Source organism: Panthera onca, chromosome D4 (genome assembly GCF_046562875.1).
Source record: "Panthera onca isolate mPanOnc1 chromosome D4, mPanOnc1 haplotype 2, whole genome shotgun sequence".
NCBI classification, from domain to species: Eukaryota; Metazoa; Chordata; class Mammalia; order Carnivora; family Felidae; genus Panthera; species Panthera onca.
In genome coordinates this window covers 49588552-49660640 of record NC_138351.1, presented here as the reverse complement: position 1 = coordinate 49660640, position 72089 = coordinate 49588552, and positions in this window count along the sequence as shown.

The window sequence follows — 72089 nt, the reverse complement described above, 5'->3', positions numbered from 1 at the left end:
CGTTATTTTTTAAAACTATGTTTCTTTGTAAATTCTGAAATAATGCAAGAAGCCAAATACTGCTTTTGTCAAAAAGTGATTAAAACAAAGTCTTCTTTCAGTATGAGTTAGATGACCATTCTACCTTGTCTCATTTTGCTTCTTACTTACATTACAAAGACAACTAAAGAAGAGTATCTCTTGATGTAAAAGCAGTTAAGGGTAATCTGCCTTCTTACTATTAAGCTTACTATTTTTTTTTTCCTGGCTCCAATCTTAGCCATTTGAGAGAAGTCACTAAATCATTCTAGCTCAGATACCTCCTGCAAAGTCTCTGCAGCAGGATAAAATAGAATAAGATGATTAATAGGTTGATATTGTTAGAAGGACCTTGAAAGCATCATTTGTGGATATCAGGTCTGCAGAAAATGGACATACAAATACATAATCAAATTACTATTTTGCTCTATTAAGTTTTTCTTTATAATGCCCAATAAGTAAATTTCTTCCTAAATTCCCACAATCAAACATAAGAGATACTATCTCTGAGTAAGACTAGATACTACTTTGTAACAGAAATAATGAATTAAATCTGTGTTGTAAGCTTAAATAAATCCATAGAGAACCTATGGTATTTGAGTCTATGAGATTGAAAGATGCATTAAAAACCAAAGAAAAGAAAAATAAATAAAAGTAAACCTGAGTTAATAGGCTTTATGTTGTTGTTGACAGTGTTACCTTTGCTATCTAATGGCAACAGCAAAGAAACCACTCAACTAGAAGCTTTTCTTAATGTTGCTTCTATCAGTCAGGATTCAACCAGAGAAGTAGAAAGCAAAACCAGGAGGATATATACACAATACAATACAATACAATACAATACAATATTGTGAAGCCTTTAGGGCAGGCAATGAGTAAGGGAAACTCACAAGCAAGGGAGAATCTCGAGATGATACTCATTGTGCACAGGAAGTATTCTCTTAACCTGGGGAAGGCCTAAACCCTCTTTTAAAGGCTTTCCAACTGATTAAATCAGACCCACCCAGGATAATCTCTTGTTTGATTAAAGTCAATTGATTGAAGACTTTAATCACATCTGCACAATCACTTCACAGCAGCAACTAAATTACCCTTTGATTGAATAAATACAAGAAGGTATGTGCAGCCAAAGAATGACTCCTTTCCTCTGTCTTCCAACTCATGTAAGAGAATATCCCTTGCAGCCCACACAGACTAAAAAGGGAAATCTGGGAAGTGTAGTACAAACTCGAAAATTTGACACAATAAAAGCCATCACAGTTCACCCCTTGCCAACTGATCACCCATATCACAGCTCTTAAAATCATAATTACTCTCGGGGCGCCTGGGTGGCGCAGTCGGTTAAGCGTCCGACTTCAGCCAGGTCACGATCTCGCGGTCCGTGAGTTCGAGCCCCGCGTCAGGCTCTGGGCTGATGGCTCGGAGCCTGGAGCCTGTTTCTGATTCTGTGTCTCCCTCTCTCTCTGCCCCTCCCCCGTTCATGCTCTGTCTCTCTCTGTCCCAAAAATAAAAATAAAAATAAAAAATGTTGGAAAAAAAAAAATCATAATTACTCTCTAAATAAGATAGTAACTTCTGCCTAATATGACACAAATAACCTGTGTTCTATCAAAAATAGGCTAACTATTCCCCAGAGAAGGATATGAAGTCTTTGGGTGATATTTACTCTTGCCTTTTGATTTCCTATGACTTAAATACTAAGATAAATGAGAAAAGGATAAAAGAGGGGAAAACACAGTATTTCATTAATATATATTCAAATATATTCATCTAAAAATAAGGAAGAAATACTTGTAACTATTACAGCCCCCTTTTCTGAAACTGGTCACATGTTGTATCTGGTATTTACAACTACTTTCTTCCACTCCATTCCATATTCTCTTTGCTTTAGCAACTACCTCAGCTGGTTGTGGTTCTTTGCCTAATGAGGTGACTTAAACATTCATGACTGAAGGGTCTGAGTCACTGTCATTGCTGAACATATACTACAGTTTTTAAAAACAAAAACAAGAAACCCATGAGTTTCATTGCCTGGGGAGTACCCTTCCATTGTGACCAGGCAGCTACTATATATCCAATAGTGACTAGGTGCATATTTCTTTGCTTTTACACAAGTAAGGGCTGAGACCATGTCTATATCATTATAGGATAACAAATACTTGAAATAATTGAGTTAATTCTGTTTCCTAATAAACAGTTTAATTTCTTATTATAGAGGATTTAAGAAATAGGACCAAGCATATAAATGACAAAGGAAGTCACCATTGATCCTACAATCCACCACGACAATCATACTAAATGGTGTAATATAGTTTAAGATCAGGATGTGTGATACATCTAGCTTAGTTCTTTCTCAAGATTGCTTGAGAATGAATATATATCATTCATACATATATACACACAGATATATATATGCATATATATCTTAAGACTTCAACAACAACCACAAAAAACTGTTGGAATTAATAAATGATTCAGTAAAGTTGCAGGATACAAAATCAAAATATAAAAATCGGCTGCATTTATACACACTAATAATGAGCTATCATAAACAGTCATTAACAACTGCATCAAAAATTAAAAAAAAAAATACCTAGGAAAAAATTTAATTGAGAAAGTGAAAGATCTTTATATTGAAAACTGTAAGACATTAATGAAAGAAATTGAAGAAGAAACAAACAAATGGAAAGATATTCCATACTCATGGATTAGAAGAATTAATATTAAAATGTCCATACTACCCAAAGCAATGTATAGGTTTCTTGAAATCCTGATCAAAATTCCAATGGCATATATCACAGAAGTTAAAAATAAAAATCCTAAAATGTGTATGAAACCACAAAAGACTCTGAATAGCCAAAGCAATCTGGAGAAAGAACCAAGCTGATGTGTCACATGTCCTGATTTCAAACTGTATTACAAAGCTATAGCAATCAGAACGGTATGGTATTGGCATACAAACAGACAAATAGATCAGTGGAATGGAATAGAGAGTACAGAAATAAGCCAATGCATATATGGTCAATAAATTATGACAAAGAAGTCAAGAATATCCAATAGAAGATGGGCAGTCTTTTCAATAAATGGTGAAGGGAAAACTGGATAGCCACATGCAAGAGAATGAACCTGGACCACTATATCACACTATACACAAAAATAAACTCAAAATAGATTAAAGATTTGAATGTAAGACTTGAAAACACAAAAGACCTAGAAGAAAGCATAGGGGCAAGCCCTTTGACATCAGTATTTGCAATGATTTTTTTGGATTTGACACCCAAATCAAAGGCAACAAAATCAAGAATAAACAAGTGCAACTACATCAAACTAAAAAGCTTCTGTACAATAAAGGAAACCAACAAAATTAAAATGCACTTTACCAAATGGGAGAAAATATTTTCAAATCATGTATTTGATAAAGGGTTAATATCTAATAAGGAACTCATATACGCCAATAGCAAAAAAAAAAACAAAAAAAAAAACCCTCAAATTCAATTAAAAAATGGTAAGAGACACTGAATAGACCATTTTTCCAAAAGAAAATACCAACAGGTACGTGAAAAGATGTGGAACATAACTAATCACCAGGGAAATGCAAATTAAAACTATGATGAGATATCACCACACACCTGTTAGAATGGTATCATCAAAAAGATAAGAGATCACAAGTGTTGGTGATACTGTGGAGCAAAGGGAACCCTTGTGCATTGTAGGTGGGAATGTAAATTGCGCAGCCACTATGGAAAATAATATGGAGTTTCTCAAAAAATTAAGACAATAGAACTACCATATGATTCAGCATTTCTACTTCTGCGTATACATCCAAAGGAAATGAAAACAGAATATCAAAGAGAAACCTACATTCCCATGTTCAGTGCAGCATTACTCATAGCAGCTGAGAAATGGAATAACCCATATGTCAGCCAGTGGAAAAATGGATAAAGAAAATGTGGTAAACATATACAATGGAATATAATTAAGCCACGACAAAAAGGAATTCCTGCCATTTGCAACAACATAGATAAACCTTGAGGGTATCATGCTAAGTAAAAGAAGCCAGAGAGTCAAATACTGTAGAGCTTTACTTACATATAGAATTTGAGAAAGGAAGGGAGGAAAAGAGAGGAAGGAAGGAAGGAAGGAAGGAAGGAAGGAAGGAAAGAAAGAAGAAAGAAAGGAAGAAAGGGAAAGTGGAAGGAAGGAAGGGAGGGTGGAGGGAAGGAAGGAAGGAAGTGAGGGTAGAGGGAAAGAATGAAGAAGGAAAGAATAGAAAGGAAAGAAGGAAAAACAAAGAAAGAAAAGTCAAAATCATAGAAGCAGAGAGTACAAATATGGCTGCTAGGGACTGGGGGAAAATAGGGAGAGATTGGTAAAAGGGTACAAACTTTCAGTTATAAGATGAACAAGGTCTCAGTATCTAATATAAAACACAGTAACTACAGATAACATTGTACTGTACAACTGAAATTTTCCGAGAGTAGTAAATGTTCTCACCAAAAATAAATAAAATATAAATACAATTTTGAAGTAGTGGATGTGTTAATTAACTAGACAGGGGGTATCCTTTCACAATGTATATCAAATTGCCATAAATGCACTTTAAATATCATAATTTTAGGGGCACCAGGGTGGCTCGGTCAGTTAAGCAACCGACTCCCTGTTTTGGCTCAGGTCATGATCTTATGGTTCATAGATTCAAGACCTGCATCGACCTCTGCACCAACAGCATGGAACCTGCTTGGGGTTCTCTCTCTCCCTCTTTCTCGCTCCTTCCTTGCTCAGGCTCACTCTCTCTCTCTCTCCCTCTCTCTCAAAATAAATATTTTAAAAATTGTTAAAAAATACCTTACAATTTTATGTCAGTTATATCTCAATAATGCTGAAATTAAAAATAAAATTCTATAATCCACTGATAAATACAGATTATATATTAACATTCAGTATGTTTCTTCCTAATTTTTGTGTGAACTCATATATATATATATATATATATATATATATATATACGTACATGTATATGTATATGTATGTATATTAGTTCTATAACTGAGCTCATATAACATGTATGTTTTACATACTAATTTTTAATAGAGTAAGCATTCATGGAGTCATGTAAAGTCAACATTTTACCCAAGTCATCTATAAAGTCCATGGGGCTAATGCTCATGCTAGAAAACAAGCAGGAAAAGCACAATCTTTATTTTTCTGAGGCTTTTGGCCTCAAAATCCTGTACGCTCAGTTGGACCATGTGGAGATTGTGCTTTGATAAGCTAATGTCTACCTTCAGACTAGAATAGTGGTTATGCAATATGAAATTTTAAAAACGTACAACAGCGAATACACACACACACACACACACACACACACACACACACACCACACACTCTTACACTGATTCATGAAAAATGTTAAACATTTAATAGAAATTCAGGATTTGGAAAGGATGAAACAATATTTATTTGTTTTATCCCTACAGTATTGTTTTTCAGATATTATTAATGATAATAGTAGTAATGTTAAATGATAATGAAATCTTTTTTTTTTTTTAATTTTTGTTTTTAGGGCTTTCTGCTACAGCCATCAATGGCTTAGTTAGGTTCTGAGTTTGGTTTATTTAAATACTTTGTTTTAATAGTTATCATAGGTAAAATAGATATTTTATGAAGAAAAGTGGATCCAGGTGGAAGAATTGGATCACTGGCTGCATTTCTAAATCAGGACACTCATTATTCAAACTCATTTGCCAATTATACAACTACTGAGGGAAAGTGTAAATTTCCATTTTTGAAAGAAAATAGTCTTGTTTTTAAAATTTTTTTTTAATGTTTATTTATTTTTGAGACAGAGAGAGACAGAGCATGAATGGGGGAGGGGCAGAGAGAGAGGGAGACACAGAATCGGAAGCAGGCTCCAGGCTCTGAGCCATCAGCCCAGAGCCTGACGCGGGGCTCGAACTCACGAACTGTGAGATCGTGACCTGAGCTGAAGTCCGACGCTCAACCGACTGAGCCACCCAGGCGCCCCAATAGTCTTGTTTTTAAACAAACCCAAAGGTGTCATGTTTTTACATATATGATAAATAGATTCATGTCTCACAAAAATTATTTATTTTAAATAATATTAAATATTTGAAAATTAGATATCCAATTTTCAAAGTACAGTTAAGAATATGTAAGACCAGTAAATGAATTTGGGCAAAAAAATCACATAATGGGCATATTTTGTAACACTAGTCTTTAAAATGATCTGTTCATAATATGATATTCTTTCAAAGAGCATTAAGTACTTGGTATTAAGACACTGTCCTTATCTTTAATGGGCCCATTAGTGTTTTGTTTTGTTTTTTAAACAATAACTTCTAGGTTGCTAGCATATTGCTGGCAGTGCTTTTAATCACAGAGAAAGGTAAGTAAATTTGGAATACTTTTTTTGTTAATGTTTATTTTTGAGAGAGACAGAGAGAGAGAGAGAGACAGACAGAGACAGAGACAGAGACAGGGGATGAGCAGGGCAGGGGCAGACAGACAGGGAGAGAGAATCCCAAGCAGGCTCTACGCTGTCAGTGCAGAGCCCCACGCAGGACGTGAACTCACAAACTGAGAGATCACGACTTGAGAGGAAACCTATAGAGTCCAACGCTTAACTGACTAAGCCACCCAGGCGCCCCTGTAATACTTACTTTTTGAAAAAGAAGAGTGTATATCTCATTCTTAAGTTCGGCAACTCTCTTAAGATCTTTACTGTGGGATAATCTTTAAACATTTATCTGTGTAGTATGATTTTTATGATCACATTGTATTTCACAATAAATTTAAAATTCAACTGCATTTAAAATACCTGGGTTTTTTTTTTTTAATTTTTTTTTTTCAACGTTTTTTTATTTATTTTTGGGACAGAGAGAGACAGAGCATGCACGGGGGAGGGGCAGAGAGAGAGGGAGACACAGAATCGGAAACAGGCTCCAGGCTCCGAGCCATCAGCCCAGAGCCTGACGCGGGGCTCGAACTCACGGACCGCGAGATCGTGACCTGGCTGAAGTCGGACGCTTAACCGACTGCGCCACCCAGGCGCCCCTAAAATACCTGGTTTTAATTTCCTGCTTAAACTTCTCTGGTACAAAAGTTTGCTTAGGGATGGGTAACAGTGGTAAATTCAACTAAAATGTTAATCTGTAACATATCACAGGTTCTGTTTATCCAGTAAAAACAGCTACTTCGCGGTTTTACCATAACTCATTGTTTTCATTAAATAAGTTATATCCTGGTGAACTAGTATTTTTCTTTGCACTGTCACAAAAAGTAGTTTATGTATGCTATAACTGGAAGAGAATAAAATCTAACATGATGCAAGGCATGTAGAAATTTCTTTAATCCATCTATATAACAAACCTCACCCTATATAATTTGTTCTAAGACTTGCTTTTTAAAAATCCTTAGCAATGATGCTCTGTATCTTCAAACACTATATGCTGATAAGAATGCAATTCCATTTGTTGCCATACTGTTTTCCATATATTATTTTAACCACTTTTACCATACCAGAATAAATATGAATTTCCTACATGGCAGGTGGCTTTTAGCCTTTTGCTTTCAAGAAACCACCAGAAAGGCTTTTACAAGCTTATCATTAGCTTTAGAGTCATTTATAAAGTACTGGATTAAGTTTCAGATGACTTAAAACATTAATGAAAAATTGAAGCAATCTCACTGAAAGACGTTTGACAAGTCAATCCAGTATAGTAAACACTATTTTACCATTTTGATATTCTTGGATTACTCCTTTTAAGTCTGATTAGGCATTGCTGCTAACTTAATTGTGAATAATGGGAGTTTTTGCTGGTATTGTTTACTAGGAGTAGAAGCTTCTCATATTCTTTGAAAACATTTTTTTCCATGACAGGATAATGATGTTTACTTTTACAAATATTACATTGTTTACTTTACCAACATAACATTTTAACATGTAAATATTTAATTAAAAATGGTAAACATGAAAATAAATACCTTCATATTTAAATCTTAGTACTAATACCTTACTATTTCTTTACAATGAAGATTTCTTTACAGTTAGGAGTAGTATTGAAAATTACATTGCAGAAAGTTGATTCCAATTTGTATCCCCCCAGTAGTGAATAAAATTAAATGTTATATCAAATGCTTTATAATAATATATACTTTCTAATTAAAAACATTTTTTTCTAATATTTGAAATAATATCTCGTGGTTAAATTCCCACTTCTTTGATTATTGGTGAGGTTGATTCTTTTGTGTGTGTGATTTTCTTCGCTTTGACTATTCTTTGCTTGTAATACTTATTTTTCATCTATTTGTGTGAAATTTTGTACAGTGGGGGCATTAAGTTCATGTCATATTTGCCACATAGAATTCTTCCCATTTGTCTTTTTTCCCCTGGTATTTACTGATTAATAGAAGTTTTTAATTTTTATGAATTCAAATCCAATGGTTTATTTTTTCCTTGTGATAAGACTCACTGGCTTTATTATAAAATTAAAATTACTCTTTTATAACAGTTGAAAAGTAAAAACAAAATAGAAAAAATAGAAATAAATGATTGAGAAACAACTACTACTAATAATGTGACTTGAACATATTTTCTAAATAATACTCATATATTTTATATAATAATGTATCTATAATTTTGTATCCTATTTTATTCACAAAATATCATCCCCATTTTCTATGTCTTTAAGGACTCTTCAAACTTCTTTGTTTCCATTGTGAGGAGACAGTATAATTTATAAAGCAAATCATTACAAACTTGTGAATTTAAATACCAACCTACATATGAAAAGCATTCTTAGATATATCTTTGTTACCTATCAGGTTATTAATGAAAACAGATATCCACAATTTAAATATTTTTATCTCAGTACAAAAAATTGTTTTTAATGCTGAAAAATGGAGAAATGGAATTTTCTCTACAGTAATCTTACTGCTTTTAAAAAACTACCAATATTCCTGAATTACGTCTTTCTAGATTCAGTTGGGTTTTGTTTTGTTTTAAATTATCCTTTTCAAATAGATCATGCCCTCCACCCACTTGATTTTGAATCCTTCAGGAACAAGAATTTCATCTCCTTCATCCATCTTTATATTCCCATAAGTATGGTATATGGAAGATAACCAGGAAAATTTAATTCAATTCAGTTCTAATTTTAACCTTGATATCATTGAGTTGCAAATTCGGTGACATGAATTATTTTCCACAGCTCTGCCTGATTGCCTCTTTATCTGTCATCTTGATAAATCATTAACTTTAAAACTTAAAGCAAGTAATCTGCTAAATATTACAACCATCTCTCTATCCACATACCTCACACCCCAACTCTGCATCTGGGATACTGATATTTTAAATAATTACTGTTCCAAACATTTTAAATTATTGCTTAAGATTGGGGTTGTCTGCAGTTGTTCAGAAATACCCTACAGTCTTTCTTGGAATTCCAAAACACTTGAGCTTATATAATATCTGGACTTAGATCCGTGCTTTCCAATATGGTAGCCACTAGACATATGAAGCTATTAATCTCTTAAAATGAAAAGTGGTCTTCAATGAAATTATACACATATTTTTAAACTGTTTTGAAATATAGCTACTAGAAAACTTAAAATTACATACACGGCTCCTATTATACTGCTGCTCAATAGTACTACTCTAGAGGAACAAATTTCTTTGATTACCACATGCTCCTTACTAACATATTCATGTTAGTTTTCAGACTGTTCAGCTTTGTCTAGAACAAATTAAATCATGAATACAGACACAGCCTAAATACGTATGCTATGAACGTTTCTTGCCAGCTTTTTGATTTTTCAATAAAGAAAAGCATGTTGGGAACACATGTGGGGGAAAAAAAGTGGATTTTAATTGGGCCAAGTTATTAATATATTAAGTCTCTTTGTCCATACACACAGCCAGAGCAGCGCACTGGAAATGAGGTGATGGGTCTTGGTATCTCAGCAGAGTCAGGGCAGGACCTATTAGAGAATGGGAAGAGGTCAGCTGCCGACTCCAGCAGCACGCATTTATTTCTTACAGCAGCACCAAAGTCCTGGTTAACAATTTTCCCACGAAGCGTCTGACAAACGGCACACACGGTTGTTTACATTTTTGTGATTTAATGTCTCACATTACACAGGTGCACATAATATGTGTTCATTTGATCACGGTAATTCCACTGCTACTAACATTAGTAAGTAACTCAATACCAGAAACAAGCTACTAGTAAATTTATTACTCTCCTCTCTGGCTAATGTACTTGCATGAAGGTGTAGTGATTGGTAGTTACAGTTCATATCGTATTTCAGCCTTGGGAGGAGAAATCGTAGTATAATGCTCCTTTAAAGGGTTTTACTCTTACTTATTTTTTATTCTGTTTTATTAATTTTCTTTAGTTTTTTCCCCCCCTCTACATCTTTCTCATTTTTTTTTAACACTAAGGGCAATCCTAAATAGCTACATTCAGTAGTTATGTATCTATTTTTTTTTTTCCATTTTAGAACATACTGCACACACATAATTTGTGTTTTAAAAATCATGGGCAATGATATCCTTCTATACGAATATCAAACATTCATGAATGAAAACAGATTGATAACACTGGATTTTGAAAGCGGCTGTAGTAAAAGCACATAAAAATATATCAAGTACCATATCCCCTGATTTCGTTTGCTTATATCTATATATTAATATATAAAAATACTACTGCCTTACTATGCACTGTGAAACTTAAAAAAAAAAAAGCATAAACAGTTGCTTCTAAGCTATATATCCATGGAATATCAGTTACCAAAGTACTGAAGTGAAATCATATATGGGAATCTTACCTATAGAGATCTAGCACCTCAGGAACAAGGTGGAATATTAAGAAAAAGGAAGGAAAAGAGGAAGGGAGGAAAGGAAGGAGGGAGGGAGGGAAGAAGGGAGGAAAGAAGGAAGGGAGAGAGGGAGGGAGAGAGGGAGGAAGGATAGAAGGAAAGGAAGGAGGAAGGAAGAAAAGAAGGAAGGAAGGGAGGAAGGAAGGGAGGGAAGGAAGGAAGAAAGTGAGGGAGGAAGGAAGGAAGTGAGGGAGGGAGGAAGGAAGAGAGGAAGGGAGGGAGGAAGGGAGGAAAGAAGGGAGGAAGGGAGGGAGGGAGGGAAGGAAGGGAGGGAGGGAGGAAGGAAGAGAGGAAGGGAGGAAGTAAGGGAGGGAGGAAGGGAGGAAGGGAAGGAAGGGAGGAAGGGGAGGAAGGGAAGGAAGGGAGGGAGGAAAGAAGAAAGTGAGGGAGGAAGGAAGGAAGTGAGGGAGGGAGGAAGGAAGTGAGGGAGGGAGGAAGGAAGAGAGGAAGGGAGGAAGTAAGGGAGGGAGGAAGGAAGGGAGGAAGGGAAGAAGGATCACCAAAATGTTGTGCCCACCATGTACATGTATCTGGATCAATGCTATCTATTTAACCCTCACAAAATCCCATTACTGTCATTTACATACAAGGAGAGTAAAGCTAATAGAGGGAAAGTAACTCCCTATTTCCAGGGTTAGCACTGTAAATGCTTGGCTACCAGGCATTCGAAGCCTGCTCCTTTGCATTCTGTTCCCAGGGTGACAGTTTGGAAAATGGCCCTGAAACAAACATGCATAGGCAGGGCAAATAGTTTGGAGAAGCAAGAAGACCCCAACTGAGCAAGTCGCACCACTCTAATTGATAAGAATCACTGCTGAGAACATGCGAAAAGCTAGAAAGTTCATTAATATTAATCACAGGTTGGGTGGTCTGCTAAGGACTTCCAAACATCATTTATTGAATCCTCACAAAAATCTTGTGACATTGATATTATTATCACCAATTTATGCATGAAACAGATGCTCCTAAAATTTGAATAGTTTGCTCAAAATGCAAACAAGCGGTAAATGTCACAGCCAAGAGTGTCTGTTTGACTTCAAAATTTGCTCTAAACCACTAGCTGTGTTGCTTCTGAATTAGCTGGTTGTTATCACAAGGAATGGCAACAACAAACCCAAAGAATTAAACACATATAAAGAATTGGCTGACTGCCTTAGTCTAAATGTTCAAAGAAAATACTTGGTCTATGAGGATGGGAACTATAAAAAATAATGTTTTACCTTCCAGAAGACAAACACTAAGGGATTGACGGCAACTATATTTTTAGAAAGTTTCAATCCTAAAGCAGTAGGAATGAAGAAAAAGAGGAAGGTGAGGCAGGAGGGAATAGCAAACAAACAAAGCAGGAAGGTATTCCTACCACACCAGCTGCCGTTTTACAATAAGCCATAAGAGACATAGCCAGAATAGCCATTTCTTGAGCAAGAAGAGTGAGAAAATGTATTTGTCTAGATCTCATCCGTTTTGCCCCTTCTCCCTGTCCCCAACTCCATTTTCAAAGTTTCCCTGCATTTTAGGGTTGCGTCATCCAGTGTAACATTTCACTGGCAGGACAAAAGTACCAGAGACTCTGGGTGTGTGATTGAACTCAGGACAGGAATGCAGTTGCCTGACTATGGCTGCCTTGAGACAAAGCATGTGCTCCAAGATTTGGGTACTAGTTAAGACTGAGAAAACCTGTGGCGTATATAAGAAATGGTCAGACACATGATGTGTCTAAGAAAAACAGAGAGGCGGACGGGGCAAGAAGGGAGACATTAAGAGGAAAGCATCAAGAGAACGAAAGCCACAAAAACAGGGCTAATATAATTCACAGTATGCCATTTGTAAATTAAAATTTATTTTGAAATAATTATAGATTCAAGTATAGCTGTAAGAAGTAGCATGGAGAGATCCCATTTATCTTTCACCCAGTTTCCGCCAATGGTAAAATCTTACGAAAACCATTGTGCATTATCACAGTGAGGATACCGACATGAATACAGTCAGGATACAAAATACTACTGTCCCTGCAAGGATCCTTCATGTTGCCCTTTTCTAGCCATACTCACTACTGACTTTCTTCATTGTCTCTTCATGCTGGGTTAACGAATCTGTTTTCCATTTTTATTATTTTGTCATTTCAAGAAGGTTATTAAAATTAAGTCATACTGGATGTAGCTTTTCAGCATTAGATTTTTCACTCACGATCACTTCCTCAAGAATCACCCACCTTGATGTCCACCTCAATGGTTTATTCCTTTTTATGGGTATAGATGTACCAGAGACTGATCATTCATCTGTAGAAGAACTTGTGGATTATTTCTAGTTTGGGGCTATTATGAATCAAGTGCTATAAACTTTGCCATACAGGTTTTTGTGTGAAAACAAGTTTTCACGTCCTTGGGCGAAATGCCCAAGAGTGCAAGTGCTCCTTTGCAGATAAGCTGCCTGTTTTTGTTTTTGTTTTTGTTTTTGTTTTTGTTTTTAATAAATTGCCAGGCTAACTTTCCAGGGTGGCTGCGTGATTTACATCCACACCAGCAACGTGTGAATGGTTCAGTTTCCCTCCATCCTTATCTGCTTGTTCTCTCACAAGTTTTAAATGTAGCCATTATGACAGATGTGTAGTGATGCCTCCTTTCCTTACGGCAATTTTTCCGTTTCCTTATGGCAAATGATGTGTAACTTCTTCCACATGTGCATTTGCTGTCCGTATACTTCAATGCAATGACTGTTCATGTCACAACAAACAACTCACGGTAGTAGTAGTAATTACTCGCACCATTGTATTCTCTGGTGAGGAGATCTAATGAGACCAACCATTGGTCTTATTATTTGTCTCAGACTCAGTAATATCCTTGTAGTTTGTAACCACTTTGATTCAGGTTACATTTTTGGGTTTTTTCCCGAGGTTTTTCCTTAGGATGTTCCATGTTTTCAGGATGAAGTCTATGAGAAGACTGAATCTGGGAAGGCCAAGGGGCAAAGGGAGAGCAGGTTCAGCAAGCTATTTATATGCTACAAGCTCCCACTTACAAGGGTGAAACCCTAAACCCTCTAAAACTAATTGGCATTTTACAGTTTAAGCATCTCTGTGGACAGAGAGGGCTGGCAGAAATGCTATTACACAACTGTTTGCTTTTGCTCTTGTATTGATTTCAGAAAGAGGCTTCTTTCTAGAGGTGAGTCTTCCTGAATAGATAATTACTGCAGAAGATGTGAAAGAAGAGGCTAGGCTTTAAGACATTTTATTAACATTATTGCTCTCCAAAATAAAATAAAACTGGTTAGAATAAGTTAGCAACCTGTGCTTATATGCTAGCAAATGGCAGAAGGGTCAAAATAAAATAACAGGTGGCTCTTAAGTAAATAGAAATGTGTTTCCTAGAGCAATTTCCAGGGCTGAGGGGCAAATGAGTTCAGCCATTCAAATAGTACCATTATACTTTAAAGAATAAGTGTCCTGTGGCTTACATTCTTCTTAAAAAAAAAAGAAAAGAAATACAATGTAAAAATAAAGATTTCTGTTAGATGTTGACTTTTATAAAGAATCTAAAACACAGTGCCTGATGAAACCAAACTTACAGTTTGCACACATCTGTTCCTTTTCAGATATCCCTATCTCACTTAATGACCCTGTCATAAAATCAATTTCTAAGCCAGAAACCTTAGATTAGATGTATCTCTTCATCATCCATCGATTCAGGTATTCACCAAGTCTGGTTGGTTTCTCTTTTAAACATCTCTTAAATCTACTGCTATCCTCTGTCTATAGAATGAACAGCTGCGATCAGACATTGAAAGCTTCTGACCTGGACTATTGCAGTAGCCTCTGCTGTAGAGTCAGATCATTGGCATATTATCCGGTTTCCTGTCTGTCTCAGCAACAAGAATCCTGAATTTTAGCATGAATTATGACTTCCCAGAATAATAACTGCATTTCTTAATCTCTTTTACAGCTAGATGTGGCCATCTTGAGGCTAAATTCTGACCAATAGGACATAAATAGAAATGGCATGAGCAAATTTCATGATATGTCCTTAAAGGAAGCAGGTTCACATGCTTTTCTCATTTTTTTTCTTTCTTTTTGCCAGATAGAATACATACATGATAGATGGAAATGAACAACCATTTTGGACTGTAACATAAATACCTGGTGTTGAGGATGATAAAACAACAGTAATAGAAAATGTCTAGATCCTTGTCAACTAGGGAACCATTTCGATAACCTTAGACAATGTTTAAACTTCCTTTTAAGTCACTGTTACATGAGATCTTCTTAATTTGTAGCGAAACCAAATCATGACAGTCAGAGCCTCTTAACTATTTCCTTTTCCTCACTTTTATTTATCTCCAAGAGAGTGAAATACTGCCATAAAACCATGCTTTCTGAAATATTAATGTTAACGTGTTATTCCTGTGTTTAAAATCTATCATATAGAGAAAAGTCCAAAATTATTACCAAAGAGAGCAAGGTCCATCATAATCTAGTCCCTACATAGCTTGCACCCACAGCATCACACTCACCAAATATCCTTAGCCACTCTGAACAACTTGCTTCCTAAACATACCACATTCTACCATCTATTCTTAGCTTTGTTGCAAAATCCTACTAAAGCCTAACTTAGGTACCCTCACTGTAGCTCAAAACCTCCTGCGGCTTCCCATTTCAAAGTCAAAGTCAAAGAACTTAGAAAGGACTTGGAGACTTTACTCCCTTTAGGGAGCCATTACTTTTTCTCTGGTTCTCTTGCTTACTCTCTCCAGATGCTCGCGGCCATGTTGCGGTCCTTGGGACACAAGATATAGTCCAGCTTCAAGGACTTTGCACTGCTAAGCTCTTCATCTAGAATGCTCTTAGATAGATTTCCTTTCAAAACGATTTGTCAGTGAGCTTTCCTTGATCACTCTATCTAAATTTACAATCTCCCTTCCCCACATGCATTCAAACACTCCTTATCTCATTTGGCTTTATTTTTTCTCTATAGCGCTCATTGTTGTCACATATCATATAATTTATTTCTTTTATTATCTGACTCTCTCAATCCTACTAAATATGAGACACCTATGAAATAAACTTTTTTTCCCTTTTGTTCAGTGCTGCTTCTCCAGAGCCGAGAACAGTGTCTGCCACATAGTAAATGCTCAATAAATATTTATGAATATTGACTAATATTTTCTAAATTATAGTGAAATATTGTTTGACCACCAAACTTATGACTCTATGAAGACTTCCATGACTACTTCCTAGCTCAACACAAAATCATAACCAGAGTGCTCCTGTAACTCATGGTGTATATATACACATTTTCCAGGAACAAGGGTACTTTTAAATAAAAATTAAACGTAAAAACAATTTAAATTAAATTTTATAAAGAGGTACTTGTTATTATATTTCACAGTAGAGCTCCACGAGAAATAATTTATCTTTCTGTTTGATAATCTCCTATTCAGACTCTTGAGTGTCAGGGAGGTCATGTTTGTGGGGTCATGTTTCCATATTCTCTGCTGTGATTGATTACTGAAGCCACTAAATGTGCATTTCATGTCTGACATTGGGCAAGCCACGGTGTGATTATGTAGTCTGGTTGTGTCTTTCATACTCTACCTGAACTGTGATAGGACAGTGTTTACTGTCTGAGCATGGTAAACATTTTCATTAACATTTATCCCATTGTTTTATTTGTCCCAATATTTTGTGTGATTATTTTATATATACTATATATGAGAACATATATGTATCTAACATATATACATAGGATACACATATGCTATAGTGACTATTTTATTTGAATATAATAATGTATATATGTGTTTGCTCCTTATAGTTATAAGCTCTGTGGGAACTGAAACTCTGTATTTTTTCCTAAAGTCTTCAATACATAGCAGAAAGCATGTGTATCAGTTAGGATCTTTTTGGCTGTAAATAACAGAAAACATAGATGCAAATTGGCTTAACCAATTGATGTCATCTGTGACCCAAGTTCTTTCCAGCTGTATACTTTGTTCACATTAGGAACAGCTTTATACTCAGGCTGACTCACCTGGTGTTGCAACACAGCTGCCAATAATATTCCGATTAATGTGATTCATTGTCCCTGTCCTTTAGGAAACAGAGAGAGAGCGATTCATCCACAGAGGGAGAAAACAACATTTAAAGGGAAAATAACACCCTCCTCTTCTAGCATGGAAAATAAATCCATTCTTTCATAAGCCTGTCCCTGGACTAAAAGGAATGTCATAATCCATTTGGTCAGCATAATCCATGGAGATGGAGATGAGATAAAATTTATGTTCTTAAAAGAAAGGAATGATGAAAGTTTGAACAAATAACATTAATTAAGCAATCAACAGTGCTTAGTAAGCATATGGGAATATTCATTTCCTTTTGTGGGATGAACACTCATTGGATACCGCTTGCTTTTAAAGAGGTGGCAATATTCAATTTAAGGGGTTTGCAGAAATTTATCAAACAAATAATATTGCTATTATGTAACAGCACCTTTCAAAATATCTAATTCCCTCATAAATGATACTTCTATGTATTATAATAGTCTTTTGAAACTCACAAAGGTTATTTTAAGATTATGCTACCTATTTCTGATTTTTGCTCAGAACCTGCTGCATCCTATTTCCAAATTAATGTTTAACCTATAACATTTATGTAACTTTGCCTTTCCCGTTAGGGAAACGTATATAATGCTATCTACTTGAAACTCCTGCCCTCCGCCAAAGGAGGAATGAATTTGCAACAGTACTCAGTTTCCAACGATTCCTCCCATTTAAGCCACCATAAAGCCCAATACTACTGTTGGTATCAGTACTTGTGGTACCGGTATTGGTAACATCAAGTCCTTGATCCTCTTACTAAGAATAGAATTTGTCCTTAGTACTGATCCAGCCTCTTGCCATGGCTAACTTGCTTGTTTCTGAACTATTCTTATACAAGTTCAAGCATATCCTATCCAATGGCTTCTACTCAGGACCTATAATACGTTACACATTCTTCTAGTCAACATGGTTACATGGCTGTTGCTATCTTACCTGTCCTGAACCCATATCTCAAGATAGTATCAGACTTCACTTAACCCCATGTCCTATGAAGTTCTTTAGAATCCCTTACCTCAATTCACCTAGAGAATCTATCTGGATATAGACGGTTATTTCTTGGAATTGAATCATGAAACAGTCAATCCATTGTTGTCAGGTTTGTACTGCCTACAAGGACACTAAGACACCATTTTTTTTATGCATTTAGAAATAACCTCTGAATTACCTACGAAAAAGGAACTACGTTTCTTTCACACTAACAGATATGTTCTACCTGAATAGTCAGTATTAACAAGCAAATCATGTCTATAATTTTAATATTGGAACACAGAATATTGCAGTGAAATAGGCATAGGATTTGAGACACAAAGGCCTAGGTTTGAATCCAGGTGATGACTCATAATAACTATGTGACCTTGTGAGTTATGTAACCTTAGGGAGTTCTCCTTTACTAATATTAAAAGAAGAATATAACTGTTGTATTGAATGACTGTGGGAAAGATTAGAAGTCTTTTAGAGGACATAGGATAGTGCCTTCACAGAGTAAGGGATCAAAAAATCACAAAACTATCACTAAAACAGTTATATGCAGATTGTACCAGGCTCCTCTTGGAGTTTACTCAAGGTAAGGCTATCAGAAGAGCTTCTTTAACAAAGCTTTAAATGTCTCTTACAGATGTAGTCCCATGATAAACCAGGTATTTTGACTCTAGGGATAAAATTATAACACAGATTAGTTTATTCTAAATGAAAATATGATTTTTACAATGGAAGCTCCTACCACAGTAGTAAGTTTTAACAAATAAACATTGCAAAAAATATAATACTTTCCTTAAGTTTTCAGAGTATAAGTCAGTGACAGAGCACAAAAACGAAGACATCTATTATATGTATAGAATATTAAGACTAAGAATAAACCAAAAACAAGACATAATTGTTCATGAAGACAGGGATCAATCCTCAAAAAGAGCTCAGTGTTTCAGCTTAAAGCTATGAATAAAATATCAAATCTCTTAAGACTAAGATTCAAAGCAACTCCATTTAGAAATAGTGATGCTAACAGTATTTGTGCATTGCTCTCCCTTTATACGTCGGAAACTGCACTGAGTCTTTGTGGTCTGTGAGAGCGATGAATCTATGAGATAGGTGCTCTACAGAGGAAGAAACTGAGACCTGAGACATCTAAATGACTTGTAGAGGTCTGACTAGTTGCTAACTTTTGGCTGGAGATCAGGAATAAATGATTACTCTGTTATTATACTCTACTGTCTCAAGTCAGAAAACCTCCCCGGGCAGTAAAAAGATGGATTAATATGTCTGGATAGGTTACCAAGCCAGGCTGAATTTCTCAATATTATTTCACATAAGTTGAACATAGTCTCTTTTTGTTTGAAATTCTTATGTGTTCTTCAGAGGTATGTTTTATGATTAAATGTAAGTTGTTTTATCTCTGGCCAAATACAAAGATAAAACCACTATCTTTGCCCACCTATATTTTCTAAAGCAAATTTCTTTATGTCCACTTTGCCCTGAGTTTTGTGATGTGTGGGTATGTGTATGTGCGTGCGTGTGCGTGCCCATACCCTGGCTTGATATAAAAGCATATGAATGGAGTGGTAGGATGGTAAATCAGGCATCATTCGCCAAGGATGCTATTCTAGAGGAACGAAGTTTGTTCAAAGGAAGTACGGACAAACATTTGAGAAAAGGAAACTAGTTAAAAATACATAGCATAGAATGCACAAAGGAACCGGGCTAGACAGAAACAAAGCGAAACCGATAGTACAGAGACATAAGTGGGAAGAAAAAGACCTTGTCTTCCTTTCCCCTCCCCCTTCCTTTCCTTTAAACTACTACTAAGCAGCGTGCTTCTGCTCAAATTCACCATTATTTTGGGGCGCCTGGGTGGCGCAGTCGGTTAAGCGTCCGACTTCAGCCAGGTCACGATCTCGCGGTCCGTGAGTTCGAGCCCCGCGTCAGGCTCTGGGCTGATGGCTCGGAGCCTGGAGCCTGTTTCCGATTCTGTGTCTCCCTGTCTCTCTGCCCCTCCCCCGTTCATGCTCTGTCTCTCTCTGTCCCAAAAATAAATAAAAAACGTTGAAAAAAAAAATTCAAATTCACCATTATTTTAAGAAACGACTGATAGTTCACGGTTGCTCTTTATTATTCTTTTCGCATTTAAATAGCACACATTCCTTGAACGTCTTTTTTTTTTTTTTAACTTCCTGGAACCAAGACCAAGGGTTGACATTTACAGCTAAAAGTGATCCAAGTGCTACATTAGCATCTATTTATTAAAGATGATCTTTCATGGACAGTACAACCAAGACGTTTGGCCTAATTTACTATACTAACATTTCCAATTTGGCTGTGAGTAGGGAGTTGTACCGATAGTACTGTGTCCTATGGTGACATAGTGCCTCATCAGTATTTATGAATAGGGTTTTAGAAGTCACTAAAGAGCACAGGAAAAGATTTTACCTTCTTAAAGCACAAATATTGCTGAGCTCTGGGAATCGTTACAGCGCATTAGGATGGAATAGCTTTCTTTTTTTTTTTTTTTGAAATTGCGGTTAAAAATGTGTAATGTAATACTGTCAGTAGTTTAAATGGAGTGTACCTCTTTCTTTCAGACATTAATGCTATTTGTTAAACTTCGTCATTACTATGCAAATGAAGCGCTGTACTTCAAAAATGGCAGTGCCAAGAGTACAACAGAGAAAAACGGTTTGAAATTCAAACGAACACACAATAACTTTCAAGGCCTGTAGAACTCAAATATTGTACTTTTTTTTTTTATTCCTCTGAATGCAGCATTTGCGTGACAGCAATGAGGACTGGTCTTTGTTCTTAATACGCAGATAGCAAAAGGCTTAGCGCCAGAGATTCGAAAGCTTCTGAGACATATTAGTTCCCTGATCTTCACAACAGGTGGCTGGTATTTTTATCCGACTTTCAGAGATGAAGAAACCGAGTCCCGCAGATGCTTAACTCATTTGCTCCGGGTCACTTAAACAAGCCAGTGACAGCCAGGAAAGGATCTGCGTCCTCCCAAACTCAAGTCTGCTGAGAGGATCCCTGGACAGCAGTCATTTGAAAGGAGAACTTATAGCTCAAATTATGATTTCAGAATATGAAACACAGACTGGACCAGTGCAGTTTAGTTTCATTTCATGCCAGGTAGATATTTTAGAAGAGAATGAACAAGTTTGGTGTCCTGAGAATTAGCCCCTGACAGGGAGGTACCTGTGAGTATTGAGCAACTTATCCATGAAGAAACGACCAGGAAAGAAGCGAGTAGGGTCTACACAGGTTTTGTATCCCCAGTTCTTAGTGACATGCCTGGCAGCATGGTCACGCAAATATATTGGTTAGACTCACACCGGTCGAATGGCGAAAATTAACAACTCAGGCAACAACAGATGTTAGTGAGGATGTGGAGAAGGAGGAACCTTTTTGCACTGTTGGTGGGAATGCAAACGGGTGCAGCCACTCTGGAAAACAGTATGGAGGTTCTCAAAAAATTAAAAACAGAACTACCCTATGACCCAACAATTGCAATGCTAGGTATTTATTCAAGGATACAAAGATGCTGATTTGGAGGGGCATGTGCACCCCAATGTTTATAGCAGTGCTGTCAACAATAGCCAATTTATGGAAAGAGCTCAAATGTCCATCAACTGAAGAATGGACAAAGAAGATGTGGTATGTATATACAATGGAGTATTACTCGATGATCAAAAGGAATGAAATCTTGCCATTTGCAACAACATGGATGGAACTAGAGTGTATATAAATAAGTCAGTCGGAGAAAGACAGATATCATATGAGTTCACCCACATGTGGAATTTGAGAAACTCAACAGATGACTATAGGGGAAGGGAAGGAAAAATAAGATAAAAACAGAGAGGGAGGTAAACCATTAGAGACTCTTAAATACAGAGAACAAACTGAGATTGCTGGAGGAGAGGTGGGTGGGGGGATGGGCTAAATGAGTAATGGGCATTAAAAAGGGCACTTTTAGGGATGAGCACTGGGTGTCATATGTAGGAGATGAATCACTGGGTTCTACTCCTGAAGCCAAGACTACACTGTATATTTACTAACTTGAATAATAATAATAATATTAATAATAATAATAAACAGAATAAATGAATGATTAAGGAATGAATGAAGGAATAAATGAATGCCCATTTGTAGTTTAGGTGACTTTCTATTTGCAGTCACTTGTCCATCTTTTTATTCTATGTCTGCAAAACAAATGAACAACAAAATCAGTAACAGTTTTACCTTCAATTCCATTTTTTACCTTCTATTAATTCTATTACCTTCTATTCTACCTCTATTAATTCTTCTCTTCCTGTACTCTTTTCCTACCCTTGAACCTAAATTAATATGGTTCTTTTTAATATCCCATCTCTTCAGAGTTTTGATTTCAACTTGAGATAATCATCTAAACTAGAAGGATCTAAGGACCCACTCTGTTGATAAAAATGTATTATCCTCTTTAGGTGATCCTCTTTATATTTTAACAGGAAGCTTTTAAATTGTGAGGCCAAAAAAAAAAAAAAATGAGAAACAGAAACTCAGATGTGAAGTTGACATTTATCAGGGACGGTGGGAGAGCTGATAATAACAGCATTTTTGAGATTTGGTGAAAGGCAGTGACAGTCTATGCATAATGATAGAAGCTGAGAATATCAGACACTCACTATTACAGTACCACTCGTGCTAGAGTGTAGGTATGGGACATAGGCTCAACTAATCAGACATCCCAACCCCACTTTAACTTTGAATTAGGAAATGTCAGGCAAAGAAACAGAGGCATTGAAGAACCCATGTCTGTGCAGTCTGTGGTAGAAGAGACAACACAAGTTTCCAGGGCAGAAGTGACCATGGGCAAAGGTGGTATTGGTGTTTAGTAGCTGATGCCAGTGGTAATGTGGATGTACAAACTGCAGCATCACATGGCTAATGGTGGCAGCAATACTTTCTTCATGGGATGAGTTCTGTGGCATGATTATGGCTATGGTCTTAGAAGACTGTTTCTTATTCCAATGGTTTTTCCATGTCTCGGCCTGAAGCCCCGCTAGTGATTCTTTGAGTTATGTAATGTCCTTTAAAATAAATTTAATTGATCAGAGTTGGTTTCTGTTGCTTACAACTGAGAACCCATGCACCACGTCAAGGCCAGCAAGGGAAATCAGATCTGGGCAAGATTACTGTGCATGAGATATTTGGGGATATGAGGAATACTGGTGCATTTGTAAAAGAATTTAGATCTCTACCGCAAAATCCTGCCTCTACCAATTTACTAATAACATGATCTTGTTGGGAAAATTACTAAATCTGAGTCTTCTCAAAGGTACAAATGGGAATAACATTATCCATCTGGAAGGCAAGTTGTAAAGACTGAAAAAATGTGTCCAGAACCATGCCTGGTGTATTTAACTGCTACCTAAACTCTCCCACCTCACCAGAGTAGTCTGGCCTACATGATAAGAGATGTTCAAAGAAAACGAATATCCAGAATGTGAAACAAGAATGAACTACATGTGCCCTTGAGAAGGCACATGAAAACCAAGACAACATATAGGATCCTAGGTTACAGACTAAACTCACCATTGTGAACATTTACTGCTCACACATATTCCAAGACACAATATCACACGCTAAAGTATCCAGAGGTGAGGTCTTACACGTCATATGCTTTCTCTCACCTCAGCAATGTCATTTGAGGTGTCTGAAGAAGCAAAATGAGAGGTCAACATTCGCTAGTCAGGAAAATGTGGATTCTTGAAGGATATCAAATGGACAGACAGAAAGAGCCACTGTGAAGGTCCTGGACCACTGATTCACTTCCATTATTGTTCCAGTGGTGCGATGTGGATGGATCTCCTGATATGGAGGAAAACTTGCTTTGTTTTGTTTTGCTGTATTCTCTGCATTCTCTGGTTATACTGTCTTCTGAGACTGATTGAAATTGTAGACACTTGAGACACTTTCAAATAAGACTGTGCTACTGGGAAAATCATTAGCTCCTTTAGGTCTCCATTTCCCTCCCAGCTAAATGTGAATTATGTTTTTTGTCTCTTGGGTAGTCGTGAGATTTCAATGAGATCATGCATACATAGTTCTGAGCATAACGTCTGATTCATTTTTTTTTTAATAGCTGCATTCACAGAGTGAGAGGGTCCCTCCGCTTTTGGTCTAATAAAATACATATTCATAGAGAATAGGGTCATGTTATTTCTGAATGACAGGCCTTTGCAGGGATGTGGGTTTGCCAAATCCACCAGCTGTCTTCATGTCTTTCCATCCCCATGAGATTTCTGTACATATTTCCTGCCCTTTTAGTGGCTCTCCAGAGGCAGGCTCCCTTAGGAAGGAATCAGTGTATATAGGCGGATGCTCCATTAATTTTCTTTTTGGCATTTTACAGCCAGTGGTGTGGATGACCCAAGGGCAGCCAGGAAAGGAGACAGCTAGACAGAGCCTGCAGGCCTCTATAGAGTTGTTTCACTATCAGAATGCTGTGAATGATAAACCTTAAACAGTCCCGTGAGCTACAGAGAAGTTTCCAGTGCAGACGGTGGTATTGGCTGAGTCTAGAGAATGGAAAAGAGAAAAAAACAGGACAGCAAGAGCCAAAATTTGGGAAACATCCCGGCATGTTCCCCCATAAGTCTTCAATTCTTTCCTTTCAAAGCCGTAATTTAAATAACATTATAGGATAACATTATAGGATATTTAAGAAATGTGATAAACAGATGAATAAATACATACCACTTAGATCTCTATCCAAGCACATCACTCATTTTGAATTCTACATCTCTCATCCAGTATTCAACCATATGGAAAACATAATTTGGATATTAGTAAAAAGGGTTCATTTTTACTTCATGTGATATTATGTAATTTTGAGGATGCCACACACATTTCATTATCATTACTTATAATAAATGTGGCATCAAATGATGTTTCTTTAAAAACAATTTTTTAAATGTTTATTTTTGAGAGACAGAGAGACAGAGCGCAAGTGGGGGAGGGGCAGAGATAGGGAGACACAGAATCAATCCCAAGCAGGCTCCAGGCTCCAAGCTATCAGCACAGAGCCCAACGGGAGGCTGGAACACACTGACTGAGCCACCCAGGTGCCCTTCAAATGAAATTTCTATTAAATACATTTTTATTATTTGTTTAATCAAATGTCAATAGTTGGACAATTTGATTGCTTTTGTGTATTTATTACATATAATACCAAAAAGGACATCTTTGTATTTTGACTATGGCATGTTCTATCTTCCTGATAATTCTTTAATATAAATACCTCAGAAAGATGTTAGTCAACATAAAGGTAAAATGTTTTTAATTTATATTGGATATGACATGAAGAGATTACACTTTTTTCCTATATGCTCAATTTTCTTTTGGAATACCTTAAACACTGGAAGAAATCTTACAAGTCTCTAAAGTATTCTTGGAAAGTGAAGACATAGCAGGTATATGGTATCAGTCTTACACAAATAGAGAGATTCAAGTACAAAATATTAAGTGATTTGCTTGAAGTGATGCCTCTAAGCTATTCAGAGTAATGTTCCAGGACCTAAGCCAAGCTTCCATTAGTTTCAGATCACTTCATTTGCCTTGATCCAAAAGACATCTTTGCAAACAACTTAATTTTACTGCTCACAAGTCATCCAGAGGATGTTCAGTGCTGTCCCATCATGCATTGCAAAATTCGAAACCTAAAGTGGTGCTTATTCTGGAAATACTCTTAATGGATCTTTGTGATAGAAAAATTCAACACTTTCTTCTTGGCTGCATAAAACCTGAACAAAGCCTAGAAAAATGAGTCCAAAGATGAATGCTATTTAGCAGTCTGCATCTGGTTAGCCCCTTCATATCTATTTCTACTTTAAGGAAACTTTTTCTTTTTGTTAGTGCATTAACTTAAATTTGCAAAAATGAGAGAAGCAATTTAGGAATTGATAAGAAAACATGTTTCTTTTTGGCATGCTAGCAACTTGATCAATATCACTGAGATCATTTGAAATGAAACTGTTTCAGTCTACATCTTTTTCCCTATTATCTCAGAGAGACCTGCAAATTATTATAGATGTTAGTCCTTTGTGACCTTCAGCAATTCCCTTATGATTCAGTCTTTTCCTGAAACTTGTTGCAGAATTTTCAACAGGAGAGGAACACTCATCATTAAGACACAGGGCAGCCCTCTACAGAACTTTCTCTGTTATACAAACACTTCTGTCTCAGAAGGTAGGATCTTTCAACTGGGCCTGATTTGCACCTATAAAACCTCTCTAAGTAAATTTCTTAGGACTTCAAATTTTGGGTGATTTGTTCTGAGTTTGTAGGTAAATCCCAGTGGACTCTTCTGAAATATGAAAATTAGTTTGATTTAGATCTGAAATTTCATTTGATTAGTTTGATTTAGGCTTCCAAAATTAGTTTGATTCAGCATTGAGTACCCAGTTCCTAGATAATTTAATCTTAAGATAAGAGAACCGTTGCTGTGTAAGAAAGAAAAAAAGGATTGCTGACTGGTGTTAGTTGGGTGTTAACGTTCTTCGTGGGCATTTACAGGGTTCCTTGATCAGATAGAAAACTGCTTTTTATTCCCTCATGTATTCTAGCAAAAACATTTGAAAGGATATCACTCAACCACATTGTTTTGGCTGAGTGCAGCAGAAGGCTGAGTGACATCTAGATTGAGAAACTTCCTTTTTCATTCTTTCTCTCTTTTTCTTTCTTCCTTCCTTCCTTCCTTCTTTCCTTCCTTCCTTCCTTCAATCCTTCTTTCCTTCATTCCTTTCTTTTGGTGGTAGCCTCTGGCCACCAAAGATACTCAAGTCCCAGAGCCTGTGAATATGTCACCTAACCTGGCAAAAGAGACTTTGCAGAAGTGATTTCAGAAGGATTTTGAAAGGAGGAGATCATCCTAGATTGTCTAGATTGATCCAACATAATCCTAAGTGTTCTTATAAGAGGGAAGGAGGAGGAACAGAAGAGGAGAAAGCAACGTGACAAAGGAATTAGGGATTTAAGTGCAGCAGCCACAAGACAAGTTATGCTAGCAGCCTCTAGAAACTGGAAGAGGCAAGAAATGGGTTCTCCCCTACAGCCTCCAGAAGGAATTAGCCGTGTGGCCACCCTGACTATAGTGTCGTAAGACTCATTTTGGAATTATGATCTCCAAAACTGTCAGAGCTTTTCCTGTGCTTTTTAGCCACTGAGTTTGAGGCAATTTGTTACAGCAGCGATAGAACCCTAATACAGTAGCTTTCCCAAATGTCTGGGAACTACATGGTGTCCTCCCATCTGCACTACAAAATCCAAACCCTAAGGTGGTGCTTACTCTGGAAACTCTCTTAATGGATTTTTGTGAGCATCACTTGCTCTCAGCAGTAGTTAAAATAACATATTTTAAAATGCGTATATTGAGGTTTTCATGGCTAGGGAGGAAAAAATCAAGAATAATTAAGAGGATAGACTCAGAATTCAGATTGCCAAATTTCACATTCCAGTTAGTCCATGTACAGCTCCGTGACTGGGGTCAGTTACTGAACCTCTCAGTACACTAGTTTTATTCATCTGTACACTAGAAGTAGTAATAATGTCTTGTTAGCATTGATTAAATTAATCAATATCTATGAATTAATGACGGAAATTCACAGAGAAAATGAATTTAACCTATTGTGTGCTACATAAGTTTTGCCATAACTGTTACTACCTTTCATCTAGATCAATATTTACCAAACGTCCATGAAGTTACACATTGCCTAGGAATGCCTGTTAGATATACGACTTCTTTAATGATATTCCAGGCTGAAAAATGATAACCTTCAAGGCAAAGATCTGGGAAACTGTATGTTTAACAAACACCCAAGTAATTCTTATCATTAAGGAAACAGCTACAGAGTGTGGATTTTCATCCTTTGCTGTACATCAGTTATATCTTTGCCTCCTAAAAAATTTCACAGATGAGGGGAGCCAGTGACCCTCCTACTTTAATGATTTAACAGGAAAATTTGTTGACAATTATTAATTCCACAGCTTATTCATTTATTAATTTGCTCATTAACGTATCTGTATACTTATATATATTCTTCCATTTTTCAAACATTTATTGACCACCTACTATATACCAGGCTATGTACTGAATATGTGGCAAGTGACGATGAATAAAATGGTCTTCACCACAGAGAAGTTGCAAAGAGAAGTAGACAACAAATCAATATAGGATTATAATTCACTGCAGGATAGAAAATGCCAGAGGATAGTAAAAGACCACAAACAAGAGATGAAGAGGTGGGAAAAGGGGGCACAAAACACTTTTCCAGGTTTAAATGCAGATGTGGCTAAGCTATTTTCCAAGTATTACCTATGTGTATTCTCATTCCACATTTATAATGTAAATACGGCATCTTTCATTTTGTTGGCTAGGAAACCAAGGTTGAGGCTCATAGGGACTTGCCAAAATTCACAGAGGATCAGAGTGAGAGCTGGCACTGTAAACACACTCTAAGTTCAGAACTCTTTCTACTATATCTTGTTGCTTGTCATAGAATTATTTCCTTAGGGAATATGCTTAGTGAGTCTCCTAGGGTTATGAGAAGACCCGGCTATTGTGGTCTTTCCTCTGATTCAGACTTTCCTCTTTTTACAAACATGCTCTGAATGCCTGTATGCTATTCACCTTTGGGTCTCTAACACCAGCACAGTTTTGCATATAGTGTGAGCACAACGTGTGGCACCAGAATGAATGGAGTTGACAATCATTCATTCATTTAAAAAATCTTTATTGTACTTCTATACTGTATCAAGTGTTTGAAGGTAACATGTCTTAATGGGCTTATAAGTATGGGAGAAACTGAAATTTGAGAAACTGTCAAATACATTATTCTCTTCTAGACTAGGTTTTCCTACTAAATTCTTCAATTCTTATGAAGTGATTTGTTTGGGACTATGTCAAGGAGAAACTGTCAATCTCTCTGTGGGGTACTCTCCATCCCATATCTGGGAAATAAGCAAGTCAGAAAAAATTAAACCCAGTTGCAACAGTAAGTTACATAGTAGTGAGTTTCTATATGCCTTTATTATCTATTTTTCTAAATCTATTTATTATCATTTTACTCCTAATGTATGAAAAGATTAACATATGCTTGTCTCCCTTCCTATATCCCATTCATTCATTCCGGAAACATTATGAAGCAACTACATTGTTACGAAGCCTGGGCCTTAGTCAACTCTGTATCTCAAATACCTATCTCACCACCTGACATTTAAATGCTGTGATTGCCTTTAGTGCTATTCAGTAATACTTGGTTTCCTGTCTCCTTCCAGGTGTAGGGTAGGCTTATGTAAAATGCTTACTCTTCAAAAAGATCAAGCAAAGCAAAGTTTCCTTAACTGGCTGTATAAGGAAAACACTGCTTTGAGAATCTTAATATTGTGTCAGAAGGGGGAAGTCAGTGGAGAGTATTTATAGGATTCTGGGGCCTGAGCTGAGTGATTTTAAAGTGGTCTTGCAAAATGGGAATGAAGTTGAGGTCAGGAAGAGTATATGACATAATAGCTTTGGATTGGTGAACACAACAAAATGAAGGGAATGAAGCCAGTGTTGCTGGTCAGATGTTAGTTTTGATCAAGAAATTCTGTTATTTGATTGGTACTCATATCTCTCAGGGACAAGTATTTTTTAGAATAAGTAATAAAATGATTTCTGCTCTTTTTATATATTATTTATCTTTGGGATGGGAAAGCATGCCTAAACATGTAGATAGCAAATTAGGTTTACTGTATTTTTCATCAACAAACTCAAATTCATATCATGTAATTTGCATTGACCAATGAAATGTGTGTCACAGTGACGTGTGTCACTTTAGGGTGGAAGTTTTGAGAGACAGAGCATACCTCTCAACACAATGTCTTTCTGTTCCATCAGTGTCTGGCACGGTATAGCTGTTTCATCAGCTTGGGTCCCAGTGGTAAGTTGATATGATAATGAACAGAGGTCCTAGTCATCCTATTACCAACATGTAACTTGTACTGGGAATAAGCCATTTTTGTTTGTTTGTTTGCTTGACATCAATAGAATAGTGGTTATTTGTTCCTGCAATAAGATCTACTATATTTTGAACAAAATAGATGCTAGGTATAAATACCTATATATATATATATATATAGGTATAAAATAACTCATCAATGCTAAACATAAACTCATCTCAATTTTCCATTTAGATCTTATACAGATATGTTCTATTTTAATAAAACTTAACGTATGGTAATCCGGACTTAAAAGATAAATAAGGCCATAATATCCCTCCCTACTTGAATTCATTTAAAATAATAAATCCTTGACCTTCCATTTACAAGTTTATAATACAAAGCAAAGCACAATAAATCCAGATTTATGTTCTCTCCTGTTTTCATCCAGAATTGTTGCAAATCTCTTGAATAATTCCTGTTGTTTTCAAGAAGGGTATTTTAAAACCAAATAACTTTATGTTGCAACGTTTGCTGTTATAGGAGTGTTTTCTAGCTAAATTCCATAGGTAGTCTTTTAGGAAGGCAACTAGGGTAACTCATTCACTGATGATTAAGTTCAGAATAAAAGAAACTTTTATCTTTTCTCTTCTAGAAAAGCAATCCTAACATTTATATGACATTATAATATTGCAGAAAATTGCCACCATAATTATGTACCTTATTAATGTCTCTGTAATTCTGAAATACATTAATGTAATACTGCACATGAAGATTGAGTGAAAAATTATGAGTGTTGAATGTCTCTGCCAGCATACTCCTTAGCTACTCATGACATAACTAGTGTAACAGTTTGTCATCCATAATTGTTTGTTGAATTGCTGGGCACACCACAGAAGAGAAAAGAAAAGCCAGAGGATAAGAATAGGTAGAGGGAAAGGGAAGATTTCACCATCATCTCTTATCATGCTTGGTCCACACACTGTTCGCCAGTATGACTATAGAAGAATGAGATCCCATGGACTCACTTCTCTGTAGATCTGTATTCCCGGCTTTCAAAAGTTATGACTCCTACGTGAGTTTATTTAATTCTTCTCAAGAAATGATTATCCATTAAACCAGGGCAAGTGTCTATTGTAACAACATAGTCCATTACGTCAATCTATCTCTCACCCCATCCCTAAATCGAGCACTCACAAATCACACATTTTCATTCAAATATTTTGCTGCAATAGTAAAGACAGTTGTTAAAGACTCTGAAAGAAGTGGAGCCTATACATTTATCACAAGTAATAAGTGAGTAGCAGATTTAATTACAACAAAAATAAACTACACAAGAGGAAAGAGTTCTTGTAATATTAATAGTTTTGCTATGAGTGTTTCTTATGTTAAGACCTTAAATATCCACAAGAAATTTGCCATATATAAAATGTGGGCTTGGTAAATTCACTATGAGGAGCTTACCTTCCACAGTACTCTCACATCTACATTTAAGTACACCACATTTACTGTGTCAGATGCTGTAATTAACCCCTTTGCTTATACTTTGCTTTGGATTATAAATAAGATAAAACCCATTTTGAGGTATACAATGTCATGTAATCATGTCCACACCCATTCACCTGCTTTTCCCATATACTTCATTGATTTTGAATGAAATTCAAGGACAGATTAAAACTGGGGAAATTAACTCATTTTATGTAGCATCAGTTTTACAGGTGAGGGAACAGAGACCCAGGGAAAGAATTACTCGAGGTCGCCAAGCAAGGGTTTGTTATCTTAGATTCTAGTGTGCTGGTTTTAATTCACAAATGTTTCTGAGTAACATTGGCTTCCTCTCTATTCCTGATAGGGCAACTTGTACAGAGAGTAGTTATGGTCTGTATGATAAACATAAAACCAATTCTAGGATAAACTTTCTAGTTAGTTGTTTGCTGAACACTCAGTTACTTTTCTTCTCACCAGTGAAATCACTTATGATACCTCTCTATGCAGTAGTCAATATCAGTCCTGAAATCTGGCCACATGGTCCATTATATTTAGGAAGTTTTGTTTTGTTTTGTTTTGTTTTGTTTTGTTTTGTCTTGTCTTGTTTTGTTTTGCATGGCGTTTCCAAAGATGGGGAAAGATGCTCCCATAGCCCAGCTACAGATGAGCCCATTAATGAGGTGGGGTGCCTTCTGCTTCCAAAGAACTATGCATTCAGACCCATCTTCCTTCACTGAGTTCTGACAGGGTTTAAGCAGTGCATTGGCTAAAAACGTTAGACAGTTATCCCTGAAAGGCAGAAAGCATGGGGCTTGTGCCTCCATCTGAAGAACATATTCCATTCTATCCCATTGTGTAATCATGATGGTAATAGTGAGGATGATGAAGACTGTAGAGAGCCTCCTGTAAGGTGCCAGGTAAATGGATCAGACAACCTCCATAACTCTTTTTCCTGAATAATTTGGCTTCTCTACCTGAAATCACTTTTAAATCAACTAAGAAAGTAATGAGAGTGCATGTTCTTGATAACTGATAGGCCTAGCCATATCTCAGAATAGAAAGAAGAATTTGGAGATTGAAATTAGTTAAATTCTGTATCAAGATTTGCTCCCTCAATAAAACTGCATCTTGGAAAGCCTCAACTATCTCATAAAATTGAACAGAATAGGGTGGGAGTTATGATTCTATCTCATGCTTCATTAATGACCCATGGATCATTAAATACAAACGATAGGAGGATGGTCCTGAAAAATCAGGCTTTTACACTTGATAAAATAGAGAAAGTAAAAGGGCTTTAGGTGTGTATTTTAACAGACATTTTGAATTCATATAAATAAGCAAACCTAGAAAAAGAATTGAATGGCTCTTCTTTTTTTTTAACGTTTTATTTATTTTTGAGACAGGGAGAGACAGAGCATGAACAGGGGAGGGTCAGAGAGAGGGAGACACAGAATCCGAAACAGGCTCCAGGCTCTCAGCTGTCAGCACAGGGCCCGATGCGGGGCTCGAACTCATGGACCGCGAGATCATGACCCGAGCTGAAGTCGGCCGCTCAACCGACTGAGCCACCCAGGCACCCCTGGCTATTCTTTTTTGAGACATAAACATGTTTTTTCTTTCTTGGTCTTGCTATCTTGGCTCCTAGGTTTCTTCTGTCTCTCTCTGTCTCTCTCTCTCTCCCTAAACTCAGCAACAAAATTATTTCTCTTTTCATAAATTACAGATCTACCTTAGCATGAAACTGAGTTTCACTTTGAATTTGGGACTACAGCACTCAGGAATACCAGCATGATTTTAAAAGAGAGAGAGAGAGAGAGAGAGAGAGAGAGAATGCAAGAAACAGAAGGAAAAAATAGATAAACTAGACTACATCAAATATAAAAACTGTTGTGCGTTAAAGGACACAATCATTGGAGTGAAAAAGCAACTTACAGAATGGAAGAAATTATTTGTAAATCATATATCTGATAAGGGGTTAATATTTTAAAAAGTCCTACCATTCAACAATGAAACAAACAACTCAATTAAAAATCAGCAAAGGACTTGAATAGACATTTCTCCAAAGAAGATACACAAATGGCCAACAAGCAAATGGAAAGATGCTCGGTATCACTGATCATTAGGAAAATAGAAATCCAAACCATAATGAGATACTATTTTACACCCATTATGATGGTAACCATAAAAACAAGCAAAAAACCAAACAAACAAAAACCAGAAAATAAAAAGGTGTTGGTGAGGTTGTGCAAATATTGGAGCCTTCTTTATGGACTGTTAGTAGAAATGTCAAATAATACAGCAGCTATGGATAACAGTATGGCAGTTCCTCAAAGAGTTAAAGCTAGAATTACTATGTGATTCAGCAATTCCACTCCTGGGTATACACACAAAAGTGTTAAAAGAAGAGTCATTAAGAAATATGACTCTTAAGAAATATGAGTCATTAAGAAAGGTAGAAGCAACTCCCATGTCCATCAAAGGATAAATGGATCAACAAATGTGACATATACAAACAATGGAATATTGCCAGCCTTAAAAAGGAAAAAAAAAAAATCCTGCCATATACTACAACATATGAGAATCCTGAGGGCATTATGCTAAGTGAAATAAGCTTATAACAAAAAGACAAATACTGTATGATTCCACCTACATATGGTACCTAGGGTAGTCAAATTTACAGACAGAAAGTAGAATGGTAATTACTGGAGTCTGAGAGGAAGGAAGAGTGGGGAGCTACTGTCTACTAATTACAGAGTTTAAGTTTTGAAAACCAGTTGCACAGCAATATGAATGTACTTTACACTACTGAACTGAATACTTAAAAGTTGTTATGGTGAATTTTATTTTGCCATAATTAAAAAAAATAAATTAGGGGTACCTGTGTGGCTCAGTCGGTTAAGCCTCTGACTCTTGATCTCAGCTCAGGTCATGATCTCACGGTTCATGAGTTCGAGCCCCTGTTGGGCTCTATGCTGACAGCATGGAGTCTGCTTGGGATTCTGTTTCTCCTTCTCTCTGCCCTGCCTCAAAATAAATAATAAGTAAATAAACAAACAAACATAAACAAACAAACAAAAATAAAAGAAACAACAGAAGATCAAATGGTGAAAACATTAAGTTTTTTTGGATAACCAGTCGGATAAGTTTTTCCCTTTTATTCTTCATTATTTTGGATTTGGAGCTTGAGCCTAACTTCATATAGTTACTTGGCATTAAATAAGCCCCATCAGCGTAAGGTATACCCCAGGGCTATTAAACCACCTAGAAAGGTATTGATGATCCATAAGCCTATCAATATTCTAAAGAAACCTCCACCTTCAGTAACATATTCATAATCTGTGAAGATTAATGGTTTTACTTGTATTAGTCCTCTGTGCTGGGTAACAAATCATTACAGACTTGGTGAGTTAAAACAGTAGTATACATTTATTATTTCAGAGATTCTTTGGGTCAGGAATCTGGACACAACTTAGTTGGGTCCTCGGCAAGGGTGCAATCAAGATGTCAGCCAAGACTGGGTTCTCATTTGGACGATCGATGGGCAAAGAAGCACTTCCAAGATCGCTCTGGTCATTGGCAGAATTAATTTCCTTATGACCATACAACTCATATAAGCTTGCTTCCTCAAAGTCAGGAAGGAGAGAAAGTTGGCTAGCAAGACGAAGTTTTATATAGCATGACTTAATCAGAGGAGTGACATCTTATCACCTTTGCCATATTCTATTGTTAGAAGCAAGTCACAGGTTTCCCTCACAATCGGGAGAGGATAATACAAAGGCAAGTACACCAGCAGCTGGAGTCGTAAAATCTGTTCATCACATTCTTCTAACCATATTTTTCTCTCATTTATATTGTTGACATAGTGTGAGAGTATTCCTATGAATTACACCCCTTAGATTGAAAAATGTCTACCATTGATCTCTTGCTGACCTTGGGGATTTAAGTATGTCCATTTTCTTGTTTCTACTTTCCAGTGTACAACTTTTTAAAAACTTTCCTTCCAAAGTTTGGGCCTTTGAATAACCCACAAAGCTCCTGCTTATTTTCTTCAGCAATCTATATTAAACCCAGGACACTGGCTGCTAGAAAACTAATGGTCTATTGCCCTTCCTTTCACCTTTCCAGATCAGATGACACACTTCAATCTCTAATATAAATTTACATTAATTAATAGGCTGGATTCCAATGTTATCTTTGAAACAATCAGGGATTTTAAAACATTTGAGTTCAAAATTTTTCTTGTTATATCATGGATACTTCAGTTCCTTGGAACAGATTGGTACTAAAAGGTCTAATAAGTTACTCTTTTTTTTTTTCTCTCTTCACCCAGTCCAATCCTGGCTGACATCTTTACAGTTGAAGAGCAGCCCCACTGTCATAGTCACACATAAATGTGTCTGTCGTGTGTTAGAGAGTCTTCCTAGTTCTTTATCCTTTCATCTGTTTGATCCTGTGCTGAAATCAACCAAAATTTTTTGTGAGTCAGGTTTGGTTTCTCTTGCCATTAAATTCCTTCTTCATAGATTTCTAAACAAGTACAATCTGTGTTGCCACTCAACCAAAATGTGTATTTATGACAACTTTTTTTGTAAGCTTAGGAAAGGTCTTCCTCCCCACCCCCTCAAATACTCTCAATATGTTCTCTGGGAAAAAATTCAAGTCTTTACATTTCTTTCCTCATACATATTCACTAGAAGCTTCTACTTGCCAGACATTCTGGACCATTTTAAATGCGACGGTCAGGATAACTATCTATGTATCTTCTTGTAGCCCTAACTCAAAAGATTACTTCTGATACATTTGCTCTGTAATACAGAACACTTTTTTTTTTATAAAGTAATCTTGTTTTTAGCTTGAAGGTCACCAGAAACAGTTGCTTTTAAAACGCCTTCAAACAAAATATAATAGGATTTTGAAGCAGAATTATGAAAGGCAACACACTTTGTCATCTAAATAACCAATACTGAGGGCCACACTTTTCTTTTTTGGGGACCACACTCTTAGAAGTGACCCTTTTATATGTTCTCTTCACTAAGAAATTGATCTAGTTCTATTTTCATTCATAATAAACAGAAGGGGATTTGTCAATTTCTGATTCCCTTCTATTTCCTACTTCCAAAGGATATTTGATAAAATCTGGGGCTTCAACATAATGCTTGCCTGATGTTTTAAGTATATTTTTTAAGTTTATTTATTTATTTTGAGAGAGAGAGAGAGAGAGAGAGAGAGAGAGAGAGAGATCGCATGGGCATGAGCAGGAGAGGGGCAGAGAGAGAGAGAGAGAAAATCCCAAGCAGGCACTGCCCTGTTAGCATAGAGCCCAATGCAGGTCTGAGCAGAAACCAAGACTCAGCTGCTTAACCAGCTGAGCCACGCAGGCGCCGAAATATGTTTTGCTTTCGTTTGTTTTTTGTTTGTTTGTTTGTTCATAGGGGAGACTATCAAAGCTAATATTAGCTATTTTCCATTGAGTGAATACTAAAGGTTGGTCATTCTTCATCACAGATATATGTTGTTTCATTTCATCTGGGAAGGGGTATGGATTTCGTGAGCTGGATTTTTTTTTAATTTCTTTTACAGGTAAGGAAAGTAATTTCTAGGATTTTAGGAAATTTATATAAGATTATAAGACTATTTAGATACTGGAGCTGATATTTGAATCCAAGTCTATTTATCCCTCTCTGCCCGCCCCCCCATACTCCAAGGGGATATTCTCAGATTTGGTGAGCAACAAATCAAGTGGAGAGGTCACCAGAGCATCCCTGTATAGGAAAGGTGATATAAAAGTAGAACTAATAACATTCTTGGAGCCCTTCCAACAACAAAGAAAGATGTCACCTCAAGATTCTCAACCCATTTCAGACACACCACTGGTCATTTTATAGACATCATTGCATGAGCTCAGCATCACATCTGCCCTCCTTACCTCATCTCCAACTATGTGGCAACTGGCCACACAAAATTCAAGGAAACAAATCTAAAGACTTATCCAGTAGAAAAGGTTTTAAGAAGCTCAGACCAACTCCTACTCTATCCTCTACGACTTAAATTCTCCTGGATTTAAAGCCTATTTATTTTTCGTTTAATCTAATACAATTTGGAAGACCAAGGTCTTCGAAGCTACTATGGTGAACAAGAGAAGCAGACATAAAATAGAACAACTATACCTGATATAACTGACCAGCACTATGTAAAGGGCAGGCTGGAAATTAACAGTGAATGGAGTTGAATATTTTATGTCTTAAGCACACAGATTCACTTAAAAAATTCCAACTTTATATTTCATGTCAGATAAACAATTCATTATGCGCTGAGGAAAAATTGTGTGTAGGTGTTCATAGGGGGACAGGTGTGAAATTAAATTTCTGAGAGCTTACTGTTCAATAGAAACTTTACATATACTATAGCGATTAATTTCACACTAACTCTACCAGACATTTAATATCAGCCCCATTTTATAGAAAATGATACTGATGTTCAGGGAAGTTAAATGCATGTTACAGGCCACAGAAATGCTAAGTAGAATATCTCATTCCACATTCTGTACTCTTTTCCTTACAGGAATTAACCAATTGTGGTGATCAGATCTATAATATTAAAATGATATTTTAATACAAGTGTCTTCAAACATGTAAACATGAAAGATAAATCTATCTAACACACTATATAAAACTAAATGTATATTTCCAAGGAGACTCTACTGTATTTAGATCTACAAATAAGTATGCAATTTTGACCTAATTAAAATATGTTATCATGCAAGTAGAATAACACTTTAATTATATGTTAATAATTGATATTAAAATATTTACTTTCTTTCTCTTGGGGATTCTGTTGCTTTGTGGGTAAAAGTTAAAATTTTTAAAGTTTAGAGGCTCTTAAGAGATACATGTATAGAATTGGGACTACCAAAAGTAACCCTGAGTAACTGTAACAGGGACAGATGTCATCTCAGGTTGATCAACCCTTCATACAGACCAGTCATCATCTCACAGGCCATCTGCATATATCCAGGATCATATTCACCTTCCTTACAGTCAGGAGACTGAAGTGAGATATCTTTATAGCTGCTATACTCAGGCTTTTTTTTTTTTTTTTTTCTCAAAAATATTCACTCTATTTCTCCATGTGAAAAATATTCAATTCCTTGCCGCAACATACCCCAAGTCCCATGTTTCCATGGCATCAGGCTTGATAAGGTCCAGATGTTGTGCCTATGGATGTGGAGGGCTAGACGAGTTGTCCTCAGCCCACCTTTCCCACACATCCAGCATATAGTAATGGTATAGGGACAAGATAACCATAATAAACACTCCTTCTCAAAATGGGAAGAAGAGGCAGAGAGCAGTTACTAGTCTACAGCAATTCTGAGATCCTATTGAACAAATATTGCCAGAATCCTATACCCTAGGGATAGGAAATATTCCCTGACTAGGCCTCACTTCAGTTCATTGCACTGTCCTTTATATCGCTGTTGACTCCATTCTCTGGGAATTTCTCCTTTGCATCACTCTCCTTGGCCTTTTTTGAAAAGAACATTGAGCAGATTTCTTGGTTGGCTTCCTGCTGAATGTCTTTTCACTCTCAAATTTCTCATATTCTTTTTGTGTAGGCAGGTGGCACCTTTGCCAGTAAATTCCCTTGAAACATTGGAAGTTTCCATATATTTGCTTGCAGTCGACCCATGTGCCAAAAGTCACCTCCCAGATTCTTCCAAAAAGCACCTCTCTCTCTTTTTAAATACTAGTAGTTTTGGTACATCAGGATTCTATGGGCTTATACCCCTATGTTTCCGAGGATCCTTGTTGGTCTTAAAAGATCTGCTAGATGTATCTTAAACCTTCCAGAGGTTTTGGCAAATAATGTCATAGCCACAGTCTTGATTTGGTCTTTGCTCTGAGGTCATGACTTTTTACTAATACTTGGAATAACGGTCCTTTATCTGAGGTTGCTTTTCAATGGAATGTCAAAGAAAAATTGCACTGGGCAAAGTTAAACAGACAAGAAAGGCCTTATTTAGGATTATTCCAACAGAGGAAGGAGATTAAACTCAACACTGCTGAAACAAAAGGTGGGAATATTTTTAAGTGGTGGGGTAAGTGAACCAGTGGAAAAGTACAGGAGGACATTAGAGAAGGAGATTGGTCAATGGAATGCGTAATCATATTGAGTTGTTCCTGAATTTACAAATGTATTTCTCTGTGATTAGGCCATCTGTGTCTGTTCATTGATGTCTATTCAGGAAGTTAAGGCCCTCCCCTTCCATAGAGACTAAAAGATAGGAACACTATCTTCCATGATAATTATATTTTAAAGGGATTGCTCTCTGGTCTTTAGAAAGACATTTCTGGGTTGTAAAACTGGCAGGAAGCTGGGAGAACATTTACAATTCAAAGGGGCAGAGAAAGAATTTACAATAGGAAGTTTTCTAAACTAAATGTTCTAAGAAAAAAGACCAGGGACCTGTGCATAGTCAGGAAGAAACCTGTCCAAAGTTTAGTCAAATAGAGGGGAACATTTTATAAAGCCCTCTTGGTTGCCATACATTCATTGATTTGAAGATAAACAGATCCGTTTTCCAACCATGCAATCTCTAAAGTTTCTCTATTCTCTCTAAATTTTGCTTGCAAACTGTTCAGCTTTTCTTTTCTTTTGTTCTTTAAGGAGCTCATCACTCTCCTGTGGTACCTTATTAAGATATCAACTTAAAAAGTCAACATTTTGCCTCAATTTTTTTTCTTTTTTAAGTAACTAAACTAAAAATTTACCTAATGCTTCACCACTATATAACACGGATCATTCTTCCAGCTTCTCATGAAGCTCTTTGCTGCCTGCCAACTAATTCCAAAGAAAATAGCATATATTTTAGCTTTTTCCATTTGTTTGTTTTATCTTGTTTTATGGTATCACCCCATCAGCAATTTTTCATTAATCAGATTTTGCTATGGAAAAATCCAACATAAATTCTCAGTGGCATACAACATTAAACATTTTTGTTGCCCATGGTCTTTGGGTAAACCTGAGTTAGCTGTGGGCTCAGCTGAAGGGTACTGAGATGCCAGAGAAAATTTCTCATGGCAATGGCAGAAACACAAAAGAGAAAGCCAAAACTGAAGCACATTTCAAGCCTCTGCTGTCATCAATCCACATTATACCAATTTAGGATATGCCATTTGCCAAAGCAAGTCACATGGTCAAACTTAAAGGCAAGACCAAAGGCAGTATACTCTACTCACTGCTGATAAAGGAAAAAAGGAAATGAACAGTGAACATGAACATGACTTAAGCTACAATAGCTATTTTTGTTTTGTCTTTTTAAATTCAGTTTTTAAATGGAAGGAAAATGCATGTTTCACAGGGCTGCTGTGGAAATTATATGAAATAGTATATGTGAAATGCCCAAATCAGACACTGGCATATGGAGAAATTCCTTAAATGGTAGGTTTTTGTTGTGGTTGTTTGTTTGTTTTACTGAGTTAAATGTCATTCATCAAGGACAAAAGGAGACTTTACATCTTAAATGTATACATATGACACCATTTTTTTTTCTTTAACTGATGCCTTCATTTTCTCTTTCAAAATCTAATTCACAGTAGTAAATTCGTCACAATTTTTTTTTTTAGTTTCAGTGTATAGTTCTTATAGGTTAAACTATTTACTAGAATATCTGTAGATGTTCTAATTCTTTTCTGAGTCAGTTCCAATGTAAGATCTAGAAGAGGACATGTTTTTCATTGTAACATATTTAAAAGAGTGGCTTGGAGAAGAGCCTTTTTTGGGTCTAAGTGTCAGGCCAGTCTTGACAAATGTTCCCACCAATAATTAATTCCTGATTCAAAGAATGAGGAAGGTATGGATCTCCACGTGGCACAAATTAATCATTTCTACTTAATCTGTGTGAATTTAGCAGAAGGAAACTAGGTTTCAGGCTGGTGAGCAGTCAGCCAGTTTTCTGCTACTTAATACCACTCAGTTCCCTTACTTACATGCACTATCTTATTCAGCTTACATGCACTATCTCACAGGTGTTTTTAGGAATATTCCCTGGGGGCTTTTAGAACGTGTGCTGTTCAGCGTGGCTACTCACTCCGTTTAGATAGAAAATATGTGAGGAGAAAAATCTGAAGGTATATTATTGGCCTTTTATAAAACTGCTGTTTGCATATGTAGCTTTTATCTGGCAACATTAAGTACATTACTTATCATTTAAGAATAATTTTCTTGAAATGACAAAGAATATATTTAAAAATTTGGGGTGCCTTGGGTGGCTCAGTCGGTTAAACATCTGACTTCAGCTCAGGTTATGATCTTACACTCCGTGAGTTCAAGCCCCCCGTCAGGCTCTGTGCTGACAGCTCAGAGCTTGGAGCCTGCTTTGGATTCTGTGACTCTCTCTCTCTCTGTCCCTCCTCTGTTCATGCTCTGTCTCTCAAAAAATAAATAAACGTTAAAAATTTTTTTTAAAAGAATATATTTAAAAATGAAGTTAAAATAAATCTGCTGCATAATTGCTTTAGATTTTGATGTCTCATGAGTGTTTAAGTGTATATGAACTTTTATTTGTGTAAAGATGTAACTAAATGTACAAAGCAGTGATGATGGGTAAGAACATGAGCTTTGGAGTTAAACCAAACTGGATTTGAGTTCCAGATGTGTGACTCTGGAAATCATACATCTGTGTAAATTTCAGTATTTGCATCTGTTAAAGGGTTTAATTCTAGCACATTCCTTTCATGATTGTTTCAGGATTAAGTGAAATAACTCTGACATTGCAAAAATGACATTGGAGAACTTAATGGGATAATGCACATAACACATGCAAAGTACATGACAATTAGCGAGGACTCAAAAAATATGTACCCATGTTCATACTATATGTCGTGCATATGGCATATATGTAATAGGTATTAAATATTTTCACATAGCTTTACTAATGTGACATAAGCAAATACCCATTAATATTCTTCAAAGAAGTAATAATTAGCAAGTCTATGGATTAAAACAGGGGTAGAGAAACCCATTTTGTAAAAGCACAGATACTAAGTGTTCTCTGTGGGATATAAGGTCTCACCTCTGCTGCTGTGACAGCCTAGAAACCACACACCATATGTAGAGGAATGCATTGAGGCTATGTCCCAATAAAATTTATTTATGGACACTGAAATTTAAAATTTTATCTCGTATTCACATCATAAAATATTTAAGTTCTCTATATTTTTCCAGGTATTTAAAAAAGCAAAATACTGGGTGGCTCAGTCAGTTAAGTGTCCGACTTTAGCTCAGGTCATGATCTCGCTGTTCCTGAGTTCGAGCCCTGCCTCGGGCTCTGTGCTGACAGCTCGGAGCCTGGAGCCTGCTTCGGAGTCTGTGTCTCCCTCTCTCACTACCCCTCCCTTGCTCATGCTCTGTCTCTCTGTCTCTCTCTCTCTCAAAAATAAATAAACATTAAAAAAAATTAAAAAAAAATAAAATGTAAAAATCATTCTTAGTTCAATGGTGTACAAAAAATAAGTGTTGGGCCAGATTTGACTCAGAAGCTATAGCTTACCTACTCCTGAATTAAAACATTCTGTCAGTCTTGACACTTCTCTTCTCCTTCTTATAGTTTTCATCTTATTTAATTTTGGGTTTGCTTTATGTTTTGTTTTGTTTTAAATCGTATTACTAGAGGATTTCTCACAGGAAGATTATACTGATTCTATTTACTAAATATGTGCTCTTCCCCCCAAATTGATTATTTTAAATATCCATTTGATATGTACCGCAATAATTAGTTGGATAAAAAAAATAGGCCTTTAACCAACAATTACATATGTACTCATGCTCATACTTTATAAACCTTCCTGTTATTTCTAATTATTGTTTTAATGTTTATTTATTTTGAGAGAGAGAAAGAAAGAGAGAATGAACAAGCAGAAGAGGGGCAGAGGGAGAGGGAGACAGAGGATCCAAAGCAGGCTCCATGATGACAGCAGAAAGCCTGACACAGGGCTCAAACTCGCGAAATGTGAGAATAATGACCTGAGCCGAAGTCAGAAGCTTAACCGACTAAGCCACCCAGGCACCCCTCTAATTCTTTTTTTTTTAAGGTTTATTTATTTATTTTGACAGAGAGGGAGATAGAGAACAAGCAGGGGAGAGGCAGAAAGAGAGAGAGGGAGACAGAGAATCCCAAGCGGGCTCTAAAGCCAGGTGTCAGTGCAGAGCCCTATGTGGGGCTTGAACTCACGAATTGTAAGATCATGACCTGAGCTGAAACCGAGTTAGAGGCTTAACTGACTGAGCCACCTGGGTACCCTGGTGCCCCTCTAATTCAAATATAGTTTCTACTTTTCACTATGGTTTCTTTTCTCTTTCTTTCTTTCTTTCTTTCTTTCTTTCTTTCTTTCTTTCTTTTTTTGAGTGGATAAGAGTAATTATTATCACTGAAAAGAGGCATTTAAAGAAATAGAAAGAAGTGGAGCACAGATCAAAAGGCCTCAGAAACGAAAGAAATCACTGTGAAAAGTGCTCTAAAATGTTTAATTGTATTACTTCTTATTGTACTATGACATAACCATTGTTGAAGAGGTGTACTCAGGTCTATAAAGCTCAGTAGAGATTTTTACTTTAGTCAAAAAGAAAAGTGGATCTGAAAAATAAACCTAGAACTTGGCCTAAAACAGTGCAACTCCCCCAGTTTTGCCATGGATCACAGAAAAGCAAAGGCATCAGTTAACCACACATAACCTGTGACCGCCAACTTTCCATGTCAGCTAGACTGGGCTAAGGTATGCCTAGACAGCTGATAAAACTTTGTTTTCGGGTGTGTCTGTGAGGGTGTTTCCAGAAGAAAGTAGCATTTGATTCAGTAGGCTGAGTAAGGAAGATCTGCCCTCATCATTGTGGGTGAGCTTCATCTAATCTACTTAAGGCCTAAGGAGAACAAGAAGGAAGGAAGCAAGGAAGGAAGGAGGAAAAAATAGGGAATTTCTTCTCTCTCTTCTTGAACTGGAATGTCCCTCCATCTTCTTCTGTTCCTGGACATCAGAGCTCAGCTCTCAGGTCTTCGGACTTGGTCCACTGGCTTTCCTCATCCTCTTGCTTGCAGATGTCAGGTCCTGGGACTTCTTGGCCCATGTAAGTACTTGACTCAGTTGCTATGCTAAATCTCCTCCTATGTATGTCTACATATAGCCTATTGGTTCAGTTTCTTTGGAGACCCCTGACTAATACATTTCCTTTTTCCTTCGCAGGAGTTTTTTCCTGTTCTTCAAGAGCCATCATCCTGGAGACAACAGTTTCTGGCTGTGTGAAAAATATTCAGATTCTAATATACGACTGCTCTATGACACACAAAAAAACTATTGTTTGCATTGCAGCAAAAACAAAATAATAAAAAAAAAGGTTGATCCTTCTAACAGTAAATACTATGGTAAGATTTATAAATTTTAATGTTCAGAAGTTAAACAGTGTTGTTGTTTGTTTTTATTTTTTGAGAGAGAAAGAGAGAGTGCACAGGTAGGGGGGAGAGGGGCAGAGAGAGGGGAAGAGAAAGAATCTTAAGTAGGCTGCACACCCAGCACAGAGCCCAATGTGAGACTTGATCTCACGACCCTGATATCGTGACCCGAGCCAAAATCAAGAGTCAGACATTTAACTAACCAGGATCATTTGACAGTGTTGTTAAACGTTAGATTCCCTGGACCCAGCACCAGAGATTCTGATTTTAGTAAGTCTATGAAGAGGTAAAAGTATTTTACTTTTTAGCAAGAACACTTAGTGTTTCTGATGCAGATGTTCCTGGAGGATACAAAGAGATGTTTTAGGTGGCATTAGGTCATTCTACATACCATGGCTTAGACGCTATATTCTCCAGGAATCTTTTCTGATTTTTCTGACCTTGCATATCCAGGACACTATGCTATTTTTGAAACCTTCGCTTTATTCATTTGTAATTTAACAAACATTTACTGAGTTACTTGTCAATCTAATATTTGCTGGACTAGACTATAATCTTTACAAGAGTAGGGGTCAGACTGTTGTTTTTACCAATTTGTACCCAACACCAAGCATCATGTCTAGTACAAACTAGCATCTCAACAAATATTTGTGCAGTGGCTGGACAACAAGGTTTCTAGGAATGTCTAGTTCCTACTTTTCCCCCAAGGAATTTTCCTTCTTTCTACATGTTTCCCCATGGAAATCTGTACCTAAAATGCCTAAAACAGGACCAAAGCATTGAGAAAACATTTGGTAGATATATGTTTAATGAATAAATCTATGATAAGGAAGTTAGCATAGCGCACATTTGATCACGAGCTCTCTAGAGATCTAGATCATCATGTACCTCTTGTCATGATTTACTTTTAAAAGCCCTATGTGGTAGGCAGAATATTGTCTGCCCCTCCTGAGATGCCCTTGTCTTAAGTCTCATAATCAGTGAATATTATATTACATAGCAAGGGGGAATTGAGTTGCAAATGGAATTAAAGTTGCTAATCGATTGATCTTAAGTAAAAAGATGATGCTAAATTTTCTTGGTGGGTCCAATGCAATCACAAGCATTTTTAAAATTTTTTAATGCTTATTTATTTTTGAGAGAGAGAGAGAGAGAGCGAGTGTATGGCGGGGGAAGGGCAAAGAGAGAGAGGGAGGCACAGAATCCGAAGCAGGTTCCAGGCTCCGAGCTGTCAGCAAAGAGCCAGATGCAGGACTCCAACTCACAAACTGTGAGGCGATGACCTGAGCTGAAGTCAGACGCTTAACCCACTGAGCCACCCAGGTGCCTCTATAGGCATTCTTAAATGGGCAAGAAAAGGGCAGGTGAGTCACAACCAGAAAGACGGTACTGTGAGAAAGATTCTGTGGGCTATTGCTGACTTTGAAGATAGGAGAGGTTAGGAGCTGAGAATGTGAGCAACCACCAGAACCTAGAAAAGCAAGAAAATGGATTCTCTCCAGAGCCTCCAGAAAGGAACAGGGTCCTGCCACACCTTGGTTTTAACTTAGTGAGACTCACTGTGGAACACAGAACTCCAAAGTTATGAGATAAGTTTTTGGCGTTTTAAACTACTAAGTTTGTGGTAATTTGTTTCAGGAGGAATAGGAAACAAACAGCCATACAACAATTCTAATGATTTGTAGAATATCCAAGAGCAAATAAACCGAATAGAAAAAGAAGCAAATAGGTGAACTGGGATGGTTGACATAATTAACATTGACCTTCCTGGTAGTCAAGGAAAAATGAAACCTTCGTTAGATAGATTAAAGAAAAGAAATATCCAGGTATTTTCATTTAGTTATTTCAATAGCCCAGCTATTAAATTATAAAAAATAATCCCAATATTTATGAACTCAATACGCCTAGAAGCTATGACAACATTATTACTATAACCGTACACACCAGGGCAGTGATTCCTGGTTTTTTGGGCAAAAGAACATCAAGATGTAATACCTTAGTATCAGAGAGACTAGGAATATAATTTGAAAAAAAAATACACAGGTAAATCTGACACACTTTTCTTCTATAGTTGTGAACCAATGACAAGGAAGATATAAGTGATCCTTTTTTAAAAAGTATATTCTCCAAAAAGAAATCAAATACCTCCTATTAAAAAAATATATTAAACTATAATTCAATCAAAATGAGTTTTAAGGTCCAAGGAGGTGGCTGGCTTCATTGAGGTCAAATTTTATTCAAGGTTAGAAGGTAAAATGTCAAGGTCATATCAAGATGAGGTGCTTATCATCTTGAAAATCTTTATTATCTTTGCTGATATTTCTTTCAGATAAGCTTTAATAAGAGAGTAAAGAGTCACATTTTCTATTAAATTACCGGGTTAAGTTTTTCTTTGTCAGTTCTCACGCAGCACTATTTATGTTTCCTCTTTCAGACTACCAATTGTGATTACTTGTATATATGTCTGATTTCTTCACAAAGGCCTTGTTTCCTTGAGTAAAAAGCATCATGCCTCTGATCTCTGTATCTAATTGTGTTGTTAGGCTTGACAAATGACTATTGAGTGAATGAATTCACTTTCAGAAGACCATTGAAAACTTGTGACTCACACAAACTTACATAAAGGAGAGAGGTGCTATGTGCAACAATGTTTCTTAGTTTTGTTGTTTATTCAGAGCATCAAATACTTTTGTATGTATTTAAGAGTCAGGTAGCAAGGTTTTTCTAACAAGAATTTTTGAATGACAAGGTTACACCATTTAGAGTATTCTTTTCCCTCATAGCTTATTATATGCAGATAATCAGCTCTTAGGGCACATTGTGTATCTACCCCTTTAGAAAAGTTCTCCAGATTTCCTTTTCATTCTGTGAAACATCCTCCAGTCAATTATTACTAAATTAAATACCTTTTTCTCTCCAGTATGTCTCAGTGGAAACTAGAAATATTTTCACCATCGGCTTAAAAAGTTAGTGAATCAGGGCTTTAAAAGGGCAGAAAATGCACAGATGCACAATAAAAGTTTAAAGAGCAGGACCTGACATTTTTGGAATACCCTAGTGAATATTAAATAGAATTCTAAAGCTAGTACTAACTCTTATGTTGAGTGTTTCATTCTTTGCCATAACCGGTGACTCGGCAGAACTCCCAGCTTTTTCTTCATTCCGAGTAAAACAGGGGGAGGGGAGGTTCACTCTTTAAATTGTTGCAAATATTTTCAAGGCTGAATTGGATTCTCCATGCAATCATCTCATTGCTGCCTACCCTTGTATATCCAAGGATTCAAAGCACAGGTAAATAAAGCACAGATATAATGAAAAATATTTTGATAGGGTCTATAAGCTGGAGGTAAAGTAAGGGTAGAGAAAACTGAGGGAACTGAATAAATTATACAGAAAGTTTTCATCACCTCCAAATTTTAAATATTCTTTATATTTACATGAAAATACACAGAATAAAAATCAGGCTGAGTATGGCTAAAAGAAGGCTGGCCTTCTTTTGTCTAAAACATTTCATCAAATCTGGAAATCTGAACATCTGATACTCAAATCTTCCTTTAAAAAATTATGAAAACATCTTAGTGCTTTCCCACGATAGACTTCATATTGGTTTAGGAGCAATTCTTGGAATTTGTGTTAATATTTACTAAAAACCATTTCGAATGTATTATTTTTTTAAATTTTTTTTAACGTTTTTTTATTTATTTTTGAGACAGAGAGAGACAGAGCATGAACAGGGGAGGAGCAGAGAGAGAGGGAGACACAGAATCGGAAGCAGGCTCCAGGCTCTGAGCCATCAGCCCAGAGCCCGACGTGGGGCCTGAACTCACAGACCGTGAGATCGTGACCTGAGCTGAAGTCGGACGCTTAACCGACTGAGCCACCCAGGCGCCCCTCGAATGTATTATTTTTAATTTATACTTCTGTCTCTGATATTTGTTTGTTTTTAAATTTTTATCAGGGGTTCAGTCCATGGTCTTATGGAATTTATAATAAATCATGTTAGAGTTTGTGTTATGCTTTTTTTTTTTTTTCATGTTTGCTCTCAGAAAGCTCAGAGCAAAATATGTGGTTCATCTCCACTAAGTGTACTAGATCTCACAGGATATGGTTTCCATGGTTGTGATCCAGGAAGGTTCACAGCAAACCTTGTTTTTATCCTACACTTCGCATCTCACCAGCACTTCTGCTTCCTTTCCCAACCATGTAGTGTGGATGAAAACTCTAGAACGGAAACCCTAAAATACCTTTAACCTGGTAGGTGTTGGCTGTTTTGTACTCAACACCTCTTTTATATCCTACTCTGGACCTGTATTTTTAGAATTCCCCATTATAAAATTAGCTGTTTATCTTAAGTGGTCTATTACCTTCTTCATAAGATAATTATAAATTTAAATTAGATAATTAAGTAAAGTACCAGACACATTCTGAAACATGTAGGTGTTCATAAGGGATATTTTACTAGTAGTAGGAACTATACCTTGGTCATGTAACTTCATCATAATTTAACAACCAAAGTCTTACAATAAAGCAATAATTCTGGGAAAACAATAGAAAAATGCTCAATATCAGAATGTTGTACCTGAAACCTATTTTTAAAAATAGATTATTTATTTTTGGCGGGGGAGGGATGCTTTTTTTTTTTAACCTCACCTTCCACTTCTAATTAAAAAAAAAAGGTAGATACAAAGTATATAGAAAGGAGACATAGAGAACATTCCCCCCACTTTTTTTTTTCTTAGTGAGACCATTTAAGGTCTGCCCCTCTTAGCAACTTTGAAATATTTAATACAGCGTCGTCAACTATAATGACAATGCTATGCATTAGATCTCCAGAACTTCTTCATCTTCTAACTGTAAGTTTTTGTACCTTTTGACAAACATCTCCCCAATTCCCCAACCCCCAGCCCTGATAACCATCATTCTACTCTGTCTCTATGAGTTTGGCTTTTTTAGATTCCAGTATGAAAGATATCTCATACAGTATTCATTTACTCTATCCTATTATATAAATTAGTGTCATAGTGTCAGAATTATTACGTCAACTATAGTAACAGATTTCTGATATTGTAGAATTTAACTCTGGTACATTCCAAAAATATGTATTGAGAATCAACTATGTACCAGGAAACCATCTAAGCTCATTAAAATGTATCTCCTATAAAATGTATAATTATTTTGTATCTTGCAGACGTTGTATTATTGTTCCCAGTTTTTTCAGATGGATCAATTAAGACTCGGAGTCTAAGAAATACTCAAATGCACACAGCTGAAAGTTGTGGCACAAGATTCAGACTTAAGTCCCGTAACTCCAAACCTTGTTCTCTTTTCCCTAACCTTCATTTCCACCCACATTGAATTAAGGGTCACATCAATCGTAATTTTAAGAAAATGTACAAAATCACAAAATCTTACATAAATATGCATCAGTATTTGAGCCAGTTTCTGTAGTCTAAGCACATTGCTATCACAGGGAAAGGTAACAGGGGTGATGTTACACAGGCCACAATGACAGCCCTAATTGTTTAGATCACAAAGACATATGGGTTTCAAAAGCTGAAAATACCTAGCACATATAACAAAAGACATTAAGCAAAAATTATCCTGGTCTCTGAATTTCTAATCACCCATTTGGTAACTTTTGAATTTTAGTTTAATATGCCTCAAAAAACTTGGCAACCACAATGTGACATGAATGCATTTAAAGCAGATTATCTTTTTGGATTTAAAAGTGAAACAAGTGTAAATATTTAATATACCTTTGAGCGGCTTTTATGTCACGGTTGCCATCCAAGTATGTACATAATAAAAAATTAAGAAATCATGCTGAGATGCAATACACAGAATATGTGTTAAAAGAGAATGAAATATGGCAGAATGTTAACAAGTCAAGACAAACACACTTTCAGTTACAAAATGACCGTGAAGGTCAGGAAGTTTGGAACTGTAACTCCTCTCTTTTCTGTGATTTTATAATATAAAGGTTATTATCAATGCTTTTCAATTTTAGTTAGTAAACTGTCTTTTTGTTGTACTTTTTGCTTCCCAATGGTTACAAAATAGCTATCCTAATTAGAACCAGATAATAATAATAACAAAGTTTTGTCGTTATGAGGCATCCAATATTATAGGGATGGATAGCTTAAGAAAGAAATGCTTATGAGATGCTGGCCTTATTATATACACTATATTATTTGATTTTTCCACCAAAAAATGAAAGGAACTACTATCAGATTTTGTATCTTGTTTCTTCTTTTTATTTTTAATTAATTTTTTTTTTTATTTGAGAGAGAGAGAAAGAGGGAGAAGGGCAGAGAGAAAGAGAGGGAAAGAGAATCTTAAGCATGAAGCCGGACACCTGGCTCAATCTCACAACCCTCGGATCATGACGAGCTGAAATCAAGAGTTGTAGTCATTCAACTAATGCACATTTTGCAGCCTCCATTGCAGTACGGATGAGTCACGTAGCTTACTAATAAGCAAAAGGAATGTGGATCTCTATCAGATCTGGCTCGTATGAACGTCTTATGCTGGCCTTCATGTTTCTTTCCTTAGGCCTACTTGATATAATTAAGCAAAACAATCCTGTAAGCTAGGCATCAAAAATAGCAAAGCCCCAAGACGGAAAGAATCAATATCCCTCCATCTTTGCAGAGGATAGAGTCCCACCATTTTGAAGTTGCTAATCAATTTCTATTCTAATAAGCCTCTGAGAGTTTGGGACTTAATTCCTATAGCAGCTAGTGTTACCCTAGCAATATAATTATTCTCATTTTAACAGCTATGGAAATTGAAAGCCAGATCATAGATAATTTTCTTGCTGGTAGATTCTACCAGATTTTCTCCTTGGACTAAGGAGTAAGAAAATGCCCTTTTTTCTTCTCTTCCATTCACCATTCTGGATAGAGTGAGATGTTAACTTAGAGACACTCTCTCTACAGTCTTATCACTTTACGCTTCTGTGTGTGTGTGTGTGTGTGTGTGTGTGTGTGTGTGTGTATGCATGCTTACAGTATGCGGTTATGTTCATTTATTTTGGTCAGGATAGATGTACACAAATCATACATTGAGAGCTATTATCTGCATCCCAATATTTTTGCCTATTTCCCACTTGGTCCTTCGGTTTTATTTCCGTTAGTCCACTTTGTGTGTTTTGCCCCTTCACCTCTATCAACAGTCTCTGATTATGTACAGTTTTATTTCCTTCCACATCCTGATTCTTTGTCTACCATTTTCAATTCTCTTTAATGATCTCCAGTGGCCATTGCTCACAGATTATGAAGTTTTTATGAGTGGAAGGAATTAAAAGGTTTAAAACCATTCTCAGGATGGGTTTTATAGTTGGGATTCTGGTAATGAAGGGACAAAGAACAAATAAAGAAATAGGGTAATTGGCTACAAAGCCTGATGGGTTTATTTCTCATTGATAGACTAATAGATTGGAAACAATTGCATAAAGTATGTAGAAGGAAGTGCCTTCATAAAATCATGTAACTTGACAATCATTTAGAATGGAGGCATAATAAAGCCACACACCCTCAATTTGTTTATTTATAAACTGTGCCCCATCAGCTCCTTTCTGTAGCCTCTATTCCATCAGTGGCATAGCTACTTCCTGAGTTAGAAAACCATAATGGATCTCTATATCATACAGAGTTTGGAGGACTTATTCATTTTTCCTGCAAAAGTTAAATAAAGTGCAAAACTTTCAGCCCATCAATCCTTTAGCAAGCTGTCCAAGGTGACATTTCATTAGCACATTTTGTCAGTGGATAAATTGTACAGCATGCTCTGAAGGGAAGGTGGAAAACATCTAGTCCTTTTTCATTAGATCCATCTGAACTTGAACCACCGGAGATTACATACAAAAAGCACATGAGACAGAAGAAGCGCTATCCTGTCTATAAACTGCATTAATCATTCATCCCCTTCAGAGTGTCTTAAGTCAGTATCATGTCTCTGGTTAAGCCCCAAACTGGCTATTCAATTTTGAGCTGCATGACAGATACATTTCAAGGAAAATCAGAGACATAACGACTCCTGCCAGGCTTGATAAAGTCCTCATTCATCAATTAAGAGGTTCCAATAAGCTAAGATGGATACGGAAAAATAAGGGAACTTGCATGATAACACTTGCTGATTTTCTGTCTTCTTTCTTGGTTTGCTGAATACCTGGGAATAGGGATCACAAAGCTTACTGAAAAACCTGGATTCTGAAGGATATCCTGTCATCTGAGGAAAAAAGCGTTCCTTTCTTCTTATGCCTCGATCAGGATCTGTTTGGAATCAGCTGGCAAGGAAAAGTTTTACGGGCACCTCCATAATTCTCATAGGAAGTGGTTTTAATTCACTTAAAATCCTCACTTTTTTTTTTAACATGAAAGTCTGTGGAAATAGGTTACCCCTTAGTCTTTTGGTTTCAATTTTGTTAGATCAAATCAGCATCCTAAGAATGTTTCCCAGTTTTATGTAACTACAGTGTCAAAATGTTTCTGAAACATATGCTCAAATACAAAAAAGTTTTGTTCTATATTACCAGTTGGGTATATTTCAAACCAATAATTTTGTATGTATATAAAATGGGGAGAATAGACCTTTATAAAATGTACAGCATTTTCATTAAGTAAATTATCGAAGTAAATGAAAACTGATTGTAAACTGAGGCTGTTATTTAACAAAATAATAAGTACAATATTTCTAAGTAAACTGTGAGAAGTGGCCAGTACCACTAAAGACCATTGGATATCACTGACGTCAGAATTTTTAGAAGATAATGTTAAATCAATGAGAACTTTGAGAAAAGAAAATGTAATTTGTATTGCTTGTGCATATGGACCCGTTGAACTTAATCAGTCAACAGATATATCCAATATCTTTCTGTGCCAAGGCAATGTTTGGGAATGTTGTGAAATTGCAACAGGATTAAACTGTATTTCAAATGACTTCAAAGCACTTTGTTTTTGATAAACTAATGGCTTGTAAATTGTGCTCCTAAGAGCCACCTGTGGCTGCTCCTCAAGTGTTTCTAATTTTTTTTTAACGTTTATTTATTTTTTGAGAGACAGAATGTGAGTGGGGAGGGTCAGAGAGAGAGGGAGTCACAGAATCAGAAGGAGGCTCCAGGCTCTGAGCTGTCAGCAAAGAACCCGACGCAAGGCTGGAACTTAAAAACAGCAAAATCATGACCTGAGCCGAAGTGGGATGTTTGACTGACTGAGCTACCCAGGTGCCCCATCTCCCCAGGTGTTTCTAGAGCAAAGAGGGCAAATGGGAACTTGGGTGGGTGTTTTTGAGAAGCTCTCCAACATCAACCAAAGCAATCATACTTTTACACACAGGGCTTTCTAGTAAAATTTCCTTTGAACACAAATTCTGCTCCTGAGAACCATTAGAAAATCCCTATAATTAAACTGAGAATATCTTTCCTTCTTTCACTATCACAACACAGAATTTACTTAAAAAACACAACCAGAAATTTCCATATTTGAATCTAAGACAAGCACTGGCTGAGAAAATTTGGATGAGATACATATCTTTATTGCATTGATGGAATCACTGAAATGGTTTGATGATCAGCACCACAGCCAACACCAACTAATTTATTAAAGTGATTAATCATGGTTATTAAGCGGACCCTCCAAATGCGCTTTTGCCCCCCCACTTTGGCATTTTTTTCTTATTAAATAGAACTTAAAAGAAGTATCTTAGATGACCTCTTGTTTTTGTGAGAGTAGGTGAACATTTACTCATTTTGATCTCAGTTAAGTTTCCTAGGGCCTATAACTGACATCTGTTAAGTGATTTTTACTTTTTATAAAGTGCTTTCATGACCATTTCATTTGATTTTCACAACTGTCTGAATTTTCTATGGGGCTTAGTCAAGCTATAAAGTCTTCTTGCTCAAGTTCATCTCATCAATAAGATAGCAAAGCTAGAACTTGATCTGGATCATCTGCCTTTCATATCTTGGACTGTCTTCACATACCCATCCGACTCCTAAATGGGCCAAGGTCTAGAAGAAGATGTATATATGCATGTGTTATAAAAGATGACATTCCTTAGCTGCATACATATGGATGTAAAGGAGAGGTAATATAGTGGACACAAGAGGAAGTTCAGGAAGCTTCAGCCACACCCATACTCAAATTCTTTTAGTCCACATCATAAAGTCACTCCAAACAACAACATCCTCTCATATGGACGATTGACATTTTCTTCATGTCTTGTATGTGCAAACAGAAGTCTCTTTACTTAATACTCCAGGCAAAAATAGTCTCGAAACAAGATGGTCATTAAATATTATAAGTGGATTTGGCTTGTAAAGACCTTGGAATATTCCCATACTTTTAGACTGGTGCTTTGACTTATTTATTTATGGTTGATAGGTATTAATTTGAAGAGACTTGCTAAAAAAGAAAAGCACCTTATGTCACTTGAGGGCAGGTTATTTGCACTGGTAAGTGTATTTAACTTTTATTATTGTGGTTGTCGTTACTCTGAGTGGGTGGGTAAACATCTATTGGAGTCAAGTTGGGAGTGTCACAGTTTGTGTCAGTGTTGCCTGCAATTAGATGCCTTGGGTCAAGGACTGCACTCTGCTTGCTCTTTCAAATGCCTTGGGTCACTTCGAAGTTGACTTAGGAAGGAGATTTTCCATTTGCTACAAATGAGTTTTCCTTATTAATAAGTAAATTGGGTTTTTGCTCAATTGATATACCTAAAATACTCCACAGTGGAGTATGAGCCAGGAAATCGGGACCACCACACCCTGCTCAGATTTTGACTAACTTTTAATCTTGGGTTGATCTCTGGGCCTCAGTTTCCTCACCTATAACATGAGTTGAGTTGATTGTACTAAATGATATCCAAGTTCCCCAAAACTTTAAGAATCCTGGATACATTGTGAAATCATGAAAAAACACAAACCCCGTATTCCTTCTCTCTACCATCAGTTCTGTCAGTTCATTAAGTTTTTGATGATGCCAGGCTCTTTATAAGTAAAGTGATCACAGAAGCATCTAAATATATCCTTCCAGCCACACTACAAAGGTCATCATGACATATAAGTACCAGAATGAGCAACAAATGAATTATAAAGAAATATCCGGGACGTAGGTATCACAGCAAGCGTAGGAGTTGGTGAGGGGTATTTATGTGTGATCCTCAATTTATTTTAAGAACCTCTGATATTTCCACTTGCTTCTTTTTACTGGATGTTTCCCCTTACACAGATGTCAGCAATGAAAAGAGTCCCTTTTAGGAAATCACCATAAATATTGAAACATGGTCAGTGATTAAGATATTTCCTTGTCTCTCTAGGCAGAAAATTTTTTAAAGCCCCTACTCTGAGAAGTGTCTGTTTCACCAGTTGTAGTTAAGTTCAGCTTTTTAAACGAATAATGTGATTTTTTAAAAAAAACAATTTTAAGGTTTTTTTTTTGTTGTTGTTTGTTTGTTTGTTTTTGTTTTTGTTTTTTTTTTTGAAAGAGACAGAGACAACATGAGCAGGGAAAGGGGAGAGAGAGAGTGAGAGAGAATCCTGAGCAGGCTCCCTACTGCCAGCACAGAGCCCAACGAGGGGCTCAAACCCATGAAACTGTGAGATCATGACCTGACCTGAAACCAAAAGTCTAATGCTTAACCAACTCAGCCACCCACATGCCCCAATAATGTGATTTTTATTTAAATAACAAAGATTAAGAAATATACTAAACAGATACCTCCATTCCCCCTTCTTTTGCACAGCTAGGATTTAAACTGTGCCATCACAGTGCCCATGTTAAAACCACCTATTACAACAGAATAATGAGGAGAAATAATTTGTTGGAGAATTATAGCTCCCCAATTGTCGACACAGCAAACTAAAAGTAGTAAGTGATGGTATGTTAGTTAAAACATTTCATTGCTGGTAACACAACCAATTCTGATTCAGCCCGGCAGCCAATCAGTGTAAGAGAGAATGTTTCATTGAACCCAAGAGCAGGAACACATACCATCTCAAGGTAGGATTGTGTGGGTTTATTTTATTTGTCAATATACTGGGTCACAGAGTGCCCAGATTGAATATTACTTGAAGGTGCACCTGTAAGCCATTTCTGGATGAGATCGGTGATGAGCAATTGGTAGACGCAGTAGAGTAGACAGCCTTCCCCAATGTGCATGGGCAATATCTTAATCCATTGAGGGACTGAATAGAACAAAAAGCGGAGGAAGAAAGAATTTGTCCCTTTCTTGCCTGTCTGCTTCAACTGGAACATCTCATCTTCTCTTCTCCTGCCCTCGGACTTGGCTTTATACCATCAGCCCTCCGAATGTGGACTTTTAACTATACCACCAGCTTTCCTGCATCTCCAGCTTACAGAGGGCAGATCATAGGGCTTCTCAGACTCCATAATCACGGGATTGATATATCTATCTATCTATCTATATCTATATCTATCTATATCTATCTATGTATATCCTATTGTATATCCTATATGTATGTACGTGTGTGTATAGGTATATATATGTATATGTATATATATATACATATACATACATACATATACATGTATATATATATACATACATACATATATATACATATACATACATACACATATACATATATATATATATATATATATATATATATATATATATATATATCTTATTGTATCCTATTAATTCCATTTATCTGGAGAATTCCAAAAAACAGGACTAAAATAAATTTTTAAGTATCTGACAAATAATCCCTGCCTTTCTGTCCTCCTCATTCTGCCTGTCTCACTTCCTTCACTGTAGGCACTGGCTTTTCCTCTTCTCCATATTCTCAGTATTCTCCAGCATATTGCTAGGGTGCAATTTCAAGTTTACACATTAAAATTCCAGGTACACACAGATACTCTCTAGTTAGTTCTAAGTCTCCATTTCAAATTCCCAGAAGAGAATGACCAGATTGCTTTGAGTCAGCCATCAGGTGGTGGACATTTCACCAGCTAGGGTTGGTGGAGCTGTGAGGCTCACATTTACGGCTACCAGGGGCTTACTCCCTCAGCCAGTGGTGGGGTGGGGAATAGGGTCTGGGGGACAGCAAGCAGCACCAGGAGAAGGAGCTGGGAGATACGGTCCCTGGCTAAGTAAACTGACTAAAAACACCACAAATGCCCAAATTTCCTTGGTAATGTATCTAGAACTAATATCTATTTGCTACATTGACATTGCTCTGTCCTCATTGTCCACATTTTCTAATTTGCTGGCACTGTGTCAGTGACACAGAAAAGAACGCTGCAGATTTGTACTCAGGCTGGTGGAGGAGTCAGGCTTTCTGATAAGAAAATTATAACCAAGGGGAATAAACTCGGTGATAAAGGTAATCACGGGGAGAGCAAGGAGGAGAAGCAACTGAAATCAGGAGGTTGAAACAAGTTTTTCTGCAGTGATAACCCCAAGCTTTCCAGCCATTGCAAATACAGTCTATTAACAAAAGGGGCCTGCCGTTGTGTATTCAGTAATTGGTAGGACATTCCTTTCAACTAGATAGGCTTTAATGAAAGCTAAATGTTTGGGCTTTATTTAGTAAATTCATCTTAACCAACAACTTACAATTCTTGTTGTGGAACTGAGGAATTGCCTTACATAACGAAAACTACCCCAGAATGCTCATATATTGAAGGCATTAATGTCTTAATCTGTAAACCTGGCTCATAATTCTTTAAGTTTATTTTTACTGCATAATTATACTTTGCTTATACATGTTGCAATAAAATTGTGGCAACTCTACAGATGCCATTCTTCTGCAATTCTTTTTTGCCTCAATCAGGTTATTATAGCTGGGTTTGGAAAGATTTATTGTAATTGTAAATATGAATAAACTACAGTGGAGTTATGGAAATATCTATGTTTTCACAATAACTTACTCTAAGAACGATACATTTCACTATAATACAAAATAAAAAGTACAGTAAAGCATCGCATCAGTGTTCTCTGCCTTAAGGCCAGATATACTGCATGTCGTACGTGCGTGATGTAAATAGAGGCTTCATTTCCAAATATGTACCTCCTGGATGTTTTCTAGACTCACTAGGTGAGTCTAGAAGGTGAAGTTTAACCTTAAAGTGCCCTTGACACAAAATGTCAAGACAAGAGTTGGTAGAAAAACTGTTAAATGTACATATTGAGAATTGATGTCTGTCTGACACTGAGGATGAAAAAAATGCTAGAACACATGCTCTTTATTCTCATTGCAGCTCATTATAGCATTGCATAGCCCTAATTTACGATGTCTTCCCTCTTTTCTGCTTTCCTGAAAGATCTGGGCATTGTTTCAGGGGTTTTTCAGGCAATCTCTAAACACTCCTAGAAGCATGTGGGAGAGTACCAGAAGGTGTCTGGGGAATGTCACCAGATGAAAAATGACACATAATCCTGAAATTGGACTTGATTTGTAGATACGGTGAGGGGAGCGTTAAATAATTTCACTAGTAAATAAAATCAAAATTTTTACTCTTTATATACTAATAGAAAATACTGTCTAGAAAGTAAAATCTCTTTGAATAAAACCAGAGATTTTAAAGAAATGAGGACTTTAATGGAAAATTCCATACTCCCTACACATATTCATTTACTCTTCTGCTTTTCAGATAAATTTCGCCAGAACACTTTGGGGTGTCTACGCTGATGTTACCTTCTTTGACATGTTTGGGTCCCTGCAAGTCATAATGTGGGAAAAAATTTAATAAATTATTACTGTCTGTTAATGTTCGTTTGTTTCCCACATCTCTATTTGAATGTTTACTTCATGTGAGTCTGTGAGTTCATGTTAAAACATGTATCCTGTCCCTAGAAAGCTTCAGGATTAGCTTCTTAAATACCTGACTTCAGGTAAGTTGGACCATACTCATGAGAAGAAAATTCAGAGACTTGTAAAAATTTAATCATGACAAATCCTGTCATCATTTCCCTGATTCTCCTCCAGGCTTTTCTCTAGAATCTCAAATTTTCTGGAAGGGTGTCTCCAGTCTCTTGCTTTAAATGCCCTTCATTAATAATATATCCGATATTTTATTTTTCGCAACAACCATTTTAACAGCTTAAAAGACCTCATCACACTTCCTATCAGAAATACTTTCCACAGGCCTAAGATCCAGGAGATAGGAGGACAATGGAGTTATTTTTAAATCCCCGTCTATTCCTTAACTACATGTATTCTTGGTATTCATATCTCCCTTTATGGTGTGATATTAATGCCTTTATTACTAATATGTTGTTAAGGAATTTTGGTCTGATATGCATGAGAAATCTGTAATTTTCTTTTTTTAAAAAATGTCCTTGTTGGTTTATGGTAATAAAATTATACGGACCATTACTATTATTCTCTATTTTGTTGGTTTCTTTTTTTATTTTATTTTACCATTTTGTATTTCTTTGCTCTTTTTTCCCCCTAGCTTTTAGAGTGGAATCTTAGAACGTAAATCTTTCTTCTTTTTTCATGTAAGGATTTAAAGCTATGTATTTTCTGCTAAGTATTTTTTTTTAGCTGCATTCTGTAATCTTTGATGTTGTATTTTCATTCTCATTCAGTCAAAAATACTTTTTAAATTTCTCGTGTGAATTGTTTTTGACCTGTGGGTTATTTAGAAGTGTATAGTTTGATTTACAAATAATTGGGGTTTTATAAATATGTCATCATTAAATTTAAATTTAATGGTATTATGGTTAAAAAACAAACTGATGTCAATTCTTTTAAATTGTTTTAGATTTGTTTTGTGGCTCAGCATATAGTGTCCATCTCGTGAATATGCCGTGCATGCCTGATATAGTATATAGTGTGCCGGGCACTTGGGTGCCTCCGTCCATTGAGCTTCCGGTTTCAGCTCAGGTCATGATGTAGTGGTCCCTGAGTTCAAGCCCCACATCAAGCTCTGCTGTGGATCGCCTGTCCCCCCAGTCTGCCCCACCTCCCGCTCTCACTTGGTCAAAAATAAACATTTTTTTAAAAAGTGTATAGTATGTAATTGTTGAGTATGGTGTTCTTTGAATATCAATTCCTGGTGGTTGATGGAGTTGTTTAGATCCTTTATATCTTTACTGGTCTTTCTATCTAGAAGTTCTCTTAGTTGCAGAAAGAAGGCATTTTCCTAGCATGATTATTCATTTATTTCTGTCAAACATTTTTTCATGCATTTTGAGATTCTCTTGTTAGGCAGGTACATATTGTCTTGTGTTTCTGACAAATTGACCATTTAATTGTTATGAAACATCACTTTTTTGCTTTAATCATACAATCTATTGGGTCTTGAAGTCTATTTTAATTAATATTAATATAGCAATTCTAATCTTATGTTTATACAATTTCTACACTATCATTTTTCATCCATTTATTTTCAACAGTATACAGTTGGAACTTGTATTTTATCCATTATGTGGTTCTCTTTTGTGTGGTTATTGTATTAATATACAATGTAATATTCATATGATTTGATTTAGGTTTATAAACTTTTTTGTTTTGTTTGTGTCCTTTATTATTTCTCTTTCCTCTTTCTTATATATTTTTTTATTATTTTGAGGTTTTTAGATTTGTAATTTATCCATTGGCTTTTTAGCTACGTTTCTTTGAATGAATATTTCAGAGTTTGTGCTAGGAATTGCACTATGCCTTGTTAACTCCTCAAAGTCGATTTAGAGCTAATATTATAGAACCTCACATAAAATGTAAAAATCTTGCAATACTTTAGGTACATTTACCCTCAACTCCACACTTCCTGCTATTGTCCTATGTGTCACATCTGCATACATTCTAAGTATCTCAAGATAATGCTGTAAGTTTGGTTTAAAACAGTGACATGTATTTTAAAGAAATGAAGATATATTCTTACCATTTGCCATGTAGTTCCTATTTACAATGGTCTCCATTCATTACAAAAGATCTGAATTTCCATCTGCTGTGTTTTTTGCCTTCATCCTGAAAAACGTATCATTCATTGAAGTTCAGGCATACTGGCAAAACAAAACAAAACAAAACAAAACACACACACACACACAAAACTTTTACTTTTCTTTTTTTTCCTGAAAATTTATTTATCAAGGATATTGCCACTTGACATATAATGCTATATTGACTGTTTCCTAGCCTCTATTATTTCTGTTGAGAAGTCAGTGAGGTATAAGCAGCATATTTGGTAGCTAACTAAGTGCCTGGCACCAGGTTTGGAAAAACTAGCTCCAGTCAAAAGTATCCAAAGAAGAGATAGTGATTTAAAAGAATGAAGGTGAGGAGAAGTTCTAGAGTAGAGGAGTAAAGACCTGCACAGACGTTCTTCACAATAGGATAATTTAACCGTTGAAACTACACGTGCAGAAAACAATCATTCCAATCTCTAGAAATTGTCCTAAAGACACACCGAGCATGGAAACATGTATCCAAGAAAGTCCACTCAATCTGGGTAAGAATATGGAGAGTCTGCAGCACTTGGGCCACTCTTTCCCTTCATTCCCCCATATTCTAGAAGCTCTGCTTCCCACATGTATCGTCAAGAAGACAGGAGTTCCCTTTCTCCCAGCTCCCAGTCTAGGGCTAAGTCCTCACCCCAGGAGGGGCAGGCAGCTGGCCTTTCTCAGGCACCACCACTCCCATCTTACAGAAGACAAGCAGAGCAGACCTAGAGGACTGGGTCCCTCTTCCCATCCTCAGCCTCCACTGGTAGAAAAAAAAGGTCTCCAGACACAGCAGGCCTATAGTATTGCAGAAACGGGAACCATCCTAAACCACTGGTGAAACTTTAAAATAGTGTAACCCCTTTGGAAAATAGTATCGTAGTTTCTCAAGGGGTTTAATATAGTTACCATAAGACTCAGCAATTGTACTCCTGAGTATATACCCACGAAAAGTGAAAACCATACATTCACACAAAAACTGGTACACCAAAGTTCATAGCAGCATTCATAAGAACCAAAAAGTGGAAACAACCAAAATGTCTATCAGCTGATGAACAGATAAATAAAATGTGGTATATCCTTACAGTGGGATACTATTTGGTAATACAAAGACACGATACCAACTATAACTTGGATGAACATTGAAATATTATGCTAAGTGAAAGAAGGCAGTCACATCGGCCACAGGCTTTATGATTCCATTTATATGAAATATCAAAAATAGGTCAATTTACACACACAGACAGTAGACTGGTAGATGCCTTAGGACCAGAAGGGTAGTACATAGGGAGGAATCAGGATTGACTGCTCCTGGGTATGGAGTTTCTTTCAAGGGAATCAAAATATTCAAAAGTTAATGATTGCATGGATAGTTATGAATAGAATAAGAAAACGTTTAGTTGTGTACTTAAAATGGTGAATTTTATGCATGTGAATTCTATCTAAATAAAACTTAGAACTGGTGAACCCCTCTATTTTCAAACACATGACAGAAATGGAAAGGAGAAAGGTGGCTGCATTGTATGTCCCAATCTTCACAGATTCAATTTCAGAGACAGCCTGTGATTCTTTGCACAGGATAGAAATATTAATCAGTAAGTGTTTGTTGAGTGTCTATTGAGTGCCCAATTCTGCCTAAGCACTGTGGAAAATATAGGAAAATCTAGATGAAAACCAAAAGCTCATCCAACTATATGTTTTATCTGCATGACTGCAAATATCCAGATGGTGAAAGCTACTTTTGAAAATATACATGCTTAGATAAAATCGTTTTCCCTTTAATTCTCTCGTTCTATTCTGTTCTCTGTCAACATTTTACACTGACATTCAATTAACTGTACTGCAAAGTCCCACTTGGTAAGCAAGGATGTTGACTTCATTATGTTTTCATTACATTTTCGATAGTTTCTTCTGCAATGGAAATTTAGTTTATTATATGATCAAAGACGTTAACATACCACCTGTCCTATGTCATAATACTTACCCTTTTTAATGGAATAAAGGTTATAGTGGGAATTCTTTTAAAAGACCAAGGGGAGATGTGCATATTATAATGAAGACTTTGAGATACTTTTCTTGCATATTTCGCTTGTTGTCTCCCCTTTCTCTTTTTTCACTTCTATTTAGTTATTTAATGTATTGTTGTTGTTTTTTTCATCACAACAAATGTTACTTAAATCAATATTGTGGTTAAAAGATTTAAGTTCAAATTTCTTATTAAAAATTACTCAGAAAATAGTGTAAATATGCTTCGGTACAATACTGCTTTAGAATATATAAAATTCATGAAAATTTCTGAAACTGAAAAGTGGGTTGGATAATGCAAACATTATGAAAACATATAACACATTTGGTAAACTATGGAAGCCTAGAGTAGTTGTTTTTATATATATTTCAAAATCAATTACATCTTAAACAAGATTATCACTGTTATAGTATTTTCTTTCTTGTAAAAAACAAAATCTTTAAATGCAAATGATTGCTGAGACTGGCATTTTAAGATTTAAATAATTTTCACTGTGGATAAACTAGATGGGGACAATATCTCATAGGGTTCTGGTAATGATTAGATTAGGTAAATGCTTTTTAATTCCTTAGTACAGTACCTGGAACACAGTTAGTGCTCAATAGGTAATGGCTAGTTTTTACACATTTTATATTGTTTATATTTTAGCAACAATTGCTAATATTTATAAAGCTGACCAAGCTGGGCTTCCTAGAGTTGCAAACCCTATTGGAGCTGGTAGATGCCTAGCTTTTCTTCCACCATTCTGTCTCCTCTCATCTAGAACAGGTATCAACTGATGGATCTCAGCACTTTGACTTTGACTATGTACCTTAAAGTCAAGATGTTGTACCAATATCTTTCTCAGCACTGCTAGTTGTAGCCACTAACAATGGATCTAACTTGACACATGAGATGGAAATTACTTGCCATTCCCACTTTAAGTTGTAAATAGACACTTTCAGGCAATCTGGCAAGCTCTGGGTGGCAGGGGATTTGGTGATGGAAGCACTTGCAAGGTGTCACTAACATTTTCTTATCTGAAACTGTATCAACAGTTTTAGGAAATTCTGTGCTTAAAAAAAAATTCTCACAATGACTACTGTGGACCGTTCAAAACGTGAACATTTCCTTCTCCTTTTCACCTTTGACCTATTCAGAACCAAATCCATTCATGGTTGGCACTGAGAAGCTTAAAGTTGGAGAAGTGTAAAACAGACAAATGGGTTTTCAGATTGTTTTGATCACTCATTACAACGCCATTTGTTTTGATTGTCTGGAAGAGATGAGTGTTCTCACTATCCACCAAGAGAGTGCAATTAAGATGAAAGGGAGCTACTCTCACAGTGTTATGGCAAATATGGAGCTTCCAATCCTAAATCCTGGCCTATAAAGTACTGGTATTTGGTAAACAAGATGAAACAAAGAAACTCTGAAAAATGAGGTTGTATCCAGCATGCTAACCGGAAGTGGCTATCTCAAATTCTTCCATAATAAAAGTAAAAGTATCTTCACCTCCTTAAACAATCCAAAGTATTCAGGCAAGTAGACTTTGTGTCTCTGACTCAAGCCTGACCAAGTAGATTCTAGGACATGAGGCACCAGAGATGAGACTAATCAAGAGTCTCATATTTGGTAGGACCCTATCCATGTTATTATTCATTTTATAAACCAGTGTTAACTTTCCCAATGTTTATGAAAGAAAATGAAAAAGAAACATCTGAGAGAATGTTGTGTGTGGGTGTGTGTGTGTGAGAGAGAGAGAAACAGAGAGAGAGAGAATGAAAAAGAGCATGTGCATGTAATACAATCACAAGGTCCAAAATTAAAGATATTGTTTAAAATGCTGAATTATCTAATTTCCATCTCATTCCCTGTTCATTCTGTCTCCCTCATCATAACTTCCTACAAGTAACTACTTTCAATATTTTCAATTTGGATATCTCAAAATTATATGTTTATATAAGGAAACATGAAAATGAATTATTTCCTCCTTATTTTACATAAATGATTACTTACTACATAATTTTCTGGAAATTACTTTCCAGAAAACAATTTACCATGGAGATCTCTTTTCTTTGTCCTATATCACTAATTAGAAATATACTCTTTCTTTTAAATAACCATGTAGTATTTCATGGAATGGATGTACATAACATACATACTATAACCAAACTTCTAATGATGGACACGAGTCCATAAAGTATAGAAGCAGCCATCAAAATACTAGACATTCTGGTAAAAATGAATCCAGCAAATTTCTGGTTTCAACTGTGACATTTAAAAAGCTTAAAATCACCACTTCCAACCTTAACATAAGAAAAAAAGCTGAACTGAAAATCAATGATTTTCTTAGATTGTTCAGAAATGTGGGCACAGGGCAAACTGTCACCCAAACATCTGTAGAGACAGGAAAATACAGAGAAACACAGCCAAGGTCAGCACACCTGAAGCAGACACCTCCGGGAACATAAACTGATTGAAATATTTAAATGGTAATTTTCACTAATTGCTGGAGGTTGACTATAGATTTGCTTGATGGTAGAAACTCCCGGGGCCTAATCTTAGAGGAAAGACCACTTTTATGGGCTTTTTTTTTAAATTTTTTTTAATGTTTATTTATTTTTGAGACAGAGAGAGACAGAGCATGAATGGGGGAGGGTCATAGAGAGGGAGACACAGAATCTGAAACAGGCTCCATGCTCTGAGCTGTCAGCACAGAGCCCGACGCGGGGCTTGAACTCACAGACCGCGAGATCATGACCCGAGCCGAAGTCGGCCACTCAACCTACTGAGCCACCCAGGCGCCCCTATGGGCTTTAAATCAAGGAATTCTAGCAGGTTCTCACAGTGAAGAGTCAAGAAAAATCCACTTGCATTTCTGACAGGGTAAGAGAAAAGTAACCATTTGAAATATGCCCAGAGAGTTCTTAGGAGAAACAAACCTCAACTTTTAGCCAGATTAACATACAATCTCACACTCCAGGTCTATTTTTACCCAATGTACCCTATTACTCAATAAATCATATCTTGTTTGGTTTTTATAAATAAAATTGAAATGGAATAAATGCCAAAAACTGCATTCAGGCAAATCAAATTCAAACAACAGAAAACCAAAGACAAAGAGAAAATCTTGAATGAAACCAGAGTAATAAAACACTTTACTTATAGAGGAATAAGAAAATAATAGTGGACTGATGAAAAACCATGAAAGCAAGAAGCTTGAGCGAAATATTTAAGGTGTAGGAGGAAAAACGACAACAATAACAAATACCATTTCAATTTCTGTATACAGTGAAATCATCCTTCAAAAGTGACAAAGGAATAAATCCATCCTCAAACAAACAAAAATTAAGGGAATTCAACACACAGGATCTATAAAAATGTTAAAAGAAGTTTTTAAAGAAGGAAGTGGTATAAGTCAGAAACGTATATTTAGGGGTGCCTGGATGACTCCGTCAGTTAAGTATCTGATTTCAGCTCAGGACATGATCTCACGGTTCATGGGATCGAGCCCCATGTCGGGCTCTATGCTGACAGCTCAGAGCCTGGAGCCTGCTTCTGATTCTTTGTCTCCCTCTGTCTGCCCCTTCCCGACTCATGGTCTCTCTCAAAAATAAATAAATAAATAATAAATATTAAAAATTAAAGAAACATATCTATATCAAAGAAGGAAGAGTTCAGAGAAGAAATAAAGGTTAAAATAAAATCTTTTATTTTTCTTATTCTTAATTCATCTAAGAAATTTTACAAAGTCATTTTTTTGTCAAATAATAGCAAAAATGTATCATATGGTTTTAGTACATGGATAAGTGATATAAATTATAGCATTATTATAAGGGACATAAGGAGGGATTGGCAATAATACTCTATTGTAAGTACATGTACTATTCATGATATTATATAATGTTATCTGAAAGTGGACTTAGATTAGTTGAAAATATATATTGCAAACCCTCTGGACACCACTGAATATTTTTTAAAGAAGTATAATCATTATGCTAAGAGAGAAAAGAAAATGGAATTACGTAAAAATGCCCAATTAAAATGAGCAAAGGCTGAAGAAGAGAGAAAAATATAAAAATAAACAAAAAACAATCACAATGATGAGGAAGATGATATAAATATATGTTAATTCAGGTATATAAATAATCACTTTAAATGTGAATAATCTGAGTGCACAAATTAAAAGACAGAGTTTTTCAAAGTGAAAAAATGAATGTAAAGACATATTTAGGTCTAAAGTAAAAGAAAGAAGAAAAGATCCATGCTAACACCAATCAAAAGAGATTGGAGGAAGCTGTATTATTTTCAGACAAGGCACACTTTAGAACAAGGAAAATTATCAGAAAATAAGAGGGATTTATATAATGATATAGGGCTCAATTCTTCATGAAGACATAAGAATCTTTAACATGTATGCACCTAACAACAGGGTGTCAAATTACAAGAGACAAATCTGATAAAGTCATAGAGACAAACAGACAAATGTACTATCATAGTTAGATACTTTCATATCCCTTTCAGTAGTGGATAGATGAAGCAAGCAGAAAATGTCAAAGGACACACTTTATCTGCAAATAACTATCAATCAACTTGATTTAACTGATATTTATAGAATACCAATCCAACAACAGTGGAATACACATTCCTCTCAAGTTCATATGACGTATTCTCCAAGACAAACCATGTTCTGGGTCAAGAAAACACATCATAACAAGTTTAAGAACACAAAAACCATACAAAGTATTTTCTCTAGGCACAGTGGAGTTAACCTAGAAATCAAAACTGGGAAGATAGTAAGAAAAATCCTGATGTTTGGAGATTAAACAACATACTTAAAAATAACATGAGTCAAAGAGGTGTCAAGGTAATTTTTTTAAGTCAAATTAAGTGAAAATGGAAACAAAATGCACCAAAAGTTGTAGAATACAGCATAAACAGTTATTAGAGGGAAATTTATAGCATTAAATTCATTTATAAAAAAGATGAAAGTTATGAAACCAATAAATTAAGCTACTATCTTAGAACACAAGAGGGGGAAAAAAAAGCTTAAAGCAAACAGAAGAAAATAAATAATTCAAACTAAAGGAGAAAAAATGAAATGAAAATAGTAGAGAAAGTCAATAAAATCAAAATCAATTTCTTTGGAAAGATCAATAAATTTTATCATACTCTATCCTGACTAGCCAATAAAAAATTGTTATAAAAATAAAATAAAAGACTCAAGGCACAGATCTTATACCTTTTACAAAAGTTAACTAGAAATAAATCCTCTCCTAATTTTAAAATGCAAAACAATATAAATTCCAGAAAATAACAAGGGAGAATATCTAGGCAACCTTCACCATTACATGATTTTTTTTTTATCAGATACAACATAAAAAGTAAAATCCATGAAAAAGAAAATGGTATGTTGGACTCCATTAAAATTGAAACCATTTGCTCTTCACAGTCACTGTAAGAACAATGAAAAGACAGGCACAAGCTTAGAGAAAATATTTGCCAACATATATCTGATAGATAATTTGTATGTAATATACACAAAGAACTTGTAAAACTCAACAATAAGGGAATCTACAATCCAACTAAAAAAAAGAACAAAAAGTATGAACATGCTTCAGTAAAGAAGATACATCGATAACAAATAAGCTTACGAAAAATGCTCAGCATCATTTGTTATTAGAGAGTTGAGTATTGAAAGAAAATGAAATACCACTACATACCTATTAGAGTGGCTAAAAACTAAAACCTGACAACACCAAATGTTGACGAGGATGTGAAGCAGCAGAAACTTCCATTCGTTGCTAATGGGAATGCAAAATGGTACCATTACTTTGAAGACAGTTTGGCAGTTTCTTACAAAACGAGACTATCCTATGATCCAGAAGTTGTGATCTTAGGTATTTATTCAATTTACTTCAAAAATTATACATAAACAAAAACCTGATTACATTTTTATAGCAGATTTAATCATAATTACTTAAATTGAAGTAACCAAGATATCTTTCAATAGGTGAATGCATTAAAAAAATTATAGTGCATCCATACAGTTGAATACTTTTCTGATAAAAAAAACGATATATCAAGTCACAAAAAGATATAGAAGAACTTTAAACGCATATTGGTAAGTCTGAAAAGGCTATATACAATGTAATTCCAAATAGTCAGCATTTTGGAAAAGCAAAACTAGAAAGACGGTAAAAATGTCAGTGGTGCCCAGGAATTTGGGGGATAAATAGTTGAAATATGGAAAATTTTTAGGATAATGAGAGTATTTTTAATGATACTGTCGTGGTAGACACATGAGATGCTGTTAGAATCCATAGAACTGTGCACTGGATAGAAACAAGGCAGAACTAAACTGTGGGAACCCAATATTGACTCCTCCTGATGGTTCTGATCCAAAACCTACAACTTAAGAAGGTTCTACAGAATGATAGCTTAAATAATAAGATTATAAACAATAGTGGGTATATAATAAGGATGAATTCTGAGAAGTCCTCATCCTTGTTAAATTTTATATCACAGTGATTTAATACCACTGTTTCAGTTACTTGAACACTCTTTTTCTATGGAGAAAAAAGATACGCATTTTTTCTCTTTATAAGACATGGTTTTATTATTTGCACAGGCATGAATTATTTTGTCTAATTACTGCCAGAAGAAGGACTATAGATCACTGATTATAAAACTAATCATGATTTTTGGCAGCCGTTCCCTAAATTTTGACTGCTTTATGGCTAATAATCTTTATATTTATAGAGCAAACAGAAGAATAAAAAAGCACAGTAGGCTGGGACAAAAAGCCATATGTACTCGACTGACCCTTGAGGATGTAACTCTAATGCAGTATAACAAATGGGTGTCATTATAATAATAATCATAGAATGTGCGATTAAAAATTGGAAGGGAGCTAAAGAAATATATAACCCAAGTACTGACAAATAACAATCAACTTACATCCCTAACACAAATGCAGTGTTGAACAGAATTTTGAGTCCACATCCCAGAAGGAAGGAGCTTTGAAATGAATCAGATATTTCTGTTAGATGCTCTGGAAAGAGGAGCAGTGCCTTGGACTTCTAACATACCCTGCTTGATATTACCTAATACCTCATTTTACCTATTAGGAAACTGTACAGATCAACTGTGCATCTTGCCTAAAGTCAGAGTGCTAACAGAGTCCTCTTTCTAGAATCTAGTGGTTGTTATTTAAGATTCAGCTGATAAATATTCAGGGCCAGGTCCTCAGGTGCCTTTGTACTTAAAAGGGCAGAGAGTAGGCAAAAGCTGAATGCACAAGTCCTAAATCCCTGAATGGTCCATAATTCCTCTGGTTTCTCCAAATGCAGGAATGCATTCTCCTATACAAGGCTCTTTAAAAAGCAGATTCAGTGGCTCAGAAGGGAGGTCTGAGGGAAATGGGGGGAATTAGCATTCATTTAACAACTACTTGGGACTGAAAGTAGGCTAGGATCTCCAGACATATCTCATATATCTCTCACAAAACAGAGAACAGTGACATTATTAAAAAATCTGAGGCTCATAAGTTTAAATAATTTTCACAAAGCCTAACAGATTAAAAAAAATGTCAAAATTGGTTTGGACTCAGATAAGTTGAGCCCAAAGACTGTGTTCTTTTACTTCATGGTAGTGCCTTCCTGATAATGGACAGAGACACTTTGTTAATCATTCTCATGTATGGTATGAGGAGGTAAAACTTGTAAACATAGCTTTGTGCTTTCAATATAGTGCATATAAATAAGTGGAAGCAATTATGGGGAAAATGACAGGAAAAAAAGATCAATGAAAGAAGCAGATAGTTGTAAAGAATCAAACATTTCACAGTTCTGTAAAACTAAAATATATATAAATACATAAAAGCATTATCCTTATACTTAAGAGATACCAGTTCAGAAACAACAAAGAAATCATAGTCATACCATCCCTCATAGTTTGGGATGAATCAGTGTCATTAGTATTGACTTTTCCTTTTTTTTTTTTTTTAATATGAAATTTATTGTCAAATTGGTTTCCATACAACACCCAGTGCTCAACCCAACAGGTGCCCTCCTCAATACCCATCACCCACCCTCCCCTCCCTCCCACCCCCCCATCAACCTTCAGTTTGTTCTCAGTTTTAAGAGTCTCTTATGTTTTGGCTTCCTCCCTCTCTAACCTTTTTTCTTTTCTTCCCCTCCCCCATGGTCTTCTAAGTTTCTCAGGATCCACATAAGAGTGAAAACATATGGTATCTGTCTTTCTCTGTATGACTTATTTCACTTA